Source organism: Pongo abelii, chromosome 21, assembly GCF_028885655.2.
Source record: "Pongo abelii isolate AG06213 chromosome 21, NHGRI_mPonAbe1-v2.0_pri, whole genome shotgun sequence".
NCBI lineage: Eukaryota > Metazoa > Chordata > Mammalia > Primates > Hominidae > Pongo > Pongo abelii.
The window spans coordinates 35509723-35581811 of NC_072006.2; the positions used below are offsets into that span (position 1 = coordinate 35509723).

At 41.8% G+C, this 72089-nt stretch overlaps 3 protein-coding genes and 1 non-coding gene across 5 annotated transcripts; 2 read left to right on the forward strand and 2 right to left on the reverse strand.

The window, feature by feature from the left end:
* The first annotated feature begins 13564 nt into the window (after window positions 1-13564).
* DEFB118 (defensin beta 118) lies at window positions 13565-18843 on the forward strand. The gene is made up of 2 exons (XM_002830173.5): window positions 13565-13622; window positions 17772-18843. The coding sequence occupies exons 1-2, from the start codon at window positions 13565-13567 to the stop codon at window positions 18083-18085; spliced, it is 372 nt and encodes a 123-aa protein (XP_002830219.2). The 3' UTR covers window positions 18086-18843.
* A 1032-nt stretch (window positions 18844-19875) lies between these two features.
* Window positions 19876-35572, reverse strand: DEFB119 (defensin beta 119). 2 transcript variants are annotated; one of them, XM_024239102.3, is made up of 2 exons: window positions 35346-35572; window positions 19876-22354 (listed from the first exon to the last, which is right to left on the reverse strand). In XM_024239102.3, the coding sequence occupies exons 1-2, from the start codon at window positions 35404-35406 to the stop codon at window positions 22161-22163; spliced, it is 255 nt and encodes an 84-aa protein (XP_024094870.2). In that variant the 5' UTR covers window positions 35407-35572; the 3' UTR covers window positions 19876-22160. The 2 variants fall into 2 exon arrangements, with proteins under 2 accessions (XP_024094870.2, XP_009231734.2); XM_009233459.2 differs by lacking the exon at window positions 19876-22354 and adding an exon at window positions 33851-34113.
* LOC112130404 (small nucleolar RNA SNORA40) lies at window positions 21236-21363 on the forward strand. The gene has a single exon (XR_002912676.1). It is a non-coding gene; the product is annotated as a small nucleolar RNA SNORA40 (small nucleolar RNA).
* Window positions 35573-50649: 15077 nt separating the features above from the next.
* Window positions 50650-52020, reverse strand: DEFB121 (defensin beta 121). Its single transcript, XM_009233461.3, has 2 exons — window positions 51900-52020; window positions 50650-50890 (listed from the first exon to the last, which is right to left on the reverse strand). Exons 1-2 carry the CDS (start codon window positions 51955-51957, stop codon window positions 50664-50666), a joined length of 285 nt encoding a protein of 94 aa, XP_009231736.2. The 5' UTR covers window positions 51958-52020; the 3' UTR covers window positions 50650-50663.
* Between the last annotated feature and the right edge of the window lie 20069 nt (window positions 52021-72089).

Consider the following 72089-nt stretch of genomic DNA (forward strand, 5'->3'; position numbering starts at 1 on the left):
ACTTTTAACCTAGAACTTTATATCCATCTACACTGCTGTTTAAATATAGGAGCATAATAAAAAATATTCTCAAGCGTAGGAGGACTCAGAATGCTTGCCCACATAAAGACTGGAGGAAAAACTCAAATAAAAAGAGAAGCAAATACAGAAGGATGTTGTAAATGATATATGAAAGGTCAGAATTACCAATTACTTGTACTTTTCTAGTTGACTTTAAAATTAGACTAGAAAGAGAGAAAGAATGTATCCGATAATTGCCCATAAACTTTAGATAATCACCACGGTTAAGGAAGGGGATGAGCAAAGCTCAGTGGAGAGAAAGCCAAGGAATATGAGAGCATTGCTAAAGTACTTGCCTTGGTAAGAGGTAAGATATAATTATTGGTAAGTTTTAAATATCAATAAAGGTAGATTATTATGGACATGGGCTTTATAAGATTGCTTGTAGAATAAGAATAAAAATGAAATGAATACATTTTATACCAACTAAAGGAAACTTTATCCATCTAATTGAAAATAGCAAGCAAGCAAAAGAACCTACAATAAATGGAAAATATAGAATAAGGTAGCAGAAATAAGTTCTAATATAATTTTACTTACAATAAGTGTAAGTGGGTTAAACTCATCAAATAAAGGCTTACACTCTCAAATGAGACAAAGAAATCTCAAATAGCATGTTGTCTAAATGGCACAGATACACGTGCCACGCTAGGCAAATATAACCTAAAAGAAAGCTGGAGTCACCTGCACAACATGGTGAAACCCCCACTCTACAAAAGAAAAAAAAAATACAAAAATTAGCCAGGCATGGTAGTGCATGCCTATAGTCCGAGCTACTCAGGAGGATTAGGTGACAGGATCACCTATTACAGGAGGATGTTGCAGTGAGCTGGGAGGGATTGTACCACTGCACTCCAGCCTGGGCAACAGAGTGAGACCCTGTCTCAAAAAAAAAAGAAAGAAAGAAAACTGGAGTGGCAATCTTAATAAGTGACAGAGAAGAATTCACAGCAAAATGTATAATAAATGACAAAGAGATGGTTTATATACTGATAAAGAAATATTTGAGGTTGAGCACAGTGACTCACACCTGTAATCCCAGCACTTTGGGAAGCCCAGACGGGAGGATGACATGAAGCCTGAAGTTGGAGGCCAGCCTGGGCAACATAGTAAGACCCCCATCTCTACAAAAAAAGTTTTAATTAGCTGGCCATGGTGGTGCATACCTATAGTCCTAGCTACTTGGGAAGCTGAGGCAAGAGCTCAGGAGGTCAGGGCTACAGCGAGTGAGCCATGATCATGCTACCACTACACTCCAGCCTGGGCAATAGAATGAGACCCTGTCTCTAAAAGATGATTATTATTATTGTTTGTTATTATTGAGCTACAAGAACATATTAGCAACTATAATTTCAGCTTTCAAATTTACAAAACAAATGACAGCACTTCATGGATAAGTCAACAATAGTATTTAGAGATCTTCAACTCAAATGTTAACACTTGATTGAGAACAACACATTGAAGGTCTGGCCAATACAGTCAATAAGCTTGAATTTATTGAATATATATTTATATCTGGACATTTCTGTGTTCAACAGAGAGTAAACATTCTTTTGAGCACATATAAAAATTTGCAAAAATGTCCCACATTTTAGACCACAAAGAAAACTTCATTAAAGAATAGCATGCCAAAAAAAAAGAACAGCATACAAGTTGTATTCCCCTACATAATCAATAAAATTAGAAATTAACAATAAAAGAATAGCAAAGAACTCATATTTAGAAACTAACACATTAGTCTACAGACATACCACCCTAAATGCAACAATCTTGTCTGATCTCGGAAGCTAAGCAGGGTCAGGCCTTGTTGGGACTTGGATGGGAGAAACTAACACATTAGTAAATAAACTTTGCCCTACATAAGAAATCACATTTACTAACAAGCAAGTCACATGGATGAACCAAGAACAAAATGGTGAGGTAGACCCCCTGACTGTAATAAGAGGGCATCATAAAGTTACACAGCAAAGGGCATGGATCCCAGGAGGGATAAAAAATTGGAGCCTTTTTTACAGTCAGCCTACTACATGGTATTAGAAGTCAGGACAGCATTACCTCGGAGGGGAAGAGGAACATTAACGACTGGAAGAGGTCATGAAGAGGTTTTCTAATCCTTGTTACCTGAGTAGTTTTTTCTAAGATGATTCATCCAGCTGTATACCAATAATTAGTGTACATTTCTGGAAGTATGTTCTACTTCCATTTAAACTTAACTTTTAAAACTCGTGCATAGATTTGTTACATATAGTGTCTAGATGTGTACTTTACATAATGTTATCCAGATTTCCTTCAGCTGTTCTTCTTCTATCCTTTTTTTCAGCATTCAAGCTGATTCTTCTATATCCTTTGGTCATTTAGCATGATGTGGTATCACTGAAGTTATACAGGGTAGTAAATTTCAGCCATTGTTAGTTAAGCACTGAATCCAGTTCCTAAAGGGTTCCCAAAAATCCTTTGGGAACTATTAAGATTAATAATACAACATCAAAGCATGATAAAATGGACAATGATATCAGATGCATTTCCCAACTTATTTTTCTTTTTTAATTAAAGTATGTGGCATTAGAAAAACTATTCAGATTCATTGAGCAATCAACAGCCAGATTTTGTTGTTGGATATCTAAGTGATGGTGGTTCTAAAAGTAAAAATTGTCAATTGCCTGTACTGTATCCCAGGAGACTTGGTAAATTCTATGACTTACCTATACGTTTTCTGTAAAATGACCAAATGCCTTTTACAAGCATTTCTCAAAAATAAAAGAAAGCAGATTTCCATCCACCTTGGGGATGTTACATCTTTAAACTAAATGATCCTAAAATTAATATGGAACCATGAAAGACCTTGAATAGCAAAAGCAATCTTCAGCAAAAAGAACAAAGCTGATCACATCACACTACCTGACTTCAAAACTTACTACAAAGTTATAGCAACCAAAACAACATAGTTTTGGCATCAAAACAGACACATAGACCAGCAGAACAAAATAGAAAACCTAGAAATAAATTCACACATCTACAGCTAACTGATTTTAAACTAAGGTGCCAGGTACACACAATGGGGAAAGGATAGCCTCTTCAAGAAGTGGTGCTGGGAAAACTGGATATCCACATGCAGAAGGATGAAACCAGACTCTTTTTTCTAACCATATACAAGTATTAATTCAAAATGGATTAAAGTCTTAAACATAAGACCCAAAACTACGGGAAAAAACATGGGGGAAAAGCTCCACAATATTGGTCTAGGCAAGGATTTTTTGTATAAAACCTCAAAAGCACAGGCAACAAAAGCTTGTCTAATTGCATATAGACAAATGGGATTACATTAAACCAAAAAGCTTCTGCATAGCAAAGAAAACAACTAACAGAGCAAAGAGACAACCTACAGAATGGAGAATGTATTTATAAACCACACATCTGAAAAGGGACTAACATTCAAAATATGTAAGGAACTCAACAACAACAACAACAAAAAACCCAATTTTAAAATGGACAAAAAACCTGAATAGATATCTCTCAAAATAAGACATACAAATGGCCAACAGATATATGAAAAAAAAATGCTCAACATCACTAAGCATAAGGGTAATGCAGGTCAAAACTACGAGATATCACCTCACTCCATTCAGAATGACTACTGTCAAAAAACCAAAAGATAACAAGTGTTGGTGAGGATATGGTGAAAAGGCAACACTCACATACTGCTAGTGAGGATGTAAATTAGTACAGACATTATGGAAAACGGTTTGGAGGTTCCTCAAAAAATTAAGAATATAATTATTATATGATCCAGCAATCCCACTACTGAGTATATATCCAAAGGAAATGAAATCAGTGTGTCAAAGAGATATGTGCACTCATGTTTGTTACGGCACTATTCACAATAGCCAAGACATAGAATCAACCTCAGTGTCCATCAGCAAATGAATGAATAAAGAAAATGTGACATATATACACAATGGAATATTATCCAGCCATTAAAAAAAAATGAAATCTTGTCATTTGCAGCAACGTGAATGAACCTGGAAGACACTATGTTAAGTGAAATAAGCCAGGCACAGAAAAAGAAATACCATATGATTGCACTCATATGTGGACTCTAAAAAGTTGTTCTTATAGAAGTAGAGAGTGGAATAGTAGCTACCAGAGGATGGGGAAGGTGGAACAAAGGGAAGAAGGTGAGAAACTGGTCAATAAGTATAAAACTACTGTTAGACAGGAAGAATAAGTTCTGGTGGTCTATTGCAGAGTAATATGACCAGAGTTGACAATAATATATTGTATATTTCAAACTAGATAGAAGAGAGGTGTTTGGATATTCTCATCACAAATCGATGATAAATGTTTAAGATAATGGATATGCTAATTTCCCTAATTTTATCATTATACAATTTATACATATATTGAAACATCACATTGTATTCCATAAATATGTACAATTATTAAGTGTTAATTATAAACTTAAAAAATAGTTGTCGCCTCTTAAGAATTTATTAGTGTGTGGATATTCTGGCTAAGATATAAACTTTTCTATAGTATAGTGGTTCTCAGTGTGGTTCTCCCGACCACCAGCATCAGCATCACCTGGAAACCTGTTAAAAGTGCAAATTTTTAAGCCCATTGCAGATCTACTGAATCAGAAACTCTGAGGGCGGGCCCAGCAACCTGTTTTAGCAAGCCCCTGGGGGAGACTGTGGTGTATGCTTAATTGTGAGAACGAGCAAATAATCTACTACAACTATGGTTCTGAGATCTCTAGTTAAAACACCGATTTTCTTCCATTTGCTGCCTCATGGAGCAATTGTTTTTTAAAACACTTTGTTGAAATATGATTGATATTCAAAAGCTGTACATATTTAATATATACAAGTTGATGAATCTGGAAATAAGTATACACCTGTGAAACCATCATCACCACAATCTACGGTATAAACCTGTCCTTCACCCCTAAAAGTTTCCTCCTGTCTAGCGCAATCATTTTTAAGACATTTTAAGTGACAATTGTGGACCCAATTTCAGTTGAAATTACTATACTTGTGGTATGGGAAATGTAAACAATTCAGCTGAGGTGGAATTAAATTAGCTTCCTTGGCGGGGCGCAGTGGCTCACACCTACAATCCCAGCACTTTGGGAGGCCGAGGCGAGCAGATCACCTGAGGTCAGGAGTTCAAGACCAGCCTGGCCAATATGGTGAAACCCCATCTCTACAAAAAATTAGCTTTGCATGGTGGCATGCACCTATAATCCCAGCTACTCAGGAGGCTGAGGCAGAAGAATCGCTTCAACTGGGGAGGCGGAGGTTGCAGTGAGCTGAGATCATGCCACTGCACTAGCCTGGGTGACAGACTGAGACTCCATCTCAAAAAAATAAAAAATAATAAAAAATAAAAATCAGCCTGCTTTATACAACTAATTTCACATAATCTTGCCAAATAACCCGTTTCTGCTGTCTAGCAAGTTACTTGGACATTGATGGTAAAATGCTTAGAAATATGATATATACCAAACCTGGCTTTGTTTACATAATTTTCCTTAATGAATTCTCTTCAGTCTGCAGGATTGTTGTGAAGATTACAGATACAGTGGCTCTCATTGTTATGATTATGAGCATCAATATCTTGAATTAATTACCTTTCTTTACTCTTTTCAGTCTGCAGGAGCCAAAAATCTTGCTGGATCATAAAAGGACACTGCAGGAAAAACTGCAAACCTGGTGAACAGGTTAAAAAGCCATGTAAAAATGGTGACTATTGCTGCATTCCAAGCAACACAGGTTCTTAACCCCAGAGACCATCCCCAATCACCTACCGCAAAAACCCAAAGTTTTGGTAATAATTTTGGAAATAACCAAATGTATCGGTAATCATCATTATGGACCACAAGAATTTAGAGTGAAGCAGAAAAAACCTGGGGACTTCTCAGATAAGGGATTGTCAACTACTCGAGTCTCTCTTTCATGGGTCCATTAAAGCACATGACCTCCTGTCTGCTATTACTCACCTCCGTTCTCACAGAGCTGGATTAAGACCTTGCGCTGCTCATGGCACTGAAAATATCATGGTGTCCCATCCCCACCGATATTTAATTCTAAACAAAAACAATGATACACTAATTAAATAATTAGAAGGAAATCCCGAAGACTTTCAGTATTTTCCATGAAAAATACTCTCTTGTTCCTTTCAGATAAATAAATTGGATTTAGGGGAAGAAAAATGATGTGAAATCAAGCCAAAAGGCAAAGGAAGCTATCAATAAAACATAACTGCTGGGGTGGTGGCTCACGCCTCTAATCCCAGCACTTTGGGAGGCTGAGGTGGGCAGATCACGAGGTCAGGAGATTGAGACCATCCTGGCTAACACAGTGAAACCCCGTATCTACTAAAAATACAAAAAAATTAGCCGGGCGTGGTGGCGGGCACCTGTAGTCCCAGCTACTCGGGAGGCTGAGGCAGGAGAATGGCGTGAACCTGGGAGGCGGAGCTTGCAGTGAGCCAAGATAGCACCACTGCACTCCAGCCTGGGGGACAGAGCTGTCTCAAAAAAAAAAAGAAAAAAAAACATAACTATGAGGGTTTTAAGAAGGTGACCTTAGCCATGCAGTGACAGGATGAGTACAGAAGCCAAATTTTAGTAAGATGAATGTAGGGGGAAGAAGAAAGAAAATTGATAAACCTCTAGCTAGATTAGTCAGGAAAAAATTACTGGCGATGTTCATCCTGAACCTAGAAACAAAAGTTCTAAACAAAATTTTAGCAAATCAAATCCAATAAAATATAAAAATAATAATACATCATGACCAAAAAATACATCCTGCATAATACATAATCCTTCATGCCTCAGAAATGCAAGGTCGGTTTAACATTCAAAAATCAAGCAATGTTGTAGCATTATTCACAATAGCCAAGACATGGAATCAACCTAAGTGTCCATCAGCAGATGAATGGGTAAAGAAAATGTGGTACGTGTACACAAGGGAATAGTGTTCAGCCTTTAGAAAGAAGGAAATCCTCTCATTTGCAACAACATGGATACACTTGAACCTGGGGGACATTATGTTAAGTGAAATAAACCAGGCATAGAAAAATAAATGATCTCACTTACATGTGAAATCTAAAAAAGTCAAACTCATAGAAGCAGAGAGTAGAATGATGGTTACCAGGACTGGGGGGTGGGGAGAATTGGGGAGATGTTGGTCAAAGGATACAAAATTGCATAGACAGGAGGATTAAGTTCAAGAGATCTATTGTACAACATTGTGACTATCATTAATAACAATGAATTATATACTTGGAAATTGAAAAGAGAGTAGATTTTAAGTGTTCTTACCACAAAAAAAGATACATATGTGATAATGCATATGTTAATAAGCTGGATTTAGCCATTTCACAATGTATACATATTAATATTTCAAAACCACGTTGTATGCTATAATATACACAATTTTTATTTATCCATTAAAATAAATTTAAAAAGTAAAGTTATTCGTGTTTGAAATGAAAGAAAAAAGGGACCAAGGCAGGAGAATCACTCCAGGCCAAGAGTTCAAGAGCACCCTGAGCAACCCCCATCTCTACAAAATATTTTTAAAGAAGAAAATCAAGCAATGTAATTCACTGTATTAATGAAGCAAAAAAGAAAAATCATGTAATCACCTCAGTAGACACAGAAAATTGGAAGTTGACAATTCCAATAATCTATTTCAGATAAAAATAAAACCAAAATAGAAGGGAACCTTTTCCACCTGAAAAGGAACACATAAGAAAAGCCTACAGCTAACATCACACTAAATAGGAAAAGACATAATACTTTTTCCTGAAGAATGTCTGGTCTCACCACAGCTATTCAACACTGACTGCAATAAGGCAAGAAAAAGAAATCAAAGGCATCAAGACTCAGGGGCTGAGGGAAGTAGTAAAACTCTCTTTATTAACAGATGACATAATTCTCTACATAGAAAATCCCAGGCCAGGTGTGGTGACTCACGCCCGTAATCCCAGCAATCTGGGAAGTGAAGGCAGGCAGATTACGAGGTCAGGAGATGCAGACCATCCTGGCTAACACGGTGAAACCCCATCTCTACTAAAAATACAAAAAAAATAGCTGGGCGTGGTGGCACGCTCCTGTAGTCCCAGCTACTCAGGAGGCTGAGGCAGGAGAATCGCTTGAACCCAGGAGGTGGAGGTTACAGTGAGCCAAGATCATGCCACTGCACCCCAGCCTGGGCGACAGAGCAAAACTCCGTCTCAAAAATAAATAAATAAATAAAATAAAAATTAGAAAATCCCACTGAGTGTAGGAGAAAGCTACTAGAACAAATAGGTGAGTTTGGCAAAGTTGTAGCCTACAAGTTCGATATACAAAATCAGTTGTATTTCTATATGTCAGCAATAAACAATCAGAAATTAAATTTTCAAAATTATAATTTATAATAGCACCATATGGAATACCTAAGGGAAAATCTGACAAAAAGTAAGTAAGCAAGACCTGTTTATTAAAAACTATAAAACATTGTGGAATGCAATTTAAGAAGACCTAAGTAAGTGGAAAGAAATATCATTTTTATGGACCAGAAAACTCAATATTGTGAAGACGTCAGTTTTCTCCAAATTGGTCTATAGATTCAATGCAATTGCCATTAATATGCCACTAAGATTTTATGCAGAAGCTGACATTTTTAAATTTATATGAAAATGCAAATGATATAGTATAGCCAAAACAACTTTACATGTGGAAAGATTTTCAAAAGCATTATTAATTAAGGAATTAAACATTAAGATCGGCCAGGTGCGGTGGCTTACGCCTGTAATCCCAGCACTTTGGGAGTCCGAGGTGGGCAGATCACCTGAGGTCAGGAGTCAGAGACCAGCCTGGCCAATATAGTGAAACCCCATCTCTACTAAAAATACAAAAATTAGTCGGACGTGGTGGTGGGTGCCTGTAATCCCAGCTACTTGGGAGGCTGAGACAGAAGAATCACTTGAACCCAAGAGGCGATTCCAGTGACCCGAGATCATGCCACTGCACTCCAGCCTGGGCAACAGAGCAAGACTCTGTCTCAAAAAAAAAAAAAAAAAATTAAGACCACAATGAGATGCTGTATTAGTCTGTTCTCACACTCACTGTTATGAAGAAATACCCGAGACTGGGTAATTTATAAAAGAAAGAGGTTTAATTGACTCACAGTTCTGCATTGCTGGGGAGGCCTCAGGAAATTTACAATCACGGCGGAGGCAAAGGAGAAGTAGGCACCTTCTTCACAGGGCGGCAGGACGGAGTGAGTGCAAGCAGAGAAAATGCCAGATGCTTATAAAACTCAGATCTCGTGAGACTCACTCAGTATCACGAGAACAGCACGGGGGAAACTGCCCCCATGATCTGATTACCTCCACCTGGTCCCACCCTTGACACGTGGGGATTATAATTCAAGATGAGATTTTGGGTGAGAACACAGACAAACCCCTGGCCCCTGGCCCCTCCCAAATCTCATCTTCTCACTTTTCAAAACACAATCGTGCCTTTCCAACAGTCCCCAAAAGTCTTAGCTCATTCCAGCGTTAATTAAAAGTCCAAGTCCAAAGTCTCATCTGAGACAAGGCAAGTCCATGAGCCTGTAAAATTGAAAGCAAGTTAGTTACTTCCTAGATGCAACGAGGGTACAGGCATTGGGTAAATACACCTGTTCCAAATGGGAGAAATTGTCCAAAACAAAGGGGCTACAGACCCCATGCAAGTCTGAAATCCAACAGGGGAGTCATTGTACCTTAAAGTTCCAAAATAATCTCCTTTGATTCCATGTCTCACATCCAGGCCATGCTGATGCAAGAGGTAGGCCCCCACGGCTGGGCGCGGTGGCTCACGCCTGTAATCCCAGGACTTTGGGAGGCCGAGGCAGGCAGATCACGAGGTCAGGAGATCGAGACCATCCTGGCTAACACGGTGAAACCCCGTCTCTACTAAAAATACAAAAAATTAGCCGGGCATGATAGCAGGCGCTTGTAGTCCCAGCTACTCGGGAGGCTGAGGCAGGAGAATGGCGTGAACCCGGGAGGCGGAGCTTGCAGCGAGCCGAGATTGTGCCACTGCACTCCAGCCTGGGGTGACAGAGCAAGACTCCGTCTCAAAAAAAAAAAAAAAAAAAAAAGAGGTGGGCCCCCACAGCCTTGGACAGATACCACTGTACAACTACTAGAATGACTAAAATTTAAAAGACTGACTATACCAAATACTGGTGAGGGTATGAAGGAACTGAAACCCTTATACACTGAGAATGCAAAATGATACAACCACTTTGGAAAACAGCTTCCTAATATGTTAAAGAGTTTCCTAATATGTTAAAGTTATGGAATACCCCCTATCTCTCTGGGAAACCATGCCTGCCATGCAATCCAGCCAATCTACTCCTAGGTATTTTTCTCACAAGACCAAAAATCATATGTGCATACAAAGACTTGTACGTGAATGTTCATAGCATCCTCATTTGTGATAGTCAAAACAGGAAACAAGTCAAATGTCCGAATGAATAAACTGTGGTTTACTCATACAATGGAATACTACTCAGCAATAAAAGGAGTAAACTGGTGAAACATGTTACATGGCTGAATCTCAAATAATGCCAGTGACTTATGGAAACCAGATAAAAAAAAGAGTACCTACTCTATGGTTACACTTATATAAAATTCTGGAGAATGCAAACTAATGTATAGTTATATCTACAAAATAGATCAGAGGTCTTCTGGGGATGGAGGGAGAAGACAGGGAGAGGCAGGAGGGAGGGATTCCTAAGGGACAAGAAGAATGTTTGGGGATAGTAGAAATGTTCAGTTTCTTGATTGTGATGAAGGTTTCATGAGTATGTATGTGCCAAAATTATCAAATTACATAATTTAAACACTGGAAGTTTGTTGTTTGTTAATTATATCTCAATAAAGCTGTTAAAAAAAAATAAGAACTTGGCTGGACATGGTGGCTCACGCCTGTAATCCCAGCACTTTGGAGAAAATATAATGGTAGTTTAAATCACATAGGGTCGTGCAGGCCTTTGAAAGAAAGTCATTCAGAACCTTTGATCACAGGACGATAAGAGAAATGCAGATTAAAACAACAGTATGAGGGAGGCTGAAGCGGGCGGATCACTTGAGGTCAGGAATTGGAGACCAGCCTGGTCAACATGGCAAAACCCCATCTTTACTAAAAATAAAAAAATTAGCCAGGCATGGTAGCGTGCACCTGTAGTCCCAGCTACTTGGGAGGCTGAGGCAGGAGAATTGCTTGAACCCAGGAGGCGGAGGTTGCAGTGAGCTGAGATCTCACCACTGCACTCCAGCCTGGGCAACAGAGTGAGATGCTGTCTCTTAAAAAAGAAGAAGAAGGAGAACAGCTTTCAGCATAATAAAAATCTAATAAGTAAACAGCAATGGAAAGTTCAGGTATGTTTCTTAATGGATATGGACTGCATTTATCCCTTGACAAGAGTGGCTGGCTGTGGGCAGTGGACTAGGGACTCGCTGGACACCATGGACTACACCCACCTAGCTTCTCCCCTGTGATGAGTCCTTCTGCTTCAGGCCTTTTTTTGTTTGTTTGTTTACAGCCCTTCTCCATTCCCACCACCACCATCTCAGATATGAGATCAGGCTCTGTGAATTGGGGTAGGGGTAATTCAGATTTTCCTGCTTTTCTGTAGCATGAGCGAAAAAAGGTGTTTCTGAAGTTCTTTAGTTTAGAAAGGGTCAGGGATCTCTGCAATTATCAGGACATGTAGAGAAACCATTCATAAAATTAAGAACATAGATTTTTATGCTTAGAAAGAACTAGAAAAGACATTCTTTATTCTATATAGAAATCCATCCTATTTAATCACTTAGGCCTTGCTTTAAAAATGAGTTATAGAATACCCCCTCCCTCTCTGGGAAACCATTCCATAGTAAGAGAGTTCTGCCTGTTAGAACATATTAATCTAAAATTAATTTGGAGGCCAGGTGCAGTGGCCCATGCCTGTAATTCTAGCACTTTGGGAGGCCAAGGAGGGAGTACCACTTGAACCCAGGAGTTTCAGACTAGCCTGGGCAACATAGTAAGACCTGTCTCTACAAAAAAAATTTAAAAAATATTCGGGCATGGTGGTGAATACCTGTGCAGTCCCGGCTACTCAGGAGGCTGAGGTGGGAGGATTGCTTGAGCTCAGGAGCTTGAGGCTGCAATGAGCTGTGATCGCACCACTGCACCCTAGCCTGGGCTACAGAGCAAGATCCTGTCTCAAAAAAATAAAAACATAAAACAAAATTAATTTGAAAATAGCCCACCACCATGCTACACTCTCCACATGGTTCCATCAAGAAGAGAAGTCTCCTCAATCACATGGCAACCATGCTAATTCCCATCGATTATTCTCACAGTGAAGGTCATCAATTCCAGAAAAGAAAAATCAGCAACCTCCTCTAAAGCTCTACAGAGACTTTTAGAGCCAAGTAAACAAGAGAGAGCAAAAGTTGAAACACGATGAAAATGCAACTAAAGCAATGCAGGACCTAGGCTGACTCTGGGGGTGACATCGAGGTTCCACATCCCAAAGGCAGATCTAAATGTTGGGGTCGTCTTCATGGACAGCTCCCAGACGTCTGATGGCCCTCATGGTGCCCTTGTCAAAGGTAACATCCCAAATTATTGTAGATCTGTCTTCGGCAGGGATTTTTTTTTTTTTTTTTGAGACGGAGTCTCACTCTGTTGCCCAGGCTGGAGTGCAGTGGCACGATCTCGGCTCACTGCAACTTCCACCTCCTGGGTTTAAGCGATTCTCCTGACTCAGCCTCCTGAGTAGCTTGGATTACAGGCACCCACCACCACGCTCAGCTAGGGAATTTTTTTTTAATGACATTGGGTAGCATCTCCCTTTGAGTCTTATAAATGATCTCCCTCAAACTTCTGCAGCAAGTGACTTCTTGGGCAAGTCACTTTCCCTAGTGGGCACATATGTAAGAGAGGGATTTGGCTTATAGATTGACATGTGTTCATTATCGTTTATTTCCACAAACCTTCACTGAGAGTATGCTTTGTGCCTTGGGGACTCAAAAATGAAAGACACGTTCCCTACTCTCAGGAATTTCACAGCCCGGTGCGGAGAGACACACAGATAAGTAGACCATTCAAAAGTAGGTTTATGCTAGAGTGAGAGGGGCTGTGAAGAAGGGCTGAGCCCTAATGAGAGATTGGGGAAAGCTAGGGAAGATGTCCCAGTGTGAATCTTCCCTCTCCATTGCTCCAAGCACCTCCTCAAAACCTGTGACTTGTAACCCTCTGCATGCCCTCCCAGTGCCTGGATCAAATGCTCAGCCTGTGTGCCACACACTAGACTGATGTTATGCATGGATAAGCTCTTAGATATCTGGCTGGTTCTGTGCCCTTCCCTCTGCCCCCACTGCAGAGAGGCCAATAAAACTCTTGTTCAGACTCACACTGCACACAGCATTCTGAACTCCTGGATCTACCGCCTCCTGTTTCCCAAGGACCATGAAACTCCTGCTGCTGGCTCTTCCTATGCTTGTGCTCCTACCCCAAGTGATCCCAGGTAATCAGAGTCAGGGAAGCTACAAAAATAGAGGTACAGTGGGTTCTGGCTCATGAAAATTCCAATGTGTCACGGTACCCCCCAACCTGGGCAGCTCCACAGCTCCCACACTGGGACTATGCTCCTGGCTGGGGTAAAACCTGGGAGTAAATCAAGTTATCCTCAATAGACAGGGGCAGTCCCACCATCCAGAGTTGTCTTTGGTTCTATATTCCAAGTTGCCACCTAAGAAACTAGGGGAAAGCTAGGCTCACATCTGTTCTCTTTCCAGCTTGTGCCAGCTTTTGAAAATGATTCCCGCAACCCACTTTGCTATGTTTTCTTGGCCCTAAAAGTCCTGCTATAGCTGTAATGAGGTTCTTTTTGTTTTCTAATATTCTAGAATTTGGTGAACAGGTCAGAAAATATTGGTAGAGCTGTTACATGGAAGACAGAACTGGCTTTTCTTCTTCCTTCTACAGTGAAAAATCTAAGCTTTTCATAATCACTGCTTTCTTAAGTATATCTAAAGGCATGGCCAGAACTTTGAAATCACTGGTGAAGAGAGCCTGTTTCCCCTTTGTTTTATGTTTTTCAAGGTGCATTTCAAGGTATGATCGAACTTACATAAAAATGAATCTAAATATTTCTGTTTTATAATGAAGTAAGCACACTCCATGCATGGCTATTCAGCACTCTTTTTTTTTTTTTTTTAAAAAAAAAAAAAAGGAATCTCGATCTGTCGTCCAGGCTGGAGTGCAGTGGTGCAGTCTCAGCTCACTGCAACCTCTGCCTCCTGGGTTCAAGCAATTCTCCTGCCTCAGCCTCCCAAGTAGCTGGGATTACAGGCGTGCACCATCATGTCCGACTAACTCTTGTATTTTTAGTAGAGATGGGGTTTCACCATGTTTGCCAGGCTGGTCTCAAACTCCTGACCTCAGGTGATCCACCCACCTCGGCCTCCCAAAATGCTGGGATTACAAGTGTGAACCACTGCGCCCAGCCCTATGCAGCACTCTTCTTTCATTTATTATTTTGTGGCCATCTTTCCATGTCACCATCTAAAGATCTGCCTTATAGTTTGTAAAGTTGTATAGTTCTGCTGTAGGATAAGCCATATAAAGTCATATATAGTCATTTGAGACATTTCTTAATTTTCGAACAACACGTCAATGAATATGCTTGTACAAACATCAATATATTTACATATTTGGACACGGGCTTAAATAGGATAGATTCCCAGAGGGCAAATAACCAAGTTAAATGTAAGTCTGGTGGGGGTGGGCAAGAAAATTAAAAATATATATTTGTTCCATTAATTCCTCTATTCCTCTGCCCTCGTTGCAGAGAGGCCAGTAACTCTTGTTCAGACTCCCACTGCACACAGCGTTCTGAACTGGCATTCAGGGTAGGGAAACAGGGAAACCTCTCCTGTTTCCCAGGGACCATGAAACTCCTGCTGCTGGCTCTTCCTATGCTTGTGTTCCTACCCCGAGGGATCTTGGGTAATCAGAAGTCAGTAATCAGAAGCTGTGTATCTTAAAGGACACTGCCAGCAGAAATTGCCAACTCTGGAGGTTTTTAGTAATTCTCTAGTTACAATTCCAGACACAAACAGGAATAATTCTGTGTGATCCCTTTGAAAGCAATTGTGTCTGCTTTGAGTCCTAGTGGAGATATTGAGACTAGGAAAGAGACAGATGTGAAAGATTTTGTACATGCAATCCACAAGTTATAAAAACTCAGCATATGGGAAGTGAAGAAAATATTACATGATCTGGGGTTTCAAGTCTGAGTGATAAGAGCTATAAATTGGAGCCATCCTCTTAGAGCAAAGAGTTGAGACAATGAAAGAAGCATAAAGTCTTGATGCTTTATCTTAAAAAGCCCCTACATTTGAGAAAGAAGAATAGAAATCAGTGACATTTATAGGAACAGGGAGATCTCCCTACCTTCTCACCGAAAATACACAAGGGTTTTTCTATCACCATAATTCTTCAAACACCCAGCTGATGAGTATAAAATAACCTCTTACTGTTGTGGTTGTTTTTTTGTATTTGTTTGTGTTTTGAAACAGAGTCTTGCTCTGTTGCCCAGGCTGGTGTGCAGTGGCACCATCTCAGCTTGCTGCAACCTCTGCCTCAGGGGTTCAAGCAATTCCCCTGCCTCAGCCTCCCGAGTAGCTGGAATTACAGGCATGCACAACCACGCCTGGCTAATTTTTGTAGTTTTAGTAGACATGGGGTTTCAGCACGTTGGCCAGGCTAGTTTCAAACTCCTGACCTCAAGTGATCCACTCGCCTCAGCCTCCCTCGTGCTGTTGTTTTAATCTACATCTCTCTTATCATCCTGTGATCAAAAGTTCTGAATGACTTTCTTTCAAAGACCTGCAAGATTCTATGCGATCTCAACTCCCATTATATTTTCTCCAGTTACTCTCCACTTAACTCACTCTATACTCACCATAACTACCTTATTGTTTTTCAGAACCTTTGAGACAGGTCCTGCCTCTAAGCCTTTGCACTTGCCGCTTCCTCTGCCTGATATATACTCTGCCCCCACTTAGTCTCATAGCTCAGCTTTCTCGTTCATCTCAAACCTCAAGGGAAGTCTTTCACTATTTCCCATCACACACTTCCTAAACCCCTTCCCTGCTTCATTTCTCTCCATAATGCTTATCTTTTTTTGTATTTTCATAATGCTTATATTATGTATCCCACATAAAGTATGTTTTACTTTCTTCTCTTATTATCTATTTTTTTCTTTTTTGAGACAGCCTCGCTCTGTTGCCCAGGCTGAAGTGCAATGGCACTATCTCAACTCACCGCAGCCTCCGCCTCCCAGGTTCAAGTGTTTCTCCTGTCTCAGCCTCCTGAGTAGCTGGGACAATAGGCATGCGCCACCACACCTGGCTAATTTTTGTATTTTTGGACACACGCTTATTTTATACTTTGGGTTACAATTTTTTATTTTTTAAATTTCAGTAGCTTTAGGGGTACAAGTGGATTTTGGTTACGTAGATGAATTGTATAGTGGTAAAGCCTAAGATTTTAGTGCACCCATCACTGGTGTAGTGTACCTTATACCCAATAGGTAGTTTTTCATCCCTCCCCCTCCTCTTACTCTTCCCCCTTCTGAGTCTCCAATGTCCATTATACCACTCTGTATGCCCTTGTGTACCCATAGCTTAGCTCCCACTTATAAGTGAGAACATGTGGTATTTGTTTTTCAATTCCTGAGTTACTTCACTTAAAATAATGGCCTCCAGTTCCATCCAAGTTGCTGCAAAAGACATTATTTTGTTCCTTTTTATGGATGAGTAGTATTCCATGGTGTATATATACCACGTTTTCTTTATTCACTCATCGGTTGATGGGCACTTAGGTTGATTCCATATCTTTGCAGTTGTGAATTGTGCTGCAATAAACATATACTACCCAGATATATTTTATATACTCATGTGAATGTATACTTTGCAGTAGAATGGGATATGACCAATGCAAATAACTTAATCACACTTGTTGAAGTAGCAGCAAGATGTAGTTGTTGGAGTAGAAACAAGATGTACTCTGGCCGGGTGCAGTGGCTCATGCCTGTAATCCCAGCACTTTAGGAGGCTGAAGCGGGTGGATCATGAGGTCAAGAGATCAAGACCATCCTGATCAACATGATGAAACCCCGTCTCCACTAAAAATACAAAAATTAGCTGGGTGTGGTGGCGCATGCCTGTAGTCCCAGCTACTCAGGAGGCTGAGGCAAGAGAATCGCTTGAACCAGGGAGGTGGTGGTTGCAGTGAGCTGAGATCATGCCACTGCACTCCAGCCTGGAGACAGAGTGAGACTCCATCTAAAAAAAAGAAAAAAAGAAAAAGATATACTTTCTTCACTCAGGTACCTTTACACGGGGCACAGGTAGCTTCATTGTAAGTGGACCCAATTCCTCATGACTAAAGTTTCTTTTCATTGATGGTAAGATTCATCCCACTTTCAGAATAGTTAAAAATTGGCAAATGGGAGGTTGAATATTTACCAGACCTGAGGTGGAAGTCTTGCAGCCGTCATCTAATTATGATCCACAGTGTGGATATAGGATGCCAGATATACAGTCATGCTAGTGAAATTGAGAGCATCAGTAACCCAAAATCAATGGTCTTTCCTTTTATTATTCAGCCTATAGTGGTGAAAAAAAATGCTGGAACAGATCAGGGCACTGCAGGAAACAATGCAAAGATGGAGAAGCAGTGAAAGATACATGCAAAAATCTTCGAGCTTGCTGCGTTCCATCCAATGAAGACCACAGGCGAGTTCCTACGACATCTCCCACACCCTTGAGTGACTCAACACGAGGAGTTATTGATGATATTTTAACAGTAAGGTTCACTACAGACTACTTTGAAGTAAGCAGCAAGAAAAATATGGTTGAAGAGTCTGAGGCGGGACAGGGAACGCAGACCTCTCTTCCAAATGTTCACCATAGCTCATGACTTCCTCTCGGCTGTCACTCACCCCTGTCCTCAGAGTGATAAACTAAGTCACATACAGATAAAGCACTGAGAACACCACAGTGACCCTCCCACCCCCCCACCAATATGTAATTCTATTAATAGAAACAGCTGTGTAAAGAAGTCTAAAATTTTCACTATTTCCAATGATAAACTCTTCAGTGCTGTCCTTGAAATGTCAAATTATTTCCACAAAAAGTTATCACCTATTTTTAGTATTTCTTGTTTGCTAGTGACCTATACACAACTTCAATAGCTTAGTTAGCTATTCCAACAACAATTTTTTCATGTTTCGTTCTGTCTTCTCAACAGGTGTCTTAATGGCAGCATAAGTGGTCATGATCAAAATTCTCAATCTTTGCATCTGTGAGAGTAGCTACTGCAACACTAAAAGCTTTTTTTCTAGAACAGGAGACACTTCAGGTGAAGGCATTCATTCTCCTACTAACTAAGGCCTTGGAGCCAGGTTTTATCTCTCACTGTAGGAAATTGGCTGCCCCAGGTGTGAGCTATGAAGACTCCTTTTTGCCCCAGTGGCTTTGGGGTTGAAATAGAAGCTGTCGAAAAGCTTTTATGGCTCTGTAGACCCATCTCTTTGACCAAGCCTTGATCACACATGGACATCCAAGGGTAATCATGGACCCCCAATTGTGGGTGAAAGGATGGGTCATTTATCCACCTGATTACTGAGAGCTTTACTTGTCTCCCTCTGATAGCAAAAAAAAAAAAAAAAAAAAAAAAATCTTCACATCCTGTCCCATCCACGTAACTCTACAACAGACTTCATTGTTACAAATTTTCCAATCTTGCTCTTTCCAAGTACCTAAACAACCAGCCAATCCATTACCAGCGTTCATGAATTACTATAGATCCATACCAAGCCTTCCTTCTACTGGAAGGATTTCCCTTAACCACTGTCTTTTGGGCCACTGCCACATCAGGCTGTAATGCAGCACTTCTGTCTGCTGCTAGCATGTCATGCAGACTATTCCACAAACCTGGCCTTGCTTTTTCCTCCTTTATTAACTAACCATAGGAACCCCTTATGATACCATTTGTGTGTGATGAAGAAGAGGCAATAAAGCAGGAATGGGTGCCATAGGCATCTGAACCACCTGCTTCTGCAGTTTATGCTTGCCAGACCTGCTAAGTTCCAATTTTGAACATATTACTTTCAACTAACATTGGAATTCTTCTTCACAGGTCTAATTGTATTATTCAAGGGGTTAGATAATACCTAATTCATGATGGGAAATTTCAGTCTCATTATTTTTTAAACTTATTATTCCTGATAACTCTGAAATTTGAAGTCTTTGAAAGTCTGAATCTCTAGACTGTGATTTCCGCTGACCTTAATTCATCGTGCCTTATTTCCTTGTGTGTTTTGTGATTTGGGGCTCTGGTCTGTTTATTTTCCTCAGAAGTTTAGTTGAGTAAACTAGTTGAGTCTTGAGTTAAAGGTCTACTCCTTTGTTTTCTTCTGTCTTTTTGGCACTGCTAGTCTGGGACAACTTTAAGTTTGATTTTTTTTTCATACAACCCATGTACTGTGAATTCAGGCTGAGAAACTTTATGAGATCTACCTTGAGGTTATAAATTCTCAGTGAAGATTTTTTTTCTATTTACTGAATACTTAGGTTCAAAATCAGCGATTTTCCTTGAAAATCTCTGGTGAAGGAAAAGGAATGTTGTATGTATCTGCTTTGTTTTTATACAGCATATGTAACACTTTAAGGACTGAGATTTATATAGGGATCTCCTACTAGACTTATATTTTTTCAGATCCTAGTCACTGCCTTCTCTCCCCTGCTTACCCCCACCTTGGCCAAAGCCATGGAAACCAAAACTCAAGTTCACCTGATTCAGCAAGTACCTTTGTGACAAAAGCCAGCTTCAGTTACTGCCTTTGAAAGAGTGCCCACTTGCACTTGGTTTTAATATTCTTTTTTTCTTTCTTTTTTTCTTTTATTTATTTTTATTTTTTGAGACAGAGTCTCCCTCTGTCGCCGAGGCTAGAGGGCAATGGCGAGATCTCGGCTCACAGCAACCTCCACCTCCCGGGTTCAAGCGATTCTACTGCCTCAGCCTCCTGAGTAGCTGGGATTACAGGTGCACGCCACCACGCCTGGCTAATTTTGGCATTTTTAGTAGAAACAGGGTTTCACCATGTTGGTCAGGCTGGTCTCGAACTCCTGACCTCATGATCCACCCGCCTTGGCCTCCCAAAGTGCTGGGATTACGGGTGTGAGCCACTGCGCCCAGCCGGTTTTGATATTCTTGGCCTTACTTTCTTGCAAGGTTAAAGATGCTTTAAAAGTTTTGTTGTATATTTTAAGTAAGTTTTTTTCACTGTTTTCAGTAGGAGGATCAGCCTGGGTTCCTCAACCAGTACTCTTCCTGAAACAGAGGTCCAGAACCAACACTTTTGTCCAGATCATAAACTTTGTTATTGGGATGGGTGGCAGCACCAGAGGAAAGAGAAAAAAAGTTCATTATCAAAGGATGAAACTATCACTCAGTGTCTAAAACCAAAATGCTGAAATGATTGCTTTCTTAAGAACAGGAGAGCCATGCTGGTCCGTCATAAGCTCCTTCACCAGAGCGAAGTGTTGAACCTACACAGCATTTGGGGAACACATTTTGAGGGAGTTGTGTTGGTTACAGAGGTGGGAATTGGTTAATGACAATTTAGAAGTGTGTACACTGAAATGAATTCAAAGCTGATTGGCATAATCAAAGCATAATGCTGTCACTGACAATTAGCTTTCAGAAGTGTGTTCACTGAAGCAAGTTGTTGATCAATGAAAAAAGTTTAAAACAGTTCCAGGTATGTACTTATTATCACGACCATAGGACTGTCAGCCTTTTCCTAGGAATGTGGAGAGTTTTTATTCTCAGAAGAGAAGAGTAACCCCAGAAGAATCCAATGAGACAAATAACAGAAGAGGAACCCCAAAAGATGATGGAGAAGGGGGAGCCTGAAAGTTAGGAAGAAAACAAAGAGTGAAATCACAGAACCCTAGGTAGTTAAGGTTTTCAAGGGGGGAATAACCTATAGTGGAAATGCTGCCTAGAGGCAGATTGAGACACAAGTTGAGGAACATTCTGAAACTTTCAAAAAGGAGGTCCAGCTACACTTGTTTATGTTTTTGTTTAACTTGTGGACAAAGATTTATAGACAGGTGCAAAAAATAAATCCTCTTTTGCAACCCAGAACTCATTGTTCAGTATGAGTTTTGATACATATAAGAAGGGATATTATGATGAAAAAAAAAAAGGAGGTCCACTGATGACCTTGGCCAGAGCCAGTTCCATAGCAAATAAGCACAAAGGCAAACTGTAATGAGTTGAGGAGAATCAGAGAAGTAGAGAAAGATAATGGGTTAAATACTACTCTACTTTTGACAGAATTTAGAACTGTTAGTGGGAGGTAAGACATAAAAAGTAAAATTAGAATTTTATATTAAAAAGCTGGTGTTAGTTGTCATTAGGGGCATAAGCCTCTTAGGTTTTGAAGAATTAGAGGACCTTAACTATCAACAACAACAGCATCCAATATTCAAAGACCTTCTGCAGTAACCACCAAACAGGCCCTTCAGCCTCACAGCTTGAAACCAACACAGCTTATTCCACATTACAGCAGCTCTGTTGGTTATAAAGTTTTTTCATGAGCTAGGCCAAAGTTGTCTACAAGATCTCCACCTACTGTCCTATGTATCCATCCCACTGGTTAAAGACCCTCCCTGAGTTCTACATGGCACAGATTAAGTCATAAATCTGCCTAAACCCTTCAACCCTCCCTCATTCGATTCATTCTTCCCCCTTCCTCACTGGCTTGTCTAGCTTCTCTGTAATTGTTTCCCCAGTTTTCCAGCCTTCTTTCTCACAGGGCTCATCCAGAATGAGACAGACATTGTCACCACGCAAAGCCCAGTCTCTCACTATGATTTCCAGTGGACCAAAGACAGACAAGGGTAGCAGGTACATGAATTTTAGTGAGGGGGGTTGACAGCAGGTCTCTGTGCTCAGAGAGCTTGAGAATGGTAATCACCAGCACTCAAGGTAGTCTTGGCCACTGCTTCTCATAAGACCAGTCGGTATTTTCCTCTTTGCCGGAAATGCTTATCCTCATGTAGGACTGGAGGCAGCAGGACTGATAATTTCTGCAATACAGGTAGGGCTGTTCATTCCTTTTGCAAGAGGCCCTACAAATTCCACTGTTACCCATGCATCGAAGGATGTGGCGTTTGCCTGGCAAAAGAAAAAAAAACACAAGTAGTTAATAGTTAATTCACCTAGGAGTGACATAAATCTGATAAGTCGGGAAGCATCATAAAAACCTAAAGGGGGAGCGGGGAGAAAACCTAAAGGACATTAGTGACTTCTACTTCCAGAAAAAAAAGAGTCAATGTCTTTTTCTCTATTTGTCCTGCCAAGTTCGGTTTAAAACCCTGGGTGTATGTGTGTGTGTGTGTGTGTGTGTGTGTGTACACTCTGAAAGGTAAAGTAAAGAAGAACAAGGCAGGGACCTCAGGACCTAAGGAAGGACACAGCCATGAATTCCCTGGGTTTTGTTTTTGCCTCATCGATTCCAGACTTGTGCTGGAGAGACTGACAACCTGGAAACACAAACGAGTGCAGACATAGAGTCCCAAGAAAAGTCTCCTCTCTCTAGCCAAAGAACCAGGAAAGGTCAACCTAGCAAGAAAGAACATTTTAGACAATAACCACTCCGTTCCAGGAAAAGCCAAAGACAAAACTACACTCCCACTCATACATCCACCAAAGAAGGCTACGTGGAGAGCCTCGACTTCTGCCTTCTCCACGCCGTAAGGAAGTGTAACCTCCTAGAGTGGAACCCAAGTGGGGAGCGGGGACTATTATCACTGCTGGATGGTCACAAGGCCCATCACCACCATGCAGTGTCGATAAGAATCATGTGGGAAGAAGGCACGGGAAGTCCCACCTCGACTTCCCCTATCTGGTGGGAAGAAGGCATCCCTCCCTCCACTTCCCTGATGGGGTGGTGACAGAGGGGGCCTAGTGCAGAGTCAAGACTTTCACCACCACACAGTAGTAACAGGGCCACCACTCCCTGAGATGTGACTTGGAGGCCACACGGGGAACAGAACATCCCTCCCCATCCCAACCAAGGCAGTACCAGAGGAAATACACCTGGACTTCCACCCACCTGGCAGTATCCAGGCAGCACCCCACTGTCCTCACCAGAGCTGTGTCAGAGGAGACAAGCCAACAAAGATCATTGAAATATGATCCAGCATCTCATAACATAATAATACCAAAAACATCCAGGTTCCAGCAAAAATTACTCATCGTACTGAAAACCAGGAAAATCTCAACTTTAATGAAAAAAAAGACAATCAACAGAACTGAGAGCCACCCAAATTGGGTGCATCTATAGTTCATTCCTTTTACTTCTGAGTAATATTCCACAGTATAAATGTAGTACTGTCTATTTAACCATGTGTCTGCTGAGGGCCATTTTGGTTGTTTCCAGGTCTATTAGGAGTTTGGGATTTTTTTCTTTAAGACCATGTGTTTCTTTATTTAACAACTTCTCCCCAAAAGGAAACGTTTTTGAAAATCCCTATCATTTATAAATTAAAGAGGATCAACCTGATAATAGGTGAAATTTTCAATAGAAAGGAACATTTAAAAATACAATGGACTAAATAAAGATTTTTGTATACTGTTGCTTCTATCAATAATAAAATAAGTAACTTGGAACAAATACCTGGCAGACGAAAGGTGGACACTTTTTTTTTTTTTTTTTAGACAGAGTCTTGCTCTGTTGCTTAGGTTGGAGTGCAGTGGTGCAATCTTTGCTCACTGCAACCTCCGCCTCCCAGATTCAAGCGATTCTCATGCCTCAGCCTCCCACGTAGCTAGGATTACAGGTGCACGCCACCACGCGCAGATAATTTTTGTATTTTTTAGTAGAGATGGGGTTTCACCATGTTGGCCAGGCTGCTCTCGAACTCCTGACTTCAAGTGATCCACCTGCCTCAGCCTCCCAAAGTCCACCGCACCCAGCCTGGACACATTTTTTCAATTTGTCAGAAGGCATTAAAAGACAGCATAATGGAGGATGAGTGGGCCTAAACTAAGAAAAAGTTTGGAAAATCACTATTTTTAATTTTAGCTGTTCTAATAAGTATGTAGTAGTGTCTCATTCTGGTCTTAATATGTATTTCCCTAATGGCTAATGATGTTGAACATCTTTTCAAATGCTTATTTGCTATCTGTATATCCTCTTCAGTGAAATGTCTTTTCATATCTTTTGTCCATTTCTAATTGGGTTGTTTATTACTGTTGAGTCTTTTTTTTTTTTTGTAGAAGAAGTCTCGCTTTATCGCCAGGCTGGAGGGCAGTGGCGCGATCTTGGCTCATTGCAACCTCTGCCTCCCGGGTTCAAGCAATTCTCCTGTCTCAGTCTCCTAAGTAGCTGGGATTACAGGTGCATGCCCCCACACCCAGCTAATTTTGTTTTTCTCTGTCACCCAGGCTGGAGTGCAGTGGCAGTATCTCGGCTCACTGCAAGCTCCACCTCCCGGGTTCACATCATCCTCCTGCCTCAGCCTCCCCAGTAGCTGGGACTACAGGCACCTGCCACCACGTCCGGCTAATTTTTTGTATTTTTAGTACAGATGGGGTTTCACCGTGTTAGCCAGGATGGCCTCCACCTCCTGACCTCGTGATCCGCCGCCTAGGCCTCCCAAAGTGCTGGGATTACAGGCATGAGCCACCATGCCCAGCAAATACTGTTGAGTCTTAAGAGTTGTTTCTATGTTCCAGATACAAGTTCTTTGTCAGATATATGGTTTGAAAATAATCTTGCCCTGTTGTAATTTGTCTTTTCAGCCATCCTCTTCACAGGGTGCTTCACAGAGTGAAAGTTTAAAATTTTGAGTAAGTCCAATTTATTGATTCTCTTCTTTTCTAGGTTGTTCTTTTGTATCTAAGACCTCTTCACCAAACACTTGGTCTGAATGTTTTTTCCCATGCTTTCTTCTAGAAATTTTATAGTTTTACATTTTATATTTAAATATATAGTCCTTTAAAAATAATTTTCTTTAGAGACGGGGTCTTGCTATGTTGCCTGGGCTGGAGTGCAGTGGCACAATCATAGCTCACTGTAACCTCAAACTCCTGAACTCAAGCGATCTTCCCACCTTAGCCTCTTGAGTAGCTGGGAACTAGAGGCACATGTCACCACACCCAGCTAATTTATTTTATTTTTGTAGAGATGGGATCTTGCTATGTTGCCCAGGCTGGTCTGGAATTCCTGGGCTCAAGTGATCCTCCCGCCTCAGCACTCTGACTCACTGGGATTACATGTGTGAGCCACCATGCCTGGCTGTTATGATCCATTTTAAGTAAATATTTGTGAAAGGTGTGAGGTTTAGGTTTAGGTTTAGATTTTTTTTTTTTTTTTTTTTTTTTTGCCTGTAGATGTTCAACTGTTCCAGCATCATGTGTTGAAAAGGACCTTTCTTCCAATGAATTGCTTTTGCACCTCTGTCAAAAATCAGTTTGCTGTACTTCTATGAGGCTATTTCTGAGTTCCCTATTCTGTTCCATTGATTGATGTACCTGTCTCTCCACCAAGACCACACAATCTCAATTACTATTACTATATAATAAGTCTTAAAATCTGGTAAAATAATTCTTCCAACTTTATCCTTTTTCGAATTTGTTTTAGCTATTCTTATTCTTTTGCAGATTTTTCTTCAGGCAAGGTATAGACAGAATAATCTGGTCTATATCTACAAAAAATCTTGCTGGGATTTTGACATAAATGCATATGTCAATTTGAGGAGAATTAACATCTGTTATTTGAGTCTTACAAGATAGGAAGATGGTGTGTCTCCTCATTTATTTAGCTCTTATTTCTTTTATCAATATTCTATAGTTTTCAGCATACAATTTCTGTACATTGTTAGATGTACACTTAAGTGTTTTATTTTCTTGGAGTGACTTTGAATGGTATTATATTTTTAATTTCAGAGTGCACATGTTCATTGCTATTATATAGAAATACAATTGATTTGTGTAGTTTACCTTGTATCCTGGGACCTTACTGAAACTACTTATTAGTTTTAGGTATTTTGCCTTTGCTTTTTGTTTTGTTTTGTTTGTAGATTTCTTAGGATTTTCTACATAAACCATTATGACATCTTCAAATAGACACCATTTTATTCCTTCCTGTCTAATCTGGATGCCTTTCATTTCCTTTTCTTCCATTAATGCAATGGCTAGAAATACTCAGAACTAAAAGGAATAAATTATTGATACACATAGTGTGGATGGATCTCAAGAGCGTAATGCTGCTTAGCTGGGCATGGTGCTCACGCCTGTAATCCCGGCACTTTTGGAGGCCAAGGCAGGAAGATCACTTGAGCTCAGGAGTTCGAGACCAGCCTGGGTGACATGGCGAAACCCATGTCTACAAAAAATAAAAAATTAGCCGCATGTGGTGGCACACATTTGTAGTCCCAGCTACTGGGGAGGCTAAGGTGGGAGGATCTCTTGAGCCCAGGAGGCAGAGGTTACAGTGAGCTAAGATCACACCACTGCACTCCAGCCTGGGTGACAGAGCCAGACCCTGTCTCAAAAAAAAAAAAGAGCATAATGCTGAGCCAAAAAAGAAATAGCCAATCACAAACTCTCACATATGATTCTATTTATACAACAATGTCAAGTGACAAAACTATAGAGATGGGAAAACAGATTAGTGGTTGCCAAGGGTTAAGCATAGTGACAGTGGGTGGGGACAGGGAGGAGGGCTGGTATGACTTTAAAGGAGCAACAGGTGGCAGATCTTCGTGGTGATGGAACAGTTCTGCAGCTTGGTCATGATGGTGGTTACATCTACACATGATGAAATGGCATAGAAGTATACACATATATTGGACCAATATCAGTTTCCTGGTTTTCATATTGTATTACAGTTATATAAAATCTAAGCATTGGAGAAATCTGGGTGAAGAGTACACAGGACCTCTCTCTTGTAACTTCCTATGAATCTACAATTATTTCAAAATAAAAAGTAAAAATGTCAATAAATAAAATAACCTAAGGGGCTATAGAGAGATTAAAAAAACAAAATCTAAAAAACAAGAATCCCTAGGTGACCAATCCCAGTTCCCATTTTACTTGTTGTGTATCCTGGGGTAAGTTTCTGCACCTCTCTGTTCTACCCTTTTTCTCATACGTATAGTGTAGACTGGAAAAATACCTAACCCCTAAAATTTTGAGGGTTAGTGGCTGAATACATAGAAAGCAATAAGGGACTGACACATAGTAAGAACTAAATGAATGTTAACTATTATTGTTGTTTTAAATTATCATTTGAGCAAGACCCAGAAACTCCTCTGCATCCTTGCTAACCCTGCCAGCCAGAACCACGTAGACCTAACACAGTGGTCCTCTGCTCCCTCCAGCCCAGAAAGTTCTCCACCCAGATTCCTGGAACCTGGAGTCAGCCATTTGTGCCCCCACCAGATCCACTCATGCTTTCACTTGTGAATTCATTATTCATATTCAAGAAACATTCACTAAATCGCATTCGTGCCCAGCACTGGGCTTAACATCAGGCATGCAGATGTAAATAAAATATCATCTCAGTCCCTAAGGATTTCCACCTAATATGTGTGTGTTTTGGGGGATTGATGGAAAGGGGACAATAATTCAAATAATTACACAATAACATAATACGTGTCATAACTCCTTAAGAGTGACAGTTTGTGAAGCCAATTAGAACTCAGTTTGGAGAAAGAGTGATAACCTAGAAAAGGGACATCAAATTCTCCACAGCCTTTAAAGAGCCAGTAAACAGAGAAGGAAATGTTGAGTGCTGAGGGAAAGGTTCAAGCTAGAATTGTATATGTAGCTAAAATTTTCTTAACCGATGATATGGTTTGGCTGTGGCCCCACTCAAATCTCGTCTTAAATTGTAGCTCCCATAATCCCCACAGATCATGGGAGGGACCCGGTGGGAGGTAACTGAATCATGGGAGTAGGTTTTTCCTGCGCTGTTCTTGTGATAGTGAATAAGTCTCATGAGCTCTGGCCAGGCGCGGTGGCTCATGCCTGTAATCCTAGCACTTTGGGAGGCCGAGGTGGACGGGACTCTTCAGGCCAGGAGTTCGAACAAGCCTGGCCAACGTGGTGAAACCTTGTCTCTACTAAAAAATACAAAAGTTAGCCAGGCATAGTGGTGCACATCTATAATCCCAGCTACTTGGGAGGCTGAGGCAGGAGAATCGCTTGAGCCTGGCTACAGTGAGCCAAGACCGTGCCACTGCACTCCAGCCTGGGCAACAGAACAAGACTCTGTCTAAAAAAAAAAAAAAAAGGCCGGGTATGGTGGCTCACGCCTGTAATCCTAGCACTTTGGGAGGCCGAGGCGGGAAGATCACGAGATCAGGAGATCGAGACCATCCTGGCTAACACGGTGAAACCCCATCTCTACTAAAAATACAAAGGTTAGCCGGGCATGGTGGCGGGCGCCTGTAGTCCCAGCTACTCGGGAGGCTGAGGCAGAAGAATGGCGTGAACCCGGGAGGCGGATCTTGCAGTGAGCCGAGATCCCGCCACTGCACTGCAGCCTGGGCGACAGAGCAAGACTCCATCTCGAAAATAAATAAATAAACAAAGTCCAGCAAGATCTGATGGTTTTATAAAGGGCAGTTCCCCCGCACACACTCTTTTGCCTGCCGTCATGTAAAATGCGCCTTTGCTTCTCTGCCTTCTGCCATGACTGTGAGACCTCCCAGCCATGGGAAACCGTGAATCATTAAACCTCTTTTTCTTTATAAATTACCCAGTCTTGGGTATTTCTTCATAGCGGTATGAAAATGGACAAATACAATAGATAAGGATACATTTAGATCTTTTCAAAAATAAACCCACTGAGAGACTTGATTACCAACAGGAGCTTCTTAAGAGTAAATTACAAGGGTTTAAAAATATAATTCCATAGAATGAATAAGATCTGGTATTTGATAGCATAACAGGATGGCTGCAGTTCACAATAATTTATCGTACATTTTAAAATAACTAAAAGAGTGTAATTGGATTTTATGTAATACAAAGAAAAGTGCTTGAGGTAATGGATACCCCATTTACACTGATGTGATCAGTATACACTGAATTCCTGTATCAAACCATTTCATGTGCCCCGTAAATATATAAAGCTACTATGTATCACAAAAATTAAAAATAAAACAATTTTTAAGATAAAAAAATTCACCAAAAACAAAAAAGTAAACTATAAGAAGAAAGAAAAGAGTTCTTATATGAAGATCTGAGAATCAAAGTGAAGGAATAATAGATATGGTATGAGAAATCAAATCATAGTGGATAAGAGGTGAGTCACAACCACACTATAAAACATTAAGTTTAAGCAGACATCGGCAATTTGAAAATTGGAATTTGGAAAAAGTGTCCTCTAGTCTACAAGTGTGCTAATTAGGATCAGCTGAGATCCCTCCACTCTGACATTATCCTCCCTAAATACATGAAATGTAGACTTTTAACACAAATTTTAAAAAAGTTTTTCTAATGTTCAGAGACAGTTTTTCCACTGTTTACATTTCACTTGATGTGGGTGGTAAGAACAATAATGATCATTATCATTCTTTTCTTTTTGTTTTCAACCTAACCTGAGTCAATTCTCTCTGCCTTCTATTTTTGTAAAATACAGACACCAGAAGACACCATCCCAACTGAATTTAGACAATGTTATTGTAAATTTCAAAAACAAAAGAAAATAAAACTGAAAAAAAAAAAGCTACTGCTCTCACCTTAATCAGAATGAATGTGAATCCACAATACAATTAACAAACATTTCTGCCTTAGACCCCAGGAATACAAATTAACAAACTGCTAGACAAGACTATTATTCTGCTAGATGGAGAGTGAAGAAAGTCTAAAAGAGGCAAGGAATGATATCACCTCAAGCCTCACTGTTTTCTCAACTTAAAAATCCTTTTTCTACTCCAGATCTCTACTCAGGCCTCATTTTAGGATTCCCTGAGAATTGTTCCTTTCTCGTAGAATGCCCAGAATCAAGTTATAATCCAATGTCTGCCATTACTCAGTGGCAGTTTAGTACCTACTTTGTATCAAAGAAACAAGACAGATAACAAAAGACAAAAAAAAAAAAACTCAGTTTGATTCCCTGCTCTATCTTAATACTGCTTGACTTGGGCTAATTATATCACTTCTCTGGACCTCAGTTTCCTAATAAGTAAGATAGGGATAATAAGAGGATTGTTGTAAGAATGGAATGACACACAGCAAGGGTCAATGAGAACTATTATTATAACTATTATAATTATTAAGAAATAATGACACAGGTTTGGGTGTGGTGGCTCATGACTGTAATCCCAGTACTTTGGGAGGCTGAGGAAGGTGGATCACTTGAGCCCAGGAGTTGGAGAGCAGACTGGGCAACATAGTAAGACCCTGCCTCTAAAAAAACAAATAGAAAAATTAGCCAGGCATGGTAGCGCACACGTGTAGTCCCAGCTACTCAGGAGGCTGAGGTGGGAGGATTGCTTGGGCCTAGGAGGGTTAGGTTACAGTGAGTCATGATCGCACCACTGCACTCCATCCTAGGCAACCAAGCAAGACCCTGTCTCAAAAAAAAAAAAAAGAGAGACAGATAGTGAGACAGAGTTATGTGAAGACTTTCATGGGTAGGAGCATCAACTGAGCTATGAAGGATGAGAAGGCGTTCATCACAGAGGTGAGCTGAGTGTTGGGGACCAGCCGGAGGGAGCCATGAACAAACGCAATGTCGGGGGCAGGAGACGATGGCGAGAGGGTTGCAGTGGCTGAAGAGAAGGTCTGTGAGGGACAGTCATGGGAGATGAAACCGGGTCACCATGTGAAGGCTTTGAATGTCTGGACCCTGGGTGGTGATGAGCAAAGGAAGAAATCTAAGCAGGAGAATGACATAGAGAAGTTTCCTACCAAGAATCCCTCTAATAATAGAGATTAATGCAGAGAAAACCTGGGGGCAGGGAGACCAGTGAGGAACAATTTTTGATGGTCTCACCCCGGGCGTCGGGGCACAGGTAGCTCTCATGGGCAGCCTAAGTGTCCCAGCTCCCAGAGACGCAGCAAAACTGTGAAAAGATTATGCAGCTCCTGCCTCTGAAGTGGGCTGAAAAATAGGTTGTGAACCTAAGTATGCATCAACAGATGAACGGATAAAGAAAGTTTGTATAAACAGTGGAATACTATTCGGCCTCAAAAAAAGCATGAAGTTCTGTCATTTGTGGCAACATAGATCAGCATGATGTTAAGTGAAATAAACCAGAGACAGAAAGATAAATAATACTTGTTCTCACTCATATGTGGAAGCTTAAAAATGTGGATCTCATTGAAGTAGAGAGTTAAATTGTGTTTATCAGAGACTGGAAAGGGTAAGCGGGAAGGGAGAATAGGAAGAGGCTGGTTAAACGGATACAAAATCACAGCTAGATAGGAGGAATAAGTTCCAGTGTTCCATAGCTCTGTAGGGTGACTGTAGTTAACAGTCATTTATTGCGTATTTTCTTTTTTTTTTTTTTTTTTTGAGACAGAGCCTTCCTCTATTGCTCAGGCTAGAGTGCAGTGGTGCAAACTCAGCTCACTGCAACCTCCGCCTCCCAGGTTCAAGTGATTCTCCTGCCTCAGCCTCCCAAGTAGCTGGAATTGCAGCCACCATGCCTGGTTCAATTTTTATATTTAGTAGAGACAGGGTTTCACCATGTTGATCAGGCTGGTCTCAAACTCCTGACCTCGTGGTGATCCACCCGCCTCGGCCTCCCAAAGTGCTGGGATTACAGGGGTGAGCCACCGCACCCAGCCTATTGCGTATTTTCAGTTAGCTAGAAAGAAGACTTTGCATGTTCCCAATACAAAGAAATGATAAATGTTTGAGGTGATGGATATGCTAATTACCCTGATTTGATGGTTACACTTTCTATACATGTATTGAACTATCACACTGTACACCATAAATATGTGCAATTATTATTTGTGAATTAAAAATAATTTTTTAAAAGAAATGGATTATCAGCCAGAGCAGGATCCAATACCAGGCACAACCCTAACATTTGCAGGTCCTGAGGCAAGAAGGCAAATGAAGGCTACTGTGTCGTGTCCTTCGTCTTCATACTCACATGTTGTAATCAAGCTAATAAACAGAATACATAAAATATATCTATCCTCATTTACGAGATAGCCCTTCATAATGACCTGAAAGGTCAGGTTTGAATTTATAATTCTCTGATTCCTCAGAACTCCATGCAGGAACATGGCATTCCGAGGGAAGCCTGCCCAGCCCACAGCTCACCTCTCTTCTCACCCATCCTTAGCTCTGCCCACAGATCCTGCAAACAAGAGCATCCCTTGATGCTTCTCCTGCCTAGGGGTCAGCACCCAGTGGGCCCCACCCTCCAGGGAGGGACCTTGAGGAAAGGCCCCTGCAGCTCCTTGAAGCAGGCACAAGGTTTCTCTGGGCAGGCAATCCCAGGACCCAGCTACTCAAAGCATGGCCCAGAAAGGGAGGAGGGCAGGCAGAGGCTCCTCATGGGCATATTCGCCTTGTCCCCAGCAACTCCTCACCCCATGAGGAGGGACTTAGCCAGAGGAGGGGCCCCTCTTTCCAGAGTCTAAGAGCAGAAATATTGAGCTGAGAGCAAATAGTCTTCCTGGATGATAACGAACTCCTTCTGTCTGTCTCTATGCCATGAACCATGCTTTACCGAGCACTCTTGGTCCCTGGCCTCACTGCAGAGGACACAGTTCAGGGTGAACAACTAACTGTGTTGGTTAAATAGGGCCCAGAGAATAGGACTTGAGATAATAAAGCCTGGGAAGACACCCAGATTCTCTAGATTCCCAATCAGGATTCTTAAATGTTCCCCACGAGGGAGTCTTCTCCCCGGCTGAAGTACCAATTCAAATGAGACAGGCTTCTGTCTCCCTCAGAGTCTAACACAGTTGGAAGGCACACAGCTCATATTTCATAAATCCTTGAATAAATCAATGAACAATAGCTGATGACATTTGTTGAGTGCTTACCTTTGCATTATTATGTCATTTCATCCTTACTGCAATCCTGAAATAGATTCTACTATTACTCTAATTTACAGAAGAGGAAGATGAAGTTCTGAAAGCTTTATATGCAGAGTCTGCTAGTAGTAAGTGGCAGAGCTGTGGTGAATATGAATGAATGAATCGATGAAAGAATGGAAAAAATGAATAATGAACAAATTCGTATGTAAATAAGCAAATCAAGTGCTTTATCTTTTTTTAGTACTTAGACACCTTCTAACTCCTGGGACTGGGCCTCTTGAGCACCAGAAAGCATCAGCTGGTTTCTCTAGAACCCCAAGGATTTGGGTTATATTCAGCCCCATCCACCCTCAGCCCATTCACTCTCAAGATGGACCAACTCTCCCAGCCTAAGGATTCTCCAACTCTCCAGGCATCTGCTATGCCTTTAAATCTCTCAGCTCCCACCATGTTCTCCCCAGTCCACTCCTGACTCAATAGCCTCTCCTGCAGCTGGTAGATGGGGAATCATCTTCAAGACTGTAATGATCACACCATCGCTATGACCCAGACCTAGTGACTTCTCTCGACTACCTCTTCACCTCCCCCTGCCATCCCCCCACCCTCAATCCATTTGAAGTATCATTCCTTATGATTGACAGACACCAGAAACAAATTTGTGAGTTTTAATGAAATGTGGACCCTAAGCAACCTGAAACAAAGTCATTTCTATCTATTAGTTATATTTCTTTTTGCTTTTGGAGCTGTTGTGGGCATCTGAGGAGTGGTCCAGCCAAGGATTCCATGAATTGTTACTGGTTGGATTGTTAAATAACGACTAGGAACACAGCACCGTTTACGATTTCGGCAGCGTATGATGCTGTCTTCACCATCTTTGCACAACAACCGGCAGTGTCCATCCATCCAACACTCTACTTTGGGGCGTACGAACAACAATTAAGCAAATGTTAGTATCCCTCAAGTGGAGAGAAAAGAGAAGGCAGAGGAGGAACAGGAGTACAGGGAAGAAGAGAAGAAAGCCAGCTGGGTGAGTAATGCTAGGCCCAGTCCCAGGAAAAGAGATAAGAGACCTTGAGAGGGAAGAGAACTGAGACAATGATTCCAACTGAGAACTCCGAAGTTTTTGGGAGAGCCTTTTTTGGACTTCTCACCCTTCTGTCTTCCTATCCCCCAACTTCCTACTCCTTACTTTGGAATCAACTGAAGCTAATTAATGTCCCACCTAGCAGAGCTAGGAATGAAGGGAAAAGGACATGATCACCTGTAATATTAGGGAACAAAGAGGATTCACTCACATTACACAGACACTGTTTCTTATCAATAGCCTGACCCTATTTAACATAAGCCCAACAATCCTCAGCTCCAGCCGCATCCCAATCTCCAATCTTCCTTGAGCCTATATTAACCCAATTCAAACTCAAACTCATTCAGGCCTACCTTAATTAGAACTCCCAGCCTTACTCAATTCAATGCCCCCAAGCCCCAACTCCAAGTCAAACCCTAATCTAATCTAATCTAATCCAATCCAATCTAATCCAATCTAATCTAATCTAATCTAACCTTAATCTAATCAAGTCACTAACCTCAATTCCCAGCAGTATCCCATCAACAAGCTAAACCCAAACACCCTGCAGCATCCAGCACCGACTCCCAGCCTCAGCCCAAGCCCCAGACTAATCCCCAACACCAGCTCCACTCAACCCCAAATCCCCTCCTGTCTCCAACTCTGCCCTAAACCATCAGGGAAGCCCAGCTCCTCACCTCCGGCTCATCCTAATATTCCTTCTATCACTCCAATCCCAAGGTTTTTCCTCCACATCACAACGCACCCCAACCTCCACTCTAGTCTCCCGAAGTCCTCAACAAGTCCCCAACCTGCACCCACGCTTTGTCCCTCAAACCTCTCCCAAGCTCCCACCAGGATACCACCCTGGCCCTCAAGCGTCAGATGCTCCAAACATCTATCATCCCACCACTCTGGCAAAAAAGAATGAGAGAGAGATATGAACTTGAGATGATCCTGGGGAAACCTCCCAAAGCTGCGGGAGAGAAGGAAAGGCTTCAGATGATACCCACAGTGAGAGGGAAGGGAAAGACGGGAAGCCCATGACCAGAAGCCCAGACCCCCGAGGGAGGCTCACGTTACCTGATATCACTGGTTCTTCTATGACCAGAAGGATGGCAAGAAACAGGTAAAGAACTTTCATGGCTGGCAGACCTGAGAGGAGGAGGCGGCTGAGCTGCAGAGGAAGGAAATAGGGTTCCCTGCAGCAGGGCAGAGATGAGCTTTGCTTTTATCAGCAGTGCTGTGGGCAGTGAATTAGAACAGGAGGGGATTTATATGAGGTCATCCAGGCCAAAGGACAGTGTGTAGCAGATGTCTCAGCAAAGCACAAGATGAGAGTGTGGGAAACTGGCCAGTACAAGTGCCAGTAAAGGGACAGGCCAATTAAAGCCATTTGGCCTGTGAGACCCACAAAGGAATTAATTAATACATAATAAATACATATCAAGAAATATTTAACTTAAAAATTACTTTGCATTTCTCTGATAAATATTAAGAACATTTATTCAACACATGTATTTGTCTCTTTATTTCTTCCTTTTGAATTATTTAGTCAGATATCTGGACAATTCTATTGGGGTGTTGTTGGGTACTTGCTGATTTGCAAGAGCTCTTCGGTGCTGTTATTATATTAACTGTCTTGTCATGCTTGGTGACAATATTGTTCCCCATGATTATGTTCTGTTTTAAAGTATATTTTTTGCCTATAAATGTTTAAAACATATTTAAATCTTAAAAACTAAATTAAACAGGCCGGGCGTGGTGGCTCACACCTGTAATCCCAGCAGTTTGGGAGGAGAAGATGGGGAGATCACAAGGACAGGAGTTCGAGACCAGCCTGGCCAACATGGTGAAACCCCGTCTCTACTAAAAATACAAAAATTAGCCAGGCGCCTGTAATCCCAGCTACTAGGGAGGCTGAGGCAGGAGAATTGCTTGAACCTGGGAGGCAGAGGTTGCAGTGAGCTGAGATCACGCTATTGCACTCCAGCCTAGGTGACAGAGCAAAACTCCATCTCGAAAATAAAAATAAAAAAATTTTTAAAAATAAATGAGAATTACTTATTCTCAGCTTTCTAACAGAAGGATACACATGTGTCTCAGCTTTCTAACAGAAAGATACACATGTGTAATGTCTTTCGGAACTTTGAACTTGCCAATCTTGTTTCCAGTTCAGGGCCTTAGCAGTTGTCATCTGTTCTCCTTATAAAGCTCTTTCTCCAAAACTTCCCATGAAAATCTCCTGCTCATCATTCCATATCATCCCAACTGTCACCTCCTTGTAGAGGCTTTCCCTGGCCACCTTAGATAACAGTAATTCCAACCCGCAGTCACTCTGGACTGTAATAACTTGGTTTATGATCTTCATATATGTATCTATTCTTTTAAATTTTATTTTACATGTTTGATCTTTGTCTCTCCACTTAGAATGTCAGAAACCTGGCTTATAACCCCAGTACCCATAACATCACCTGGTGTATTAAGATACTTATTCAACTGTTTTAACTGATATTCCCCCCAAACAAGAACGATTCCAAAAGACAGACATGGATTTCTTTTTTATGTAAAAGTCTGGGTATGCAGTTAAGTGTGACAGCTTCAACATTCAGCAGGGAGCTAGGTTCCTTGTGGCTTGATGCTCTACCATCCTCAAGAGGCTGCTTCATGTGATGACCGTGAGCTGCTCCAGTTCCCACCATCAAGTTCCCATCCAGCCATCAGGAAAGGAGGAGCGATGGAAGTGAAATGCAACACCCTTCCCTTTAAGGACACCACTCAGAAGTTGCACCCCTCGGCTTGGCACGGTGGCTCACACCTGTAATCCCAGCACATTGGGAGGCCAAGGTTGGTGGATCACTTGAGTTAGGAGTTTGAGACCAGCCTGGCCAAATTGATGAAACTTCGACTCTACTAAAAATACAAAAAAAAAAAAAAAATTAGCCAGGCATGGTGGTGAGCACTGTAATCCCAGCTACTCAGGAGCCTGAGGCAGGAGAATGGCTTGAACCCAGGGGGTGGAAGTTGCAGTGAGCTGAGATCGCACCACTGCATTCCAGCCTAGGCAACAGGGTGAGACACCGTCCCTCCAAAAAATAATAATAATGAGTTACACCCTTTGCTTCCCCAGACAATTGAAATGGGAGCTAATTTTTGTCATGTGAGGAGGAGCAGGCCGGATATTAGAGAGATTCATTGGGTGACTTCTGGGACTCAGAAGTGAAAAGGGGCTATTTCTAGTTTTATTGCTAGGGCTGTTATGATTATTAATGATGAGTATTGATTGGTGGCATTGGTTATGGTTCATTGTCCAGAGAGTATGTTGTTGGAGAGAACGGCTATTAGAAGGATTATGGATGCGGTTGCTTGTGTAAGAAAATATTTGATAGTGGCTTCTGTAGAGCAGTGGTTTATTTTTTTAGTTAAGATTGGAATAAAGGTCAGTATATTTATTTCTAAACCTACTCAGGTAAAAATCAGTAACTTAGTGTTACAATGAATGTACCTGTGAAGACAGTAGAGTAGATGATGGGTTGGGCTAGGGGGTTAATTAGTACGGGAAGGATATAACCAACATTTTCGGAGTATGGGCCCGATAGCTTATTTAGCTGACCTTACTTTAGGATAGGGTGTGATAGGTGGCATGGAGAATTTTGGATTCTCAGGGATGGGTTCAACTCCTATGATCCTGGAAATAAGGGGATTTAAACCCCTATTATTTACTCTATCAAAGTAACTCTTTTGTCAGACATATTTCTTAAGTCTGGAGGGGAATGCTGGAGATTGTGGTAGGTATAGAGATATGTCATATGAGTAATGCCAGGGTAAGTGGTAGGAAATTTTTTCATAGGAGATGTATGAGCTGATCGTAGCGGAATCGGGGATATGCTGTTCGAATTCATAAAAATAGGGAAGTTAGGAGTAGGGTTTTGATGATGAAGTATGTTGTGTAGAGTTCTGGGGAGTGAATGTTGTATATTGTTCCTAGGAAGATTATGGCAGTGAGGGCGTTTATTATAATAATATTTATATATTCGGCTATGAAGAATAGGGCGAATGGGCCTGCAGCATATTCAATGTCATCATGCACAGCTGCAAGGGAGGCTAGAAATATTTTCTTTATTCTAGGCAGCCATTTCTAGCTAAAATATAGGGGTTGTCTTATTAAGAAGGGAAAGAGATACATGGGGGGGTGGAGTTCTAGCAATCTCTAACATACCTGACATTAAATATTAAATAACATTTAATAAATATCTGTGGACAATAAGTAAATATAACTTACTTTAATAAGTAATTATAGATAAGAAATAACATATATTGAGTAAGGCTATGAGAAGTGATCTAGTGGGGAGGAAACCCAAGTCCCTGTAACTCCAGGGCTTTGGGAGGCCAAGGGGGGAACAAGATTGAGCCCAGGAGTTCCAGACCAGCCTGGGCAACATATGTGACCTCATCACTACAAAAAATTTTTTTAATTAGCCAAGTGTGGTGGTACACACCTGTAGTCCCTGCTACTCTGGGGGCCAAGATGGGAGGATCGATTGAGTCTTGGAGTTCAAGGCTGCAAAACATTCAATCGTTGTTTTTCTGCCTTCCCTGCAGCTAGAATATGGACACGTGGGTAGGTTCAGCCAACCAGATGACTCCATCCTATTTTTTGAATCAGGTGCTCAAGATTCCAGGAAGAAGGAACAGTAGATAATTTATCTTAACAAAGGAGCCCATTATGATGTCCAGTGTCCGGGGGCAATAGGGAAGCAGGGCAAATAGGGGTACAGTTTAGGGTCCTGAGCAACAGCATTTGGTGGCAGTTGTGTCCTCACTAGACCGGGTCCATGGGGTGATTTTTCACTCTGGCTCCTCCTGCCCTTCCTCCCTGGTTCCTACCCATTTTCTAAGCCTCGCTCTAGGAATTCTCTGAACTTCCAAACAGCCAAAAGTTTCCCCCTTTGCTAAACACCCTTATGGATGCAGTGACCATGGGCAAGTTTTTTAACCAATTTTGGAGATAATAATACGGGCTCATGGTTTGTTGTGACCTTTAAGTGATAAGTGCCTATCCAGAGTTCAAAACACTACCTGGCAGGTAGTAAGTGCTTGATACATTTTAGTTACAATTTCTTTGTTTCCAGGTAAGGGAGGAGGGAATTTAGAGCCTTGAGCGCGTTTGACCTCTACAGCCTCAGTAGAAACGAAGCCAAGTTTATCTGTTGTGTCAGGGATTAGGGCTTGGAGAAAATAGGCAAGATCTCAAGAAGCCCCTGTCGGGCATGGAGGAGATACACTGGGCAGAAAGCTGTGAGGGGGGACCTGTGATCAGGGCTGGATGGCTCAATAGGAGGACTGAGCACCTGCCCAGGCTCAGGGCACTGGCATGGCATGGGTCAAAACAAAGTCAGAAAATCTAAAGAACTCCCTTTAATTTCAGCAGACAGGAATGCTTTGTATCATTTCACGGAAGTAAAATTTTATTTCAGAGTTGAGTGTTGTTTTATTTTGAATTCCACTGGGAGCACTGTAAACTTCTTGGTGTTTAACGTTACTAAAGGTCTTCATGAGGACTTGCTTGGTGTGTAACGGAGCTGACCAGGATGAGGGAATTTGGGGGTGCTATCCAGCAGTGTGATGAACACACCAGGCATGCAATTTGGTCCAAGACTGAGCAACTTACCATGTGTCCTTAGCGTGTCATGCAACATCTACAGGACTCAGTATTGAAATGAGACATCATAGTAGAGGGGTTACAAGCCTATATTCTGGAGTTAGTCTCCTGGCTGTGTTACCTTATAAAAGTTACTTAAGGCCGGGCATGGTGGCTCACACCTGTAATACTAGCAATTTGAAAGGCTGAGGCAGGCGGATCATTTGAGGCCAGGAGTTTGAGACCAACCTGGCCAACATGGCGATGCCCAATCTCTGCTAAAACATACAAAAATTATCCAGGTGTGGTGGGACACGCCTGTAATCCTGGCTATTCAGGAAGCTGAGGCAGGACAATCGCTTGAATTCTGGAGGCAGAAGTTGTAGTGAGCCGAGATCACACCACTGCACTCCAGCCTGAGCAAAAGTGTGAGACTCTGTCTCAAAACAAAAAAAAAGTTAGTTAACCTCTCTGAACCTCAGTTTCCTCTTCTGTAAAATGGGGGTAATAATATTTCATAGGGTTGATGTTAGGATTAAGTCAGTGACTACACATAAGGCACTTAGAACAATACTTGATACTTGACTTCAATATAAATATGTGGTGTTATTATTGCAGTAGACCAGAAGTTCGCAACCTGGAGGTTCCAGGCATTTCCTCACTATAGCTCTTTTCAATATTTCATAAGCCCTCTGAGGAATCCCTGTTTGCAAAGGACTGCCCAGGGAGTACTGTGATGACTCAGAAAAATGGCCTTGACCAATGTAAGGAGAAATTGAAAAAGATGATTTAATTGGTATAGAACATTTATATTTCAGTATCTGGATTTATATTTCTGTTGTATTTTGTTTATGTGTACTTATGTGTATATGTGTAGATTTCTGCATATGTTTATATGCTCAAATATTATGTATTTTATGCATATTTTATGTGTGTTTATATGTATTTTGTGTGAGTACTTGAATGTGTATGTGTACATACATTGATTCTTGCATTAGTTTGCATGTAGACATGTAGAACATGTATTTCGGTGTTATTTAGTACCTGTGTACATGTGCATCTGTTCTCAGATCTCCAAATGCCGTAGCCTGAGCTCCAGTGAGCTCAGTCCCTTTGTTCCTCTCAGGTCTCTACATCCTGTGACTCTGGAACATGACAGTTGCTTGATGATTCTTCTATTCAGCTAGGAGATCTGGGCCAAGGCTAAGGGAAGTATGGGGAGCATCGTGGCCAAGAAGCAGAGGCCACTAGGGGAAAAGAGGCCAGGAGATAAGGGATGAGGGGAGTCTTAGTCAGAGAGCCAACTTGGCCCATAATTGCTGCCTGATATCTCTTGGGGCCCACCAAGACTAGAACAGACTGTAGCTTCAGCCTTTGTAATGCCTCCCACATGGGTACAGCCTGGCCTGGCCAGTTCTGAAGACTGGACACCACCCACTCCCTCGAATCTGTGCAGTTGCGTTTGTAAGTCCTTGGGAAGCCACCCACTCCCTGCAGCCTAAATTCCACAGTAGGGAGAGTGGGGAACTATTCATACCAGTTATCAAGTTCCCAGGAAGGAGTTCACACAGGCCAGGTATTTTTACCTTATCTCGTTTACTCCTTTCACTAACCTATTAGTTTAATAATATGACAAAAAGATGAAAGAAATAAGAGTCATAAAGTCACAGCCTTTTATGGACGTCTTTCACTTCCATGCATTTACCCCATCTCCTTCCTTTCCCAGTGAGGTAGGAAAAGTGTCCAGGCAAGGGTAGGTGGCTCAGAGAAAGATAATATGAGGACCAAGTTTGCATAAAACTGTGATGCAGCTATTTTAGAGTGGCTGGATTCCAGAGAAATCCTCCACACCAGCATATCCCCAACTGTGTCCCATTTCAAGCAGTGTTCCATGGAAAAAATAAATGCTAGTGAGAATATTTATCCTACAATTTATTAAAATATTAACAGTCACATACCAGCTATGAATGCCCCCCACACTCAAGCCTCAGGAAATGCTGTAATTACTTGTTTGTTTTAAGTGCAGCTCCAAGACACTACTTGCCAAAGTTAGTGAGATTCCAATGTCAGTTATTATTGGGATTTCATGCCATCCTCCACTTGATCCCACTAGGACCCCATGGTTCTGGGAAATGGGGAAAGATCTGGTCCTTATTCCATGATGATGATCTTTATTTCCTTGTTCTTCATGGTTGGGATATTGCTGATGGACTCCATTGGCTGTTCATTGAGTAGTGTGTGTGTGTGTGTGTGTTGTTGTTGTTGTTGTTGTTTTGTTTTGTTTTTTCTTGTTGCTGTTGTTTTTTGAGACAGAGTTTCACTCTTGTTGCCCAAGCTGCAGTGCAATGGCATGATCTCTGCACACTGCAACCTTCACCTCCCAGGTTCAAGCAATTCTCCTGCCTCAGCCTCCCGAGTAGCTGAGATTACAGGCGCGCACCACGACACCCAGCTAATATTTTGTATTTTTAGTAGAAATGGGGTTTCACTGTGTTGGCCAGGCTGGTCTTGAACTCCTGACCTCAGGTGATCCGCCCTCCTCGGCCTCCCAAAGGGCTGGAATTACAGGCATGAGCCACCATGCCCCTGCCCATTGTGTAGTTCTGGGCAGCTGGAGAATTGCTCTTCACCATGTCTACCTCCACCAACCACGAGCTCAGCCATCAAGACCTTTGCTGCCCCTCCCAGGGCTATGGCCACAGTGACTGTCTCTACAGTGACTGCCTTCCATGCAGGCAACCCCACCCAGCACCTGCTACCTTGGGGTGCTTCATCAAACTCCCTTGGAGCCAAACCCCCATCTCCTCTCCCAGTTCTGAGGAAATTCAACACCCTTAGATGCCATGACACTCCTCTCTCTTGCCCTCGAAGCTAAAATTCCTCATCTCACTTCTGAAATGATACAATTTTTTTCTTCCAAAAGTTTTATACTTTTTTTAATTTTATTTTACTTTAAGTTCTGGGATACATGTGCAGAACATGCAGGTTTGTTATATAGGTATACATGTGCCATGGTGGTTTCCTGCACCCATCAACCTGTCATCTAGGTTTTAAGCCCCCATGCATTAGGTATTTGTCCTAATACCTTGTGGTATTAGGGGGCCCTTGCCCCCAACTCCCCAACAAGCCCGGGTGTGCGATGTTCCCCTCCCTGTATCCATGTGTTCCCATTGTTCAACTCCCACTTATGAGTGAGAACATGTGGTGTTTGGAAACCATACAATTTAATTGCCCTCTTTGTGCCTACTCCTCCCAAATAAAAAATTGTAAGGGTTGTCTTCAGGGCAACCCCTGACCTACGCGCACGTGCACACGTGCGCACACACACACACAGTTTCAATTCCCCAGTAGAAAAGGAAGGCCAAGATTTAGAACACAAAATCCTGACTTCCTTTCCAAAAACAGGATAGAAAAATATCTTTTCATTCTTTTTGCTGATGTCTGTTCAAACAAAATGAGGAAAAATTATGAGGTAATTGCTATACTAAATTCTTGATACATCACCCTGCCAAAATGTTTATTTAAAAAAACATTAAATATGTGTATATAGTTGATCTGATTAATACACAAGACTGAGCAACTTACCATGTATCTTTGCCTTTTTTGCTGTTTTTTGAGATGCAGTCTCACTCTGTTGCCCAGGCTAGAGTGCAGTGGTGTGATCTCCGCTCACTGAAACCTCCACCTCCTGGGTTCAAGCGATTCTCCTGCTTCAACCTCCCAAGTAGCAGGGATTACAGGCTCCTGCCACCACACCTGGCTAATTTTTTTGTATTTTTAGTAGAGACGGGGTTTCACCATGTTTGCCAGGCTGGTCTCGAACTCTTGACCTCAAGTGATCTGCCCGCCTCAGCCTCCCAAAGTGGTAGGATTACAGGCATGAGCCACCATGCCCAGCCAAGTTCTTGCTTTTAAATGAGAATACCAGACAGTGAAGGAAAATGTTGCCTAATTTATGAAAGCACAACTTTATCTATTTATTTAATTTTGAGATGAAGTCTCGTTCTGTCACCCAGGCTGGAGTGCAGTGGCATGATCTTGGCTCACTGCAACCTCCGCCTCCTGGGTTCAAGCAATTCTCCTGCCTTAGCCTCTCAAGTAGCTGGGACTACAAGCACACATCACCACTCCTGATTAATTTTTGTTTTTTGTTTTTGTTTTTGTTTTAAGACAAAGTCTCGCTCTGTCGCCCAGGCTGGAGTGCAGTGGCACAATCTTGGCTCACTGCAACCTCTGCCTCCCAGGTTCAAGCGATTCTCCTGCCTCAGCCTCCTGAGTAGCTGGGATTACAGGTGCGTGCCACCATACTCAGCTAATTTTTGTATTTTTAGTAGAGACAGGGTTTCACCATGTTGGCCAGGCTGGTCTCGAACTCCTGACCTCGTGATCCACCCGCCTCAGCCTCCCAAAGTGCTGGGATTACAGGTGTGAACCACTGTGCCCGGCCTAATTTTTTTATTTTTTAAATAGAGACAGTATTTCACCATGTTGGCCACTCTGGTCTCAGACTCCTGACCTCAAGTGATCTGCCCACCTCAGCCTCCCAAAATGCTGGGATTACAGACATGAGCTACCACGCCTGGCACAACTCTCAATCTACTCATTGATAATGAAAACATTGACTGGTGACCATCACAGTGATGGATGTGACCACCAAATATTTCTGTTAAGTGTCTCATCTTATATTTTTAATATATATTTTAGTATCATTCTGCACTCATTGAATAGCAAACACTCTTCTAATGTGAATAAACCTGAAAGAAGGAATTTTCTTGTGAGGCCATTTCTGCTGTCTGTTTTAAGCTAGTTATATATCTCATTTAGCCCATCAATTGCTCAACTAATATTGGTTGAATACGCAGTTTATGCCAGATTCTGTTCCAGGTACAGAAAATAAATCAGTCATGGTCTGTGTCTTCATGGAGATTACAGTCTATCATGAAGACGAACACTAAGCAAAGGTTAAGTACAGGTGCAGTGGGTGCTGCAAAGGTGACGTGCAGGATGCAATTGGCAGGGCTGGGTCCAGGGTGAAGTGAGAAGTGCAACAGGTACCTAAAGGGTGACATTTAAGGAGGCATTTGCATGAGCCTGAGAGTGAGTCCCTCTTTATGTGTCACACCCTGGACACCTCCCTCTCCTCACCCTAGTCCTGGATCTGTCTATCAGAAAAGCGAATGTGGGGTGGAAAATATTCTGGTGTAATATTTGGGGTAACATTCTCTGACGGTTGTCATTTACTGCATCTTTGGACACTCAGTATCTGAGCTCCTTTCCATTAGGGAAGCTAGTCTCTATTTTTGTGGTCTTCGTGGAAAGGAAGGCTGACCTTCAACTACAGAATATGCTAAAGGCAAATATTCTCTTTTGCCACCTTGAGAGTTAGCAGACAGGTGCATGACCCAGGCTCAGCCAACTGGGTGCTCCAGCAAGGGACTTGAATCTTAAAGGACTAAAGCCAAACCACAAGGAAGGTGGAGGAAATACACAGTGACAGCAGCAATGGCAAGAGTCCAGGTGTGATACTGATGCCCAGTGCTCTGGCAGCAATGCTTCTGGTAAGATCTTGGCAGGCTATTTCTGCTGCCCACTCTGTCTCAGTCTTTCCAAGCCTGATTGTCCAGACTTCTGGTCAATTTTATGAGCTACATGTTATCCTTCCACGAAATTATCCTTTTTGCTTAAATTGCTCTCTAATGAACTCTTACATTACATCCAATAATAAATGTAAGGTGTTTTATCTTCAAATATGTTGAGGGAATGTTGCTATATTCAGTAAGGAACTCTTGTGAGATTGGGTGTCAGAACATGGGACAATCTGACCTGGCAGAGAGATTAGAGGGACAGCAGCAAAACTCAGGGTGGAAGGCCTCAAATATGGGAAAGAGGAGGGAGACTGCTAATGAGGGACTGAGCTTAGATAGCAGTCCCAAAAAGAGTGAGGAGAGTAAGGTTTGCACCAAAACATCACAGAGGAAGAATCAAGGGGCCTCGATGGCTGACTTGATGTGAGAAGTCAAGAAATGAACATACAAAGTCAGTCTCAAGACAGCATAGAGCTGCCATCAGATTCTTTTTTTTCTTTCTTTCTTTCTTTTTTTTTTTTTTTTGAGATGGAGTCTCGCTCTGTTGTCCAGGCTAGAGTGCAGTGGCGTGACCTCAGCTCACTGCAACCTCCGCCTCCTGGGTTCACATGATTCTCCTGCCTCAGCCTCCTGAGTAGCTGGGACTACAAGTGACCACCACCACGCCCGGCTAATTTTCTGTATTTTTACTAGAGACAGGATTTCACCATGTTGGCCAGGCTGGTCTCAAACTCCTGACCTTAAGTGATCCACCTGCCTCGGCCTCCCAAAGTGCAGGGATTACAGGTGTGAGCCACCGCACCCGGCCTGCCTTCAGATTCTTGAATGACTGCCTATACACAGACAGATCTTTATGGACTCAAAATATAGAAGAAAGGCTTCATGTAAATGTAACCAGAATTTAGATAACTCCAGTTTGGGCACAAACAGTATTTTCTACCCCTCCCTTCCCACCCACTCCCCATTGCTAGATATGTTCTATAATGTACTCAAATCCCTGAATGCTCAGATTGAAGAAAGTCCTTTCTTCTTGAATCTAATGTTCATCAGAACCTCAAAAAGAAGCGCTTGGATATCTTAGACTGCCCCCTTCCGTAAGGTTCCCTTAAACTCATGCTGCACCACTCCTCAGAACATCCACACCAAGGAAAGAGGAGTTTTCCTAAATCATGGAGAGTAAAACATGGGTGGAAAAAGAAGGCTTCAGTTTCAGGCAATGGCAAAACACAAGAACTTGAAAAGGAAAACCTGTTTGAGTGGGAAAGTGACCATCCTTGGAGTTTAACTATTCATATAGGTAGCAAATACTTATTGTGTTCTGATAGTGTGCCAGGCACCATGGAATGGTGAGCAAAACCAACAAGGTCCCTGCGATCATAAAACCCAAATTCTCGTGGAAGAGAGACAAGAAACAAGTAAATGAACAAAATAATTACTGATTTTTGAGAAGTGCTAGGACATACATTTGCATAGTGATATAAAGGACTTCATTAGATATAATTGTCAAGAATGGCATTTAATTAAGGCCTGGAGGATGGGACAAAAACAGTCATATAAACATCAGAGGCAGAGCCTTCTTGGGAAGACAGAACAGCATGTAGCAAGGCCCTGAGACAAGAAAAGAGCTTGTTGACATCAAGGAACAGAAAGGAAACCTGGGTGACCTGAGTATAAGGAGGAGGCCAGAGAGGTGAACAAGGCCTGGTAGGGCAGGGCCTCCCAGTCCATGGCACAGAGTCTGGATTTTATTCTTAATGAAATGGAAAGCCATTGTTTGGTGCAAAACAGAGTAGTGATAGGATATCATTTACCTTTCTGGATTTAGGACTAGATCTGAAAAAAATGAAAATAATTTACCGTTTGGCTGCTATGTGGAAAATTAATTAGAGAAAACAGGAGACTATTGTAAAAGATCAGGTGAAGATGACAGTGGCCTGAACTAGATGGAGAGAAATGGATAATTTTGATATGTGTTTTGAAGGTAGAGTCACAGGACTTGCTGAGAAATTGAATGCAGGGAGGTGAAGTGAGGAATCACACATGACTTGTAGGTTTGGTGCATCTGGGCACATGTTGTTACCATCTACTAAGAAGGGTAATAACAGGGTACTAACAGGGCCTGGTGAGGTGAGATCCCCATTGGGAGTTCCATTCTGATATGTTAGGTAACCAGATGGAGATGTCATTTAAGGGGGAAGATATACCAGTTTGGACATTAGGGAAAGTTTAGGGTAGGAGCTATGAATTTGAGAGTGATCAGCATATAGAGGGTAGACAAAGTACCTAGTGAAAAAGAGCAGAGAGAAAAGACAAAAGGAGCCTAGAAACAAGTCCCTGGCCTTTGGAAAGGGAAGGAGGAGCCAGGACAGAAGACTGAAAATGAATGGCCCAGGTGATCAGAGGAAAACCAGGAGAGTCTGCCATCTTAGAAGGCAAGGGAAGAAAGCATTTCAATGAGGATGTCATGGCCTCTATGTCAAACACCTCTTCAGGGGTCAATAAGAGGAAAACAGGGGTGCCTCTGTTGGGTTTGGCAACACTGGAGATAGTTGGTAATCTTTACTAGAAAAGGTTCAATGGCACAGTCAAAGCCAAATTGAACTGAGTTAAAAGGTGAATGAGAAAAAATGGATAAAGTGAAGGCAGGCAACATTTTGAGAAGTATTTTTTTAAGCACTGCAAATAAATGAGGCATCATCCAGAGAGGAATGTGGGACTCAGAGATCTTTTTTTTTTTTAATCTGGGAGATACTCGAGCATCTTTGTATGATAGAAATGATCTGGCAGAGAAGGAGAGAATAAGGAGAACAAATAAATATGAAGTTCTTGAGTAGGGGAGAGGAGACAAATGTGGACAAGTAAAGGGGCCAGTTTCTCAGGTATAGACATCATTCTTCCACTGTAAACAAAAGGAAGACAGGAGCTGTAGGACCCAATACCGGAGTGTGTAGACTTAGTAGAGAGAAGATGAAGGAGTTGCTTCTGATGGCTTCTATTTTCTTGAAATATGAGGCAAGAAGTGATATTTTGGTGGGGACAGGGAATGGTAGAAGATTGAGGAGAGAGGAAAAATCATGGACTAGTCACTTCAAAGAATGAGAAATCAAGCTTCTTAGGGAAAAACAGGAGATTAGCTGGGCAGTGTTGAGTGGTCTTTGAGGTTGGAGGCCGTGAATTTCCAGTGAAATCAGTGAGACCAGTTGGATTACTTTTTCTAAGAACAATCAGCTGCTGACCTATAAGTCAGGCACAGTGGCTTATGCCTGTAATCCCAACTCTTAAGGAAACCAAGGCAGGAGGATGATCACTTAAGGCCAGGAGTTTGAGACCAGCCTGGGCAACATAGCAAGACCCCCATCTCTACAAAAAAAAAAAAAAAATTTTTAACTGCCAAGAGTGGTAGCACACACATGTAGTCCCAGCTACTTGGGAAGCTGAGGCAGGATAATCCCTTGAGTCCAGGAGGTTAAGGCTGTAATGAGTTATGATCACACCACCAAACTCCAGCCTGGGTAACAGAGTAAGATCTTGTCTTGAAAAATGAAGTTTACCTATAGAGAAGGCAAGTAGGTGGTTGTATTCTACCATGGTTGGGAGTTTGGCATTGATACCATGCAGAGTAGAGCAAGGGAGCTGAGTCAGCAAGAGAAATATTACAGGGCTAGACTGGATGGAAATTGAGTCAGGAGGGTAAGACAATTAGTGAAAAAATGGTAGGGTACAGGGCTTTACTTCAACTTTAAGAGTTACTAACTCTGAGAAGTAGGAGTTGGTGGCAACGTAGTGAAGGAGGATTTAACTTTTTTCAGGCAAAGAATTGCTATGCAGAGCCTAAAAGTAGAAAATTACAAAATGAGATCTACCTAGATTCTACTTACATTTATCAAGAACTGAATGTGCACTAGATTCTGTGCTGGGCACTTTCCTGTCTGTTATCTCATTTAATTCTCATGACACCCCTATGACTTGAGTAGGAAAGTTCCCCATTTTAGAGACGAGAAATAGAGCAGAGAGGGTTAAACAGCTTGCCTAGGGTCATGCAGCTGACATGTGATTAAGCAAGGATTTGACCCCAGATCTGATCCCGCATCGAACGCTCTTCCTTAGACAGCTTTGTGATACTTAGACACTGACATTGAGGCTGAAGTTTGTCATCAGGAAGGTGAACTGGGGACATAAGGCTGAAGCCAGGTCAGGACTCCAATATGAAAGGGCTGAATAGGAGGCAGGTGACTCAAAATTGAACTTTTCAACTCAGGTCTAAGAATCAAATTCTTTCAGATTAGTCAGATAAGCAGCAAGAGTTGGGGATATTTGGGATCATGGGGCTGAATGTGGTAAAATTCCTGTCGTCTCAGTTCAGGATCAGTCCTGCAAAATGATTAGCCAGCAGTTCAATGTCCCATGGCCACAACTAGAGGGGATGGAAAGAGATGGAGCAAGGATCCACAGATGGCCTGATGCCAGCACTGTCCACCACAAGGAAGACTCACAAGAGGCATTGCCCAAGAGCCCCTGAGGGGCAGAACTGCAGGTGTGATCAAGGGAAAGTTATAATCTTTGGTGTGGGAGTAGAGAGAAGCCATGGGCCAAGAATGGGTTCTTGTGTTCATCATAGACTCTTACTTGCCTCCTGGACTCCCCTAAAATCCTCACAGATTGAGACCCACAGCCTGCCTCAGCCTAGACTCTAAAGCCATTGCTGTACAATACAATCACCACTAGCCACATTTAGCTATATAAATTTAAAGCTAGATTGAATCAAATTAAAACTTCAGGTCCGCATTCACACTGGGCACATTTCAAGTGCTCAGTAGCCACATGTTGCTAGTAGCTACCATATTGAACAACACAGATAGGAAATATTTCCATCATGGCAGAATGTTCTATTGGCAGTGCTGGTCTAGAAGAAAACAGGAATCAAGTAGATATAATGAATATTCTTTAATTCATATCCTCTGGGACCAGCTATGGGTCAGCAGGCTAGGAGCTATTTGCAAGGTTTAGATTATTACCACCTACTGGTCCATCCTGTCCTTCCTAATGTGCACAACACACACACACACACACACACACACACACACACACACACACACCCTTTCTTCTTTATTTACTTGTTTCTAAATATAACTAGGTGGAACTATCAGACAGAAACAGGGTATTGCCAAGAATGATTTAATAGAACTGCAGGATTCCATGATGTTGAGACTCAAGGTTGGAAGAGAGGTGTCGGACTGCAGAAGTTGATTCCAGGCTTGTATTTGTGTCTGTTAATTTTGGTTTTACAGGTACATACTTGGGATCCACACAGCACTTAGCCTCAGTTTTGCATAATATATAGTATACTTCACTTTCTTTACATGTTGTTCTGCACCTGCCTGACTTACCCCAACATTTCATGACTGAAAACAAAAGGGAAGAAGAGAACAGGGTCAGTTTTGAAAGAAAGCAGAAGGGTGGGAAAGGAAGAGGCTAAAGCCCAGTAGAGGAGTAGGAGGGAAGTGAGGAGGTCTGTGGGGAAGAAGCTCTTACACAGGATCCCCTAAGTTTAAGGGAGATTATAGACCACTACACTTTCTTCCTTCACTTGTGCCCCCTGTTAGAACCCCCAGAGTCCCCTCAACTCAGTGGCATGGGACCTACTGGGTAGCTTCCCCTCCTTGGCCAGCTCCTTGGAAGGGGGAAGAGGACCCTTCTCCCAAGAGTTTTATCTCCCCCATATTATAAGGTACCCAGGTGCCCAGTAGCAATTAGCCAGTTTTCTCGTTGTTCTTCGGTACCCCCTCTGACCATATCAATGAAAGGTGACAGGAATATTAAATAAACTCATTTGAACATCTGTAAGTCTTCTAGGGCACCTGTAAAACTCCCAAGAATATCATACTGCCTTCTTCACAACATCCTGGGACTTTTCTCTGGCCCCAACCAGTCAAGGGAATTAGGAACAGCTACTCCAGGGAACCTACAACCTAAGGTAACCCAGATAATTTGAGGTTGCATTAAAAAGTGGAATCAGAATCCTCAAACAATCAGAAATTTGAGAACCATTTTCCTAGAGGCAACAATACATGAAAATTCAAATCCTTTCAATGAACGTTTTTGAAAAAGTCCCCATTTTCTCTATACTCCATACCCAAGTCTCTCTCTTTACACCCTATCCCATCCTCAGGTCATCATGTTCAGCTTTTCCAGAGCTAACCAGAGATAAGGTTGGAATGGTCAAGTACTGGGCACTGGGAAGACCGTTTGGTACCAGAGAACTCAAACTTCCCCATGACTAGAGAGACCACCTAAAGGCCTCAATGAGCTCTGCCAGGCCATTCTCCCAGCCCAACCTGTCAGAGCCCCCAGAGTTCTCTGAACATGCATCAGGCTCCCTGACTCCCATCCCCTTCTGGAGATCATGTTTACCTGGGGTGACCTGGGCCAGGAGCAGGGTAACAGTCAAAAACAGAAGAAGGAGCTTCATGAATGACGAGTGATCAGGGAGGGATAGGAGGCTTCTCAACTGGTAAAACAGACAGAGGACTCCATTCTGGGCAGTCCAGACTGGTATTTATTGCCTTGAGGAGCATGGCAGAGCCAAGATCAGTGAACCAGAACGGGAACATTTGAGATCAGACAGGCAGGCAAGGAAGGTATCAACCACACTGACTGAGGAGGCTGGGAGAGGGGGAAGGGACATTAACAAAGAGAAGATATGGCCTTGCCTTTGAAGAATTTTATAATACAGCTGGAGAACCAAGAAGGGGAAAAATATTTTCATCACTAATTTGTTTTTCATTAATGAGAAAAAAATAGAGAGAAAAAGGATAAGACAGAAAAGGAGTGATACTTCTGTGCGCCTTGGGTTCTTCCCAGCAACAAGGACATGTTAGGATGTCCCATATGTTGATGATTCATTATAATACCAAACGAAGGGCAGAGCAGGGAAAAATACCTTAATAGCTCCATGGCCATCACCACTGGAAACCAGAATGTCAGTATTCATGGAGTGGAATGAGCAGGAAAGCCATAGCCCTTACTTTTAACAGTACATATTTAATAGGAACAAGTAGCACCCTCATAGGTAGCAAAAGAAAAGCCATTTATTATTGTTGTGGTCTTTTTTTATTATTATTACTTATTTTTTTTTGAGACAGTCTTGTTCTGTCGCCCAGGCTGGAGTGCAGTGGCACAATCATAGCTCACTGGAACCTCGAATTCCTGGTCTCAAGCAATTCTCCTGCCTTGGCCTCCCAAAGTGCTAGGATTAAGGGCATGAGCCATCATGCCCAGCTTGGTCTTTCTTATAAGAAATGGTAGATTGCCCCAGCACTTTGGGAGGCTGAGGCAGGCGGATCACAAGTTCAGGAGATCGAGACCATCCTGGCTAACTCAGTGAAACCCCGTCTCTACAAAAAAAATACAAAAAATTAGCCAGGCATGGTGGCGGGCCACTGTAGTCTCAGCTATTCAGGAGGCTGAAGCAGAAGAATAGCTTGAATCTGGGAGGCGGAGTTTGCAGTGAGCCGAGATTGTGCCACTGCACTCCAGCCTGGGCAACAGAGCGAGACTCTGTCTCAAAAAAGAAAGAAAGAAATGGTAGATTGCAATCTTGGCCCTACTTCTTCACCCTTACTTGAATTCACACATTTGTCAAGGTCTCATCCTAGGAGAACTCTGCTTCATTTTCCCTTCACTTTGGCCTTGGCATGTGATTTGCTTTGGCTAGTGATATGTGGGCAGAAGTGACAGTGTGCCAGTTGTGAGCCTAGGTTTTAAGAGATGATGAATGTTTTCATTTGCCCTTCTGTGCCTCTGCCATCACTATGAGAAGAACATGCCCCAGTGGTCCAAGGAGGATGAGAGATATGTGGGGCGGAGCTACTCCAGGTGACTCACAGATCTACAGTGAGAAACAGAGCTGCCCCGGGCACTCCAGCCTCAAGCAGGGCAATCTAGCCAAATATAAAGGATTGCTGTATTAAGCCACTGAGTTCTGGAGTGGAACATTACATAGTAATGGCTAACTTATATACAAGGCCAGCACATAGATCAGGAAAGAGCCAAGTGCTTTGTAGGACAATAATGGTAAGGTCTATCTTTCTTTTCTTTTTCTTTCTTTTTTTTTTTTTTAAAGACAGAGTCTTGCTCTGTTGCCCAGGCTGAAGTGCCTTGGCACCATCTCAGCTCATTGCAACCTCTGCCCCCCGGGTTAAAGCAGTTCTCCTGCCTCAGCCCCCCCCCAAGTAGCTAGGACTACAGGCACACGCCACCACACTCAGCTAATTTTTGTATTTTTAGTAGAGACGAGGTTTCACCATGTTGGCCATGGCTGGTCTCAAACTCCTGACCTCAGGTGATCCACCCACCTCAGCCTCCCAAAGTGCTGGGATTACAGGCGTGAGCCACTGCACCTGGCCTAGGTCTATCATTTCAAAATGGACAGAAATAAAGACATACTAACAAGAGGAATATCTTCTTTCTAACATGGAAGAAAACAACAAGCCAGGAGCAGAGGCTCCTGCCTATAATCCCCACAATTCGGGAGGCTAAGGCAGGAGGGTTGCTTGAAGCCAAGAGTTTGAAACCAGCCTTGGCAACACAACGAGACTCCATCTCTACACACACAAAAAAAAGTTTTAAATAGCCAGGCATGGTGGGGCAAAACTGTAGTCCTACCTACTAGGGAGGCTGAGGCAGGAAAATCATTTGAGCCCACGAGGTCGAAGCTACAATGAGCTAAAATTGCACCACTGCACTCCAGCCAGCTCAACAGAGACCCTGTCTCCAAAGACAAAAAAAAGACAAGATAGATTTTCTTGTTGTCTGAAGAAAAATTAATGCTCCGGAGGTCACCAGACTTTTTCTGTAAAGCCCAGATGGTAAATACTTTAGGATTTGCTGGCCACAACTATCACAACTACTCAACTCTACAGTTATAGGACAAAAGTACCCACAGACAATATATAAGCAAATGAGTGTGGCTGAATTCCAATAAAACTTATTTATAGACACTCAAGTTTAAATTTTTTATAATTTTCACATCTCTAAATGAAATTTGATTGTTTTCAACTATTTAAAAATGTACTGGCTGGGCATGGTGGCTCATGCCTGTAATTCCAGCACTTTGGGAGACGGAGACAGGTGAATCACCTGAAGCCAGGAATTCGAGACCAGCCTGGCCAACATGGTGAAACCTCGTCTCTACTAAAAATACAAAAATTAGCCGTGTGTGGTGGTGAGCGACTGTAACCCCAGCTACTCAGGAGGGTGAGGCAGGAGAATAGCTTGAACCTGGGAGACAGAGGTTGCAGTGAGCCGAGACGGTGCCTTTGCACTCCAGCCTGGACAACAGGAGTGAAACTCCATCTCAAAAAAAAAAAAAAATGTACCAAGGCAAACAGATCGCTTGAGGCCAGGAGTTTGAGACCAGCTTGGATGACATAGCAAGGTCCCTCCTCTATTTAAAAAAAATTTGTTAAAAAAAAAAATAAACAAAATTATTGCTGATTTTCTTGGTCTCTCCACTTTGGAAAAACAGTTTAACAGTTTCTTATAAAGTTAAACATACATTTATCATACAACCAAACAACTCCACTCCTTGGTATTTATCAAAGATAAATGAAGACATATGTCCACGCCAAAACTTGAATGGTCATAGTAACTTTATTCACCATAAGTGAAAACAACCCAAAAGTCCATTAATTAGTAAACAGATAAATTCTGATATCTCCATGTAATAGAATACTGTTCAGCAACAAAGAATTAACCACTGCTATGCAACATATGGATGAACTTAAAGAGCAGTCTGGGTGAGGTGGCCCACGCCTTTAATCCCAGCACTTTGAGAGGCCAAGGTGGCTGGATCATCTGAGGTCAGGAGTTCGAGACTAGCCTGGCCAACATGGTGAAACCCTGCCCGTACTAAAAATACCAAAATTAGCCGGGCATGGTGGCGGGCACCTGTAATCCCAGCTACTTGGTAGGCTGAGGCAGGAGAATTGCTTGAACCCAGGAGGCGGAGGTTGCAGTGAACCTGAGCCAAGATCGTGCCACTGCACTCCAGCCTGGACAACAGGAGCGAAACACTGTCTCAAAAAAATAAAAATAAAAATAATAATAAACATTTTTAAAAAGCATTAGCCTGAGTGGAAAAAGCCAGACCAAAAAAGAACATACTAAACAAGCTTATTCACATGAAACTCTAGAAAACACAAACCTAATGTACAGTGACAAAAAACAGATCAGTGGTTGCCTGGGGCTGATGGGAGGAAGTGGGCATTGACTGAGATGGGGCATGAGGGAACTTTCAGAGTGATGAAAATGTTCTATACGCAGATGTCAAAACTCATCAAAATTTACACATTATATTTTATATAAATTATACCTCAAAAAAGTTGACTTTAAAAAAACCTGTGCTAGTTTTTTAAATAAGCAACAGGATCAGATAAATAACATAAAACCACTTAAAATATATACACATTTAATGTGGTACACATATACCATGGAATACTATGCAGCCATCAAAAAGAATGAAATCACATCCTTTTCAGCAACGTGGATGCAGCTGGAGGTCATTATCCTAAGCCAACTGATGCAGAAACAGAAAACCAAATACCGTATGTTCTCACTTACAAGTTGGAGACAAACCTTGGGTACATGTGAATATAAAGATGGGAACCATAGACACTGGGGACTACTAGAGTCAGGAGAGAGGGAGGGAGGCAAGGGCTGAAAAACTACCTATTATATACTATGCTCACTACCTGGGTGACAAGATACTTCATAGGAGTTAAACATCATAGGAGCTGCCTATGTGAGAGATGGATAGGAGTTGATTATGGGGATAAAAGTTAATAAATCAGTAAAATAAAATAAGAGAAGGACTTTGTATAAGGTCAATTATGATAAATCTGCCATAAATACATAACCCTCTGCAACAGAGGGCTAAAATAAAGTGCTATATTGACAAGGGGCTTACTTCTAAAGATCGTTAGTAAGGTATCAGCCCCCTGGACTGGAACCCATTTCCTCTCCTTCCAGAAGGGGCTGCAGAGAGGAAACCTGAGATGCCATTCAAGCAAACGACACAACTTCCTCCACTCTTGAGAAAGGGGATTGTTTCTGGTTGGAAGGGTAGGATACTGGGCTGAGAGCCTTGAAAAATAAGAGAGAGAGAGAGAAGAGAGCAACTCATGGGAGCACCATCCTTGCAGAAGTCTTAGTCTAGAAGGTACTTTCTTTATACATCCAAGGAACCCTCCAGCGGCACAGAGTTTCATCTACACTGAATGGTTTTGAGATCTACTTCCCTTCTTTAAAGAACTCCATCATAGCCCTGCAAGTTTGCTCTTGTGAACTACTAATAAGCAGAATAAGGCTGACTAATAAAGGGATGACCTGAATCCATTATGTGCATGATTTATCAGAATTAATAGTAGTTTTCAGCAGTAGAGAAGACTCTCATAAAAGACCCTTTTCCTATCTGTCACAAAAGACTGTGAAACAAAATGCCTTGATTGCTTCGTGAGCTAAAGAGGACTCCCCACAGCTGAACTATATACATCTACAGTTCTGGAGTGTCCACCATTCTTAGATTCTGCTTAAGATTCCACATCTTAACTACTGATATCCAACCATGTTGCCAAGACTCCCATTCCAAGCTCTCCAAGGAAATAATCTGATTGGCTAAACATAATCTTATTCATTATCTAATAGAGATAAACCATCTTAAAAGGATAGAAAACTGTGAAACAACCTCCCTTACTGATATCTGCAAATTTCAGCTTTTCTTTGTTGCCACACATGAAGTCTTATCATATGCTCTCAATAGATGGGGTGAATGCATTTCAGTAAAAGAAGAAAAGGAAAAAAGAATGTATGAACGCAGAGCAAAAAAATAAGAAAGCGATAAAGATCTGAGGAGAGAATATGTGTTTTCCAAAGATTACAGAACTACAAATGAATCTGCAAATGGTACATTAGGAAAATTATCTGAGGATGAAGAAAGGTAGGAGGCACTCAGCAGAGAAAGGTTGCTACTGATGAGTGGATGGTGCTGTGAAGTGTCCAGGAGCCTGGAGTCCACATATTAAAGGTATATGCAGTTACCTGGACCTAAGTCCAATTCAGTGTACTCAATCCCTTTAAGTAGGTTTCTGCAGTGCTGTGGTCCTTAATTCAACATCATTCCCCTCTTCTTGAGCCTCAAGTGGGTACCACTGCCATCTCTGGCTTAGTAGAAGATAGGGCGGTATCTGAAATTCAGAAAACTCAGAACCTGTTCCCTGCCTAGCCTTTGACTCTTGCTTTGACCCATAAGTCATAAGTGACCCTAACTGAAGAGTTTGCCCAGCATCCTTCTACTCCCTTCTCAGATTTCTTCCACCCACTTCTGGTTAGTTCCTTGCTCCCAGCACTGCAGCAGGGAAAGGAAATATATCTACATATCACTTCTTTGTAATCTTTGGAGATAGGAAGCATTGGAGGGTAGTGGGCAAAGATGAAACTTCAGGCCCAAATAAGGCTTGGAGATTTTCTGGGGTTCTATTATATTTCAACTCTCTGGTTCCTGGTGCTATGTGTAACTAGCAATGGTAATGGATATGTTGGGCTTTTTTCTTTGATTTATTTGAAATGATGTTTGACAATCTATCACTAGGGGTAATGTGGTGAAATGGAAAGAATACAAGCTTTGGAGCCGGTAATCTGGGTTCAAATCCTCACTTTGCCACATATTAGCCATGTGACTTTGAACAAGTTAGTTAATGTCTCTGAACTTCAGTTTAATTATCTCTAATATGGAGATGATACTACTGACAGCAGAGGTTTGCTGTGAAGATTAAATTAGGTGATACATGTAAAGCTCACGGAATAGTGCCTGACGTAGAGGAAAGCCTCTGATAACTGGTAGTTACTGTTATTTACTATGAATTCTCACCTTCCTTGACTTCTTGAAACATTTGGCTATTGACCTCTTTCCTCCTTGAGGCTCTCCTGGCTTTTCATTGTCAACACAGTCAACGTTCAATACAAGGGACATTAGGATTGGCAGTAGCTCAGAGATCTCTCTGCTCACCGTGATCTTCAAGTTTGAAAATTGCATCTCAAGTCTAAGACCCAGAGGACTCACCCAGAGTCGAGGCTCAAGGACAGCTCTCCTTTGTGTCCAGAGTGTATACGATGTAACTCTGTTCAGGCACTGGTGAAAGATAACAGAGGAAACGCCTGGCTTTTTATCAGAACATGTTTCCAAGCTTATCCCTTTTCCCAGCTCTCCTTGTCCCTCCCAAGATCTCTTCACTGGCCTCTTAACTTTACTGTTACCAAATCTTTCCAGAAGCTGCTCTTTCCCTCAATTGTTCATTTGTCTTCTTGTCCAGGAACGAACCACTGCTCTCTTCTTGTCAGATCAGCTTCTCATCCCTCCTCAAGGGCCTTTAACTACTCCACATCCAAAGCTACCTAGGCCATTTTAAGTTTCCTGTGGACTAAGGACAAAGGTGCCGGGAGATGAGGCCAGAAATGTTCAAGAGGGTTTCTGTCCCTAACATGCTTACCGCTTATTGAGGAAAATGGAAAACAAGTATTTTTAAATGAGCTTCATATCCCTCAAAAGCACACACAAGAAATGTTTTCTAAATAAATCAAATCTTGATTAAGTACCTGTTACGTACAGAGCACTCTCCTGAGCACCAGGAATTCAGAGCAGTAAGGATACTGTCCTCTAACAGCCAGCTGTGTTAGGATAAACTAGGGTATGCCGCAGTAACCAAAAAAAGAAGAATCTTGGTGGCTTCTAAGAACAAAGGTCTGTTTGTCTATTTCCCATACATGCTGCATATTCACTGAAGGCTGGCTGGAGACACTGCCCAATATCTGAGTGTGGAACCCAGGCTGACTGAGTAGCCACTCATTTGGTGCTGATCACCATGGCAGAGAAAAAGAGAGCTCTAGAGAGTCTTCAACTGGCCGTTATATGCCCTGGCCTTGGAAGTAAACTGTAATCACCTCATAACTCACTGGCTACGACAGTGACATGGCTCCATCCAACCACAAGAGGGCCAAAAGTACAATCCTACAATGGGCTTAGAATGCAGAAAGCCAGAATTGAAACAACAAAAGACAACTGTGGGCGAGGCTGTGGAGAAAATGGAACCCTTGCACACGTTGGGTGGGAATGTAAAATGGTGTGGCCACTATGGAAAATGGTATGGAGGTTCTTCAAAAAATGAAAGATAGGCCAGGTACGGTGGCTCACGCCAGTAATTCCAGCACTTTGGGAGGCTGAGGCAGGCAGATCATCTGAGGTCAGGAGTTCAAGACCAGCCTGACCAACATGGAGAAACCCCGCCTCTACTAAAAATACAAAATTAGCCGGCCATGGTGGCACATGCCTATAATCCTAGCTACTCAGGAGGCTGAGGCAGGAGAATTGCTTGAACCTGGGAGGCAGAGGTTGCCGTGAGCTGAGATCATGCCATTGCCCTCCAGCCTGGGCAACAAGAGTGAAACTCCATAAAAAGAAAAAAAGAAAAAGAAAGAAAGAAAGGAGGGAAGGAAGGAAGGAAGGAAAGAAAGGGAAGGGAAGGGAAGGAAGGAAGGAAAGGAAGGAAAGAAGAGACTATACGACCCAGCTGTTCCATTTCTGGATATATATCCAAATAAACTGAATCAGTATCTCGAAGAGATACCTGCACACCCACGTTTATTGGCATTATTGACCATAGCCAAGATGTGGAAACAAGCTAAATGTCCATTGACAAATGAATAGATAAAGAAAATGTGGTGTATACACACAGCAGAATACTATTCAGCCTTTAAAAATAAGGGAATTCTGCAATATGTGATGACATGAATGAGCCTTGAGGGCATTATGCTAAGTGAAATAAACCAGTCATGGAAAGACAAATGCTGAATTATTCCAGTCATATGAAGCATCTAAAACAGCCAAACTTATGTCAACAAAGAGTGGCATGATGATTATCAGGAGCTGGGGAGTGAGGGAAATTAGGATACTAATCAATGAGCAGAAAGTTTCTGTTAAACAAGAAGAATAAATTCTAGTGGCCAGGCACAGTAGCTCATGCCTGTAATCCCACACTTTGGGAGGCTGAGGCTGGAGGATCCCTTGAGCCCAGGAGTTCAAGACCAGCCTAAGCAACATAGCAAGACTTTGTCTCTATTAAAAATAAAAAATTAGCTGGGCATGGTGGCATGCACGTGTAGTCCCAGCTACTCAGGTACAGTGGGGAGGTGGTGCTGAGATGAGAGAGGATCTCTTGAGCCTAAAAGGTGGAGGCTGCAGTGAGCCTTGATTGTGCCACTGCACTCCAGCCTGGGTGACAGAGTCAGACCCTGTCTCAAAAAATTTAAAAAAATGTTTAAAGTTTTAGAAATCTGCTGTACTACATTGTACCTAGAGTCAATAATAATATATTGAACACAAAAAATTGTTAAAACAGATCTCAACATGTTAAGTGTTCTTACCACAATAAAATAAAATCTTTGAAAAACTTAGAAAGCCAGAATATTTGAACAGTCCTTTTTTGTTGTTGTTGGAGACAGAGTCTCGCTCTATCCCCCAGGTTGGAGTGAAGTGGTACGATCTCCGCTCACTGTAACCTCCAACTCCCAGGTTCAAGCGATTCTTATGCCTCAGCCTCCCGAGTAGGTGGGATCACAGGCACCAGCCACCATGCCTGGCTAATTTTTCTATTTTTATTAGAGACAGCATTTCACCATGTTGGCCAGGCTGGTCTCAAACTCTTGACCTCAGGTGATCCGCTCGCCTCAGCCTCCCAAAGTGCTGGGATTACAGGCGTGAGCTACCATGCCGGCGATGAACACTCTTAATGACTACCAAATATATCATCACAGTGGTCAGGCAGAATGGCCACATACATAAAAATACTGCAAAGTAGGCTATGTCTAATCAAAATAAAAATATATATATTACAGTAGAACAGAACATGGAAACAACCACCCAAGGGCCAGGGCATTCAGGGAGGGGTTCATGGAGGACCTTCTCCTTCTCCAAGGCTTGAAGGAGAATAGGTTTCAGAGAAATGGTGGAGAAGGAGAGGGTGTAAAAGAGTACTTCAGGCAAGGGAGCAGTGTGAACTGAGGAGTGGTGGCAGGAACATTTGCAAGCCATCTGGAAATAATGAGGATACTGCCTGGCTGCAGCTGCCAGCTCCTGCACCATATAATGTGGGAAAACTGCATAGAAATAAGATTTTTATTGTCTTTGAATGCAAATGTAAAATACTTAGACTTGGTTCTCAGGTCAAAATCAGGGAACTGAGGGAGGTTGAAAAGGCAGAGATCTGCGCCCTTCTTCCCACTTTTTTGTTTGTTTGTTTGTTTGTTTGTTTTTAGACAGAGTCTCACTCTGTCACACAGGTTGGAGTTCAGTGGCATGATCTTGGCTCACTGCAACCTCCACCTCCGGGGTTCAAGCAATTCTCCTGCCTCAGTCTCCCAAGTAGCTGGGACTACAGGTGTGCACCACCACGCCGAGTTAATTTTTGTATTTTTAGTAGAGATGGGATTCCACCGTGTTAGCCAGGCTGGTCTCGAACTCCTGACCTCAAGTGATTCGCCCGCTTCGGCCTCCCAAAGTGCTGAGATTACAGGCATAAGCCACTGCACCCGGCCTTCTTCCCACTTTAAACTAAGCAGCTCTATCTTGATCTGTTTGATGCATTGAGTTTCATGTAAGTTTTTGGTTTGAAGAAGTTTTCTGCTCCTTTAAAAATAATATTTGAAAAACCTTGGTTTTGGAAATACAGAGCCATTTTATCTTTAAGTTTTTGAGTGTAGAGTCTCAGAATTCAGACCTTAGAAGTTGTTGCATCTGACATGTATCAAAAGCAAGAACACCCTCTAAACAACCCTTGCCTTCTCTCTCAAAGCTCTTCCAGCAATGGAAAAATCAATACATGTCAAGATAATGTATTCCATCACTGGACGCCTCTAATTTTTAGGACATTATATCAATTAAGCCAGAATTTACCTTTCTGTAACATCTACCTATCATTCCTAATTCTGACCTTTAACAGTTCCAGAGAATAAGTTCAAAAACAATTCCATGTCAAGCGCTTGAAGACAGCTTTCATGGGTCTATTTGGTCTTTTTTTTTCCTAGGCTCATTAACCCAAGTTTCCTCTCCCTACAAAGTAAAGCAGCATATTCTCTTATACTGGTGAGGCCTCTCAGTATACTCTGTTTATCTGAGTCCTCTCCCTTTCTTAAAGCAGGGAGACTGATCTCAAGCAAAAACCTAAAAGGGCGTGTTTTAAGATGGATAAGGCCCAGTAGCTTCTCTATATAGACCTCCCTTCACATTAGAAAAGAAAGAAGGCCGGGCACAGTGGCTCATATCTATAATCCCAGCATTTTGGGAGGCCGAAGCAGGCAGATCACTTGAGGTCAGGAGTTCAAGACCAGCCTGGGCAACACGGTGAAACCCCGTCTGTACTAACAATACAAAAATTAGCCAGGTGTGGTGATGTGTGCCTGTAATCTCAGGTACTTGGGAGGCTAAGGTAGAAGAATTGCTTGAACCCGGTAGGTGAAGGTTGCAGTGAGTGGAGGTCACACCCCTGCACTCCAGCCTGGACAACACAGCCAGACTCTGTCTCAAAAAGAAAGAAAGAAGAAAAACCAGTAATGATAAAAACTTAGAAATTAAAAGTACAAAGATGAAATTTCCAGAAATTATAATGAAATGACAGAGATAAAATAAAAGCAGTAGAGAAAATATAAGAAAACCAGCAAATCAATCAAGGAGTCCAACATATGAAAAATAAGTAGACCAGAAATAGGGAACGGGAAAAACAAAGACCAGGAAATTATCAAAGAAGTAAGTAAAGGAAGATTGTTCTAAAATTGAAAGACATGAGTTTGCAAATTGACAGGGCCCAACGAGTGCTCAGAAAAATTGAATTCAGCAATCCTACATGAAATTTAGGCACAACGGCTGGGCACGGTGGCTCATGCCTGTAATCCCAGCACTTTGGGAGACTGAGGCAGGCCGATCACCTGAGGTCAGGAGTTTGAGACCAGCCTGGCCAACATGGTGAAACCCCGTCTCTACTAAAAATACAAAAATTAGCCAGGCGTGGTGGTGTGAGCCTGTAATCCCACTTACTCGGGAGGTTGAGGCAGGAGAATCACTTGAACCCAGGAGAAGGAGGTTGCAGTGAGCCAAGATCGTGCCATTGCACTTCAACCTGGGCGACAAGAGCAAAACTCCATCTCAAAAAAAGGCAAAAAAGAAATTTAGGCACATCAACATGAAACGTCAAAATCCTAGAGAGAAGACCTTAAGAGCTTTCAGAGAGAAATAACAAGTCACAGAAAAAGAGAAGAACCCGAATGGCTTCGGATTTCTCCACAGTAAAGAGGTAGGAGGCAGGACTCAACTCTAGATAGAAAACTGGCTGAAACAGGGAAGAAGCACCAAAAGCACCTTTTCATAAGACTCGCCCACCAATGTCGTGACAGTTTACCATTGCCATGGCAACACCCGGAAGTTACCACTCCTTTTCTAAAAATTTCTAAATAACCCATCCCTTAATTTGCATGGAATTAAAATTAAATATAAATATGACTACAGAAGTGCCCCTGAGCTGCTACTCTCAGCACACTGCCTGTGGGGTAGCCCTGTTCTGCAGGAGCCCACACAGAGCTGTAACACTGCCACAGCCTCCATAAAGCTGGTTTCTTCTACCACTGCTCACTCTTGAATTCCTTCCTAAGAATTGGCCCAGCATGGGTAACACTAGATATTGGAAAGGACAATGAGGCAATGCCTTCGAAAGTCTAAAGTAAAATAATTTCCAATATGGAGTGACCAACCAAACCACTAACCAAGTATAAGGATAGTACATTGAAGTCAGACATTTTCAGTAAGCTATCAGGAGGTGCTCTGTCCAAATAAGAGTAAATCAAGAAAGATCTAGGATCCAGAAAGCAAGGGATTGATCTCAGGAGAAAGTCAAAAAGAATCCACAGGATGATAGAAATAGAGATCCAGGATAATATCCACCAGGTGTAATGTCAACCACTTCAGAGTGAAGCAGGTCTGAATGCCCAAGGAGAGAAGTCTCCAGGAAGACAAAATTGATAAAATACCTAAAGGTTCTGAACATATTCAAAGGACATGGCAAACAGCTAAATCCTCATTTTCCATAGCAGAAATCCAATGGAAAGTGCCTAAAACTAAAAAATTAAGAAGTAACCATATAAGCATATTAGTAAATAATGACGGAAGAGATGGAAGTGAAATCCAAAGGAAAAAAACAAAAGATGTGAAAATAGTTTTTTGAAAAGCAAGAAATGAGGAGAGACAGATGACTCCTATATTTTATTATAGTCTTATATAATACTATTATATACTATTATAGTGTCTTATTCAAAGTTGATTTTTAAAACTATGTAGATGTATGGTTTTGATAAACATTTAAACTAAATATGAAAATTAAAATAACAAATATAGAGAGAAAGAATGGAGTAAGAATTAGACCTGTGGATTAAGTTAATTTTCCTGCTTAACTGTTCAACTTGTCAAGGGAAGGACTTGGTGAGAGGTGACTGGATTATGGGGGCAGTTCCCCCATGCTGTTCTCATGATAGTGAGTGAGTTCGCACAAGATCTGATGGTTTTTGAAAGTGTTTGGCAGTTCCCCCTGGTGCCCTCTCTCTCACCTGCTGCCATGGAAGATGTGCCTTGCTTCCTCTTCACCTTCTGCCTTAATTATAAGTTTCCTGAGGCCTCCCCAGCCATGCAGAACTGTGAGTCAATTAAACCTCTTCTGTTTATAAATTACCGAGTCTCGGGTATTTCTTTATAGCACAGTGAGAACAGACAAATACATGGGTAGATATCCAAAGGAAATGAATTCAGTATGTTGAAGAGATACCTGCACTCCCACACTCATTGCAGCATTATTCATACTAGCCAAGATATGGAATCAAACTAAATGTCTGTTTATGGATGGATGGATAAAGAAAATGTAGTATATTATACAATGAAGTATTATTTAGCCATAAAAAAGAAGAAAATTCTGCCATTTATGACAACACAGATAAACCTGGAGGATATTATCTTAAGGGAAATAAGCCAATTACCAAATGACAAATACTGCATGTTCTCACTTAGATGTGGAATTGTTGAATTTGCAGACACAGAGAATAAAATGGTGGTTTCTAGGGGCTGAGAGATGTGGGAAATGGGGAGATGTTGGTCAAAGGATACAAACTTTCTGTTATAAGATGAGTAAGTGCTGGAGATCAACTGTTATGCATGGTGATTGCCTGGGATCATTTGTGCTGCCATAACAAAATACCTGAGGCTGAATGACTTATAAAGAACAGAAATTTATCTCTCACAATTCTGGAGACTGGGAAGTCCAAGATCACGGCTTGTGAGGGCCTAGTTTCTCTTGTTCCAAGATGGTTCCTTGTTGCTGCATCTCCCAGAGGGTAGGAACGCTGTGTCCTCACATGGAGGAAGGGACATACAGGGTGAAAAGGGGTAAATTCCTTCTGTCAAGCCCTTTTATAAGGTCACCTAATCCCTTTCATGTGGGTGGAGCCCTCCTGACCCAATCACCTCCTAAAGATCATATATCTTAATACTGTTGCATTGGGCATTGTGTTTCAATATGAATTTTGGAGGGAACAAAAACGTCCAAACCACAGCAGTGACTACAGTTAACAATACTATATGGTATACTTGAGAGTTGCTAAGAGAGTAGATCTTAAGTGTTTCAACACATTGTTTAAAAAAAAAAAAATTGGTAACCATGTGAGGTGATGGATGTATTAATTAACTTGACTGTGGTAATCATTTCACAATGTATTTGTATATCAAATCATCATGTTGCATACCTTAAATATACATAATTTTTATTTGTCAGTTATACCTCAATAAAGCTGTAAAAAAAATTTAAGGAATAGATGAGATTTCCTTTTTCATAAAAAAGGAAAAGCTCTGGGTGTGGCAGCTCCCGCCTATAATCCCAGCATTTCGGGAGACTGAGGCAGGAGGAAAGCTTGAAGCCAGAAGTTTGAGACCAGCATAGGCAACAGAGCAAGACCTCATCTCCACAAAAAAACAAAATTAGCCAGGCATTAGTCCCAGCTACTCAGGAGGCTCAGTCAGGGGGACTGCTTGAGCCCAGGAGTTAAAGGCTGCAGTGATTCATGATCATGCTACTGCACTCCAGCCTGGGTGACAGAGCGAGACTCTATCTCTAAAACAAAAATAAATAAATAAAAAGGAAAAGTATCCAAAATACCTAGCACATAGTAGGTCCAGTTTCCTCTCATGTATATACAACTTTACCCACACCTTTTCTGCTTGAGTTTGATTAGGTATACTAAGAGACAAACACAGAAGTCAGCCAAAGGTGTTTTAATAAAGCTCAGGAATCTACTGACATCAGACTCAGGGCAAGTTTATCTTCATTTTTGTGGCCTCAGACTTTAAAGCACTAATTCTTTGTATGCTGTGGTAAATGTGGCTGGTCCTTGGGCTTCAAACAGCACAGTTTACCACTCACACAGAAAACATAGAACCTTTCGTTCTTCAGGCATTCGTCACGGCAGGAGCCACGAAAATTCCAACATTTTTCAGTGCTGCCTATTACAAAAAGAAAAAAGAAAGGAGCTGATATCAATTATGAGGGGAAATGGGTCCTGGACTGAGAAGACTAACAGAGGGCCAGACAGAAGAAGGGAGCTGTAGAAGAAGGAGGCATTCCCTCTAGGTATCTAGGGTGGTGATATAGTCTATCACCATATTGAAACTCAGGAAATATCCAGTGAAACCCATGAGCCCTTTCTAAAGAATCTACTAGAAAAAGAGCTGTAGACAAGCAAATGAGAGGAACATTGACACAGAACTAAATATTAAATATAAAGATACTTGTAGAACCAAAATGAGGATTTTAAAAGAGGTAGTAAAGTACATAATGGCTATATGTTCTGACAATATAAATAGAGTACAACATAAAAATGAGAGAATAATGGTGAGAGCGTATGCAGATAACTAGTTTGAGTAATCATGACATTATGGTAGCATTGATATTATTTTACTAAGACTATTGTATATGTAATGAGAGATCAATCAAATGAATAATCATGGGATATTCTATCATCCCCTGTGACCTTGAGAATCAGAATTCTCAGTATAGAAAAGAAAATACTGATGTAATATAAAAGTTGATTCTGAATTTGAGTTCTGAATTTGAATTGAAAATGCCAATATGAACTCACAAGTATTTTATATTTAAATAGGTAAAATAAATAGATGATTGACGGATGGATAGATAGATAGATTGAAATTTTTCCAGCTCTGGTCACTGAGAAAGTCTAGAAACAATGACTAACTAGTAGAAATTAGTATCCCTAGTACCCATGCTGTAATCTTAAAATACTATCTCCCAGTAAACTTTTTTTAAAAACAGCACTTCTTGGAGATATGGTGGATTCCAGTTCTTGGGGAGTAAATTACAAGATGATCTTGAAACATTCTGTCGTACCAGATACTAAGAAAGCATCAAAGATTAATAGGGATATATCTAAAAGACTTACGAGCCAAATTAAAGAGACTCCTATTGGCCAAGAATAGGACAATGTGTACTTCAACAGCGATAATAATTGCAATAGATTGAACTCATTGCTTAGAATCATCAGTTCAAAATAAATAATATTTAAGAAAAACTAATGGCTCAACCTCAGAGGCTGATGGAAAACTAATTCATTATCTCTCAAACTGATTAAGCAAAGATAAACTCAAGCATTTATCCTGTCTTCCTCTCTGAACTCTCTAAACCCCAAGGTAACCAAATAGATGAGGAAAATGCCTCTTTGATAAGGAGTTCAGCTAATAAATGAAGGTTCTTCCCAACATATCTGTATGGCTCACCACCCCTCACTTCCTTCAAGTATTCGTTTGAATGTCACCTTCTCAGTGAGGCATTCCCTTAACACCCCTTTTTAAGTTGCAAACTCCCATCCCCTGATACTTGCTATCCCCTGCTTACCCTGCTCATTCCTTCTCCCGTTAGAATCATAAGCTACAAGAGGATGGAGATTTTGTTTGTTTGGTTTGTTGGTTAGTTGGTTGATTCATTGCTCTATCTCCAGCACCTGTGCCTGGCACACGGAATGCACTCAACAATATTTACTGAGTGAACGAGTTATTTAACTAAGCAATAACATGTCCACTATCCCCTAAATCCAGCTGCCATCCTGAGAAGAATAAGGGGGCGGGGTGAAAGTAGAAATACTGAAAGACTGAACATTTTAAAGCAGAATGAGCTAATCTGAGAGGCTCTTTTAAATCAAAAAAGATGAATACAATTGTCTTCTGAAGTTGCGTACATCCCTGTGCCCTTTCTAACTCCCACTTTTCCTACCAGCAGGATGGGAGTTCCTGGAGACATTCAAATGAATTACAGAAAATTTAAAAAGCTATATTTGTTGTACATCAAAATTTCAGTGTCCTCAATGTTGATCCCTCAACCTAATTTATTATTTTAAATTGAGAAAGGAATAAACTGAAACTCATAGGCACCAAGTAGTTTGCTGGGGGCAACACAGAACTTGAAAATGGTGAGGCACGTTCTGAACCAGGATCTGGGGACTCTTTCCTCTTCCTCCAGACAATTAATATTTCACATTGCTCCCTGTCAGCCCATCCTCCCAGGCCCTAGTGTGCCCTGACCAAGACTCACTGTCTACTCCCAGTCCCTCCCCTAGAGAGGTCTAGGTTACCTGGAATGACTTGGAGGAAGAGCAGCAGCACCGCCAAAGTTGCCAAAAAAGTCTTCATGACTTCAAGTAGCCCACAGAGTAGTCTCAGCTCTGGTGAAGTGGCAGGAAATGGAGGCGAGCTCAGGACTCTCTGCTGCCTCTAATCAGCTGGGAAGTGTGTCACTCACACGTGCCATTATCTGCCCACAGGTACAGTTTGCTCTGGGACAGCCTGCCTTTTTCATGCTCAGTCACCATCCCAACACCCCCGCACCCACAGTGTGGACCCCACACCCCTGAGCTCACACGCCTCCCTTTGTCCACCATCATCTTTTAGGGACCAGCAAAAATAAATCATACAACACCCAGAAGGATACTTTTAAAAATGTATGTCAGCCCTTGTTATAATCCAGCTTAAAAATCCTCCAAGACTCCACAACTAGAAGAAAAAAAAAATCCACAATCTTTACTATGCCCTACAAAGCCCTATATTCTCTGGTTTAGAAATCCACCGTTATCATGGTTCTAATGTAAATGAAGCAAGCTCCTTTTTTCAAATGCAATTCCCAGTTTGAGAGCTGAGGAGTAAAGAAGAAAGAACGATCATTCATATCTTAGGAAGAATGTGTCTATTGGATTATTTCCTAAGAAAGAAAGCCCCAGTACCTAAAATCCTCAGTTTCAGGAAGCATTTTGGCATGGAGGGTGAAAGAGGACAAGCTGAAATATTCAGCTTGTTGTCCTGGCTGTGCCAGTTAGTGGCTGTGTGACCTTGGGAGAGTCACTTCCCCTCTCTGGGCTTTAATCTCACCAATGAGCAGATTGGAGCAGATGGGCTGTGGGGATTAACTCAATCCTCATGTACTATGATTCTTTGGGTGTGAAAAGGCATGGAAAATGGAATGCCTAGAACTCTAGGTTTTCATCCACAGCCTAGGCAACACTCATTGGGTTTACACCTTAGGATTCTCAGGGCTGCCCTCATCAGACTCCAATTCTCTTTACACACTAGGGTCAGAGGCCTCGTCCCCTGATACCTATACCCGATATGCTATATGGTCCTTGCAAAACACAGTCCCTCTTTGGGCCTGCTTCTTGTATAGTCAAAGCACAAAACTTTACTCTGATTATTATAAAAGCTTAATATTCTCCCTAGAGCCGTTAAAGGGGTCTCATCACACCAGGCTGTTTTGGACATGAGATCCATTAAATACTGATGAAACAGCAGGGAAGACCTTGTTCTGTCTGTGTACCTCTGGGCACATCTCACACATCACAACCTGTTCATGGTGGACCAAAACTCCTTAGGGCCAAATCTCATCAGAAATTAAAAACAACAGCAACAACGAATTAAAGTGACATCAAGCTATATTCTTCACCTATCAAATTGACAAGAAGCTCTTTTTTTATAATGATAATCCCAGAGTTTCATAGGATGAAGGACCTAGTTTCTCAACAAATGGTATCCTTGTCTTTTCACTTTTGCCCAGAATGCAATGTCCAGAACAAATGGTAGGGGTCATCTGTGGTATCCTGAATAGGAAGCCTCAGGATACCACAGGAGGAGTCTCAGGAGCTGTCTCTCCCATGTTTGTGGCAAAGGCCAGCCTACCTATCAGTGAGTCCTTTGGGTTTATTGTCATCTTAGGTGCTACAGTGGCTGTCACACCTTCCCCCAGTTCATGTGTGGCCACTGGCAGATCCTACCTTTGACAACACCAGCACCTTCAACTAGGATGTGGTGGAGACCCAGATAAAGGTACTCCAGCCTGGATATGCTTCTGGACAAAGTGTAGATGGTCCCTCGGTGCCATTCCCATCAGTAGCCCAGAATCTCTCCTTCCAGTTGGTTTCATAGAATCTTGATGCTGTCCAGACCACAGGGATATTCAGCCTTAGGGGTTTCTGTGTTGTCCAGAGCATGATAGGGGCCTGCTTTGTAGCATCACTCAACATTAATTCTTAATGTATCTTTTTACATATTTATTCAAGATTTTAAAGATGCAGCAGAAATGCCTTCTTTTCGGTGACTTAATTGGCTGTAGATGGAGATGGGGTTAGATGGGATGGGACACTCAATACATTTTGTTGCTTTTTCATTGCTCAGAGGTAAACTCAGTGTCCAAAAAGAGGCAAGAGAATGCATTAAGAATTTGCTTGCCTAAATAGCTTATGGTGGATTTGTCTTTCCTCAGAAATGGGGAAATAACAAGGGTATAGGTGTTTCTATTTGAACGGAAACAAAAACACTCTTGTTCATTGCATCGTGAGCATCTAAAGATATACTAATGCCTTTGTCATAATAAATTTGTTATCATGAAGTGTTAGTTTCCTAGCACTGCCATAACAAAGTACACTTGCCATAACAAACTGAGTGGCTTAAAGTAATAAAAATTATTTTCTCTCACAGTTCTGGAGGTCAGAAGTCCAAAATCAAAGTGTTGGCAGTGTTGCTTCCTCTTTAGGGCACAGAGGGAAAATCTGTTCCATGCTTCTCTCCTGGTCCATGGTGATTGCTAAGTGATAATTGGCTTGTAGCAGCATAAATCCAATCTCTGCCTCTGTGGTCATACAGCATTCTCCCTGTGTGTCTCTGTCCAAATTTCTCTTTTTTTTTTTTTGAGACACAGTCTCACTCTGTTGCCCAGGCTGTAGTGCAGTGGTGAGATGTCAGCTCACTGCAACCTCCACCTCCGAGTTCAAACAGTTCTCCCGTCTCAGCCTCCCAAGTAGCTGGGATTACAGGCACCTGCCACCACACCCGGCTAATTTTTGTATTTTTAGTAGAGATGGGGTTTCACGCTGTTGGCCAGGCTGGTCTCAGATTCCTGACCTCGAAATGATCCA

Excerpts from the sequence above, each read along its gene's own strand:
- DEFB118 (XM_002830173.5), top strand. The coding sequence starts at position 13,565 with ATGAAACTCCTGCTGCTGGCTCTTCCTATGCTTGTGCTCCTACCCCAA. Across the intron at positions 13,623-17,771 it reads CCTACCCCAAGTGATCCCAG|CCTATAGTGGTGAAAAAAAA; the intron begins GTAATCAGAGTC and ends TTTATTATTCAG.
- DEFB119 (XM_009233459.2), bottom strand. The coding sequence starts at position 35,406 with ATGAAAGTTCTTTACCTGTTTCTTGCCATCCTTCTGGTCATAGAAGAA. Across the intron at positions 34,114-35,345 it reads AGAAGAACCAGTGATATCAG|TAGAGTGTTGGATGGATGGA; the intron begins GTAACGTGAGCC and ends TACGCCCCAAAG.
- DEFB121 (XM_009233461.3), bottom strand. The coding sequence starts at position 51,957 with ATGAAGCTCCTTCTTCTGTTTTTGACTGTTACCCTGCTCCTGGCCCAG. Across the intron at positions 50,891-51,899 it reads CCTGGCCCAGGTCACCCCAG|TCATGAAATGTTGGGGTAAG; the intron begins GTAAACATGATC and ends TTTTGTTTTCAG.